Consider the following 72089-nt stretch of genomic DNA (forward strand, 5'->3'; position numbering starts at 1 on the left):
CTGAAGTGATGATGAAGCTAACATCAGCAGACCCTCTTTTATCCTCTATTTTACTCCATTAGGGATCATGATTTACTAAATGGATGTAACGATTATCACATGAGATATGAAAAAGTGATTTAGGCCATAAACTCATTTTTTGTAATGTTTACTGAGTTAGTAAATCAAGTCAAGAGTAGCCTCATTTTCTATTAAGACTTAATACAATCAGGCTTCTTTTTGCAACCAGAGGAGTTGCCACCTATTGGCTGGCAGAGAGAGTGCAGGGTGAAGGCCTCACTGTTAGTCCTCTTGGGTTCAGGCAACAAACCAACTTGATGGGGTTTGGGTTCAACTACACTGAAAAAAGCACTGAAAGAAATGTATCATGTGCATCCAGCATGTACCACCTCTATATTCTGCTCATGTATTGTGTGACTTAATGGGCATCCTAAAACCCATATTTAACAACAGCATCCCGGTCAGTAAAACTCCAGTGTGGGTAAACCTGCCTCTTTGTTCCTCTGTAGTTACAAGGAAATGCCTCCGAAATAAATGCAACTCCCTATTATGCCTACAGTATTTCGACAAACTCGAGGTCCCGACGTTTATTGTAGAGGTTGTATTTGCTGCCTTGCATCCAGCTCAACAACTTGTCTGCTGCCATAGCAACTGCGGAGGAGCACAGAGGAGCGCCGCCTGCCTGTGCCGTGAATGTCACTCGTAGCAACGGCCAATCAGAAGTTCCCATCCTTTTGTGCTAGCAGCGTAAAGATGGAGGGATGGAGTGGGTGGGCTTTAAGCATCATGTATCTGCCTGTAATAGGACGCGCCGCTCGTCAGTCTTCGTCATTCCAGCCTGCGATTGGTCGAGGAGCTTTACTTTCCAATACTATAAACATGTCTGCGGCTTGGCTGGCTTGAACCGAGGCTTTCAAGGGACCATGCAGTTCTTCATCAAACTGTATAAAACTCCCATTATGCATTTGCCTGTGGTGTCGCAAGGCTAAATCTTTATTATTGGTAGAGAATATGCACATAGCTGCACGTGTGCGCGCGAGGAAACGAGGATACCCTGCTGTGGCCGCTGCAAGAAAGAGAGAGGGGATTCTGCCGTGCTTTCATCAATATAATCACCGTCCTAAGTACTAGCTCTTAACATTTTGTTTTTCGGTGTTCAGGCGAGAAGTGACAAGAACATAGACCCCTCCTCTGCAGGGCGGAGCGTGCAATTTCATTTCGTATTTTGTATTTTTTTTTTTTTTAATTTTCTACCCCTGTATCCCTGCCTCGACACGTCTGCACTGAGTGAGTGGCATTGGCACACTGTCAATCGCTCACTACCGCTGCCATCAAACAACATAAAACACACACAGGCAGAAGCTGCAGCTCATAAATTCCAGCAGGGCAAGATATTTTTTTGCGCATCGCCTTTACACAGCGCTGTGTCCTAATTAATTTCTTCTCGTAGTTGCTTTTTTATTATTTAAACCGGCATCTACCAACTTTTTTTTTTTTTTTTACATTTCATATTTTTATAGACACATTTGGACACCTTATGCCGCAGATTGTGTATATTTTTTAACGCCGCCAGTTGTCGCGGGAATCATTTCTGCACATTTATAGTTCGCTACACCTGCAAGATTTTTTTAAAAATTTGTTTACACGTTTCCACGTTGGATATTTTTGTTGCCGCTGCTGCGCTAGGAGGATTTGGACATTTTTTGGAGAAGGAATGCGCCGGGAATCCCACGAAGAGCGCTAATAAATAAGAGATCACCAAGGAGCGTTCCTGTCTACACTACCCGTCAAATCCAAGAGAAAAGACAAATTGGCACGAGGATCCGCGCGGATACGATGGACCGTCAATTTTGACAAAGAAGTGCCAAGAAGAAGAAATACGATTTATGCATTTTTCTACCAACATAGTTACGCGTTTTGGCACTTTGGACCGCGCGTAAAAAAGCGAGAGGACAGCAACTTGAACACATGATTTACGCTTAAACATCACTGCCATAGGCTTTCTTCTTCTTCTTCTTTTTTTTTAAACAAACGCGCGTACCGTGTGTCGCTGAAGAATCACAGCCGTGCACCCTTCTCATCTGCACGTGTTATAACCGATTTCGTATATGAGTTTTTCAATTTGTGTGGCTCAGTGCACAGACTCTTTAGCGGCTACTATGGACGATCAAGCCCGGATCATGCAGTCGATCGGCGGCGTCAGTCTGGCCGGCCACTCGGTACAAGGAGGCATGGCACTGCCGCCTCCACATGGACACGATGGGACAGACGGAGACGGAAGAAAACAAGACATTGGTGACATTCTCCATCAAATAATGACCATAACCGATCAAAGTCTGGACGAGGCGCAAGCAAAGTTGGTTGATTTATATGTTTTATTAACTTCTCCCCCCCCCCACCAACCACCCCTCTAAACAAAAAGCATAAACGCTAAACGCATCGTTATTAGGAGGTGGCCCGCTTAACTTAACTCCCTCATGCATAACGATAGGCTAAATTGGCTTTAATGATAATCATACACTGAGGTGTATTTACAGCCTTGCCAATGGTAAACACTGCAGAAAGTTTTATTCAAAGTGCTCATGTACTAACTGAAGTGAGCTTGTGTTGTTCCAAAAGTTTGTGTGCACAAATGTCCTTTACGTTGATATAACTCGAAACTATAACTTGTGATGGAAAATGGAAAGTCCTGTCAGTGGGCTTATTATATAAATGAGAGGACATTGGATATTACATTTGAGTCCAACCCGATTAACCAATGCTATTATTTCATGTCATTTCTTACTGTATAGTAGCAAATGATTACTTTTAAGATACATTTTGGCTTGGAACATTGAAAGGAATGACATAGTGAAAGCTAAAGTTAAACCTAAAATGTAAATGAATTAGATATTAACATGTGATTCATCAGTGAATTTATTTCAGTATTGTATCTTGTCTTATACTGAAACAGGAAACATGGACTGAACTGTCACAGAATGAAACCAGCACTCTTCAGCGTTCTCTGTGAAATCAAAGAAAAGACAGGTAAGATCTTTGTTAAAATATATATTTAATATTGGAGTCTCAATGCAATAGCTCACATACATTCTCACCTCCCAGTGATCTGATGGCAGCCTGCATCCAGGTTACTGGAGACCTCTGGCCAAATTAATTAATCACTTTTTTTTAACTAAATATGTCATTGTGCCACACAAACACTGCTGTCATAGCAGGTTTTTTTTTTTTTCTTCAATGGTTTCGGCAGGAGCCTCTTTTTCCAGCACTGGTTGCTAGGATTTAAACAGAAAGTAAGCACCAGCTTTCTCCCTCACTGCCCTGGCACCAAGCAGGATGGGGAAGTCCCGCAGCATATGCTCCACATAGCTGAGATCGCAATGAATTCTTGCTTTATAACCTGACACAAGGCAATCAATAATTGTAGGGCAATTGCATGCAGACTCCTGTCCTATGAATGTAATGAATGTAAAGGAAAATAATAGATTCAACTTGTAGAAAATAATTGAAAAAAAAAATTGTTAGTTAGGCATTTGCTTCTAATAAGTCTGTAGATTTTGACCAATGTCGATTACCTTCATTTCATGTGCACACGTCAACACATGTGACTGTATAAATTGTAGCACATTTTCAAAAAATAACTTTTTCCAAAAGCCTAAACCTATTTTAAAAAAAATGTTAATTGTACAGACAGATTTCTGTACATTTTCCCCATAATGTTTATGGAATAATATGATAATTGATATCATAGTGATACAATACTTTTATAGACCATGTATATTATGCCTTTATATTTATGCGGAAACATAGTACTGCTTCAAAAGTTCAAACTACTGTACATCAGTATTTACTCCAAATATATTGTTTGTTCTATTGTCTTATTCAAAAGAAATATGTGAAGAATTCACAGCTATGGTTTTGTGTGTAATTTAGCAAACCTGATTCCTTGTCGTATTTGTGACCTTTGTGCGGTTTATGAGCAAATTGGCTTGGGAGCGATCATAAATGTTTATGAACTTCCCTAACACAGGTGGCGTCCACAGAGTGTCCACAGTCTAGCCGGGGTTGTGTGTGTGTATGTGTGTGCGCGCCTGTTGAGTTTAGATAATGAAAGGGACAGAGCGAGAAAAAACAGACTGCAGATCGCACATCACACAAGACGCCAGCTTTTATTTTTGTATGCGACCACTGATTTGATGTGAAAGTGTTTTCCACTGCAGAATGTAGTCCACTGAGATTTTATTTTTAAACCTTCATCACATTAAAATCCTGTTCCAGTTATTCTGCGAGTTTCTTTAATCATGTGATATAACGGTTTCTTGGTTAAAACTTGCATGAGAGGTCTGATTCAAATGCTTCTGCTGTGAACTAAGCTCTCAAGTTTAAATAAGCCAATAAAAGAAAAGTTGAAATTGCCAAAATTGTTGAAAAAAAAAAAAAAAACATTCAGCTGTAGCTTTTAATGTGCCCGGTAAGGAGTGTTTGTGACCAAGAGATGAGACGGTGTAAGACAGGGAGATCGTGTGTCTGTGTGTGTGTGTGTGTGGTTAACCTGTGGTTTAGAGTCACAGCCTCCCCCTCTCAGCCATTGACAGAGCTCAGCTGGTCTGGTGGCCTCGTTGACCGGCACAGAGTGAGCCTCTCACTGCTCCTGTAGCATCGTTCACAGGGCCTCCTTGGCCCTTTCATGTCTGTTCACATGGCACAGGGGCCGACCGTCTTTTAGCCACGGGGTCCACCGTGGGCTCATCTTGAATTTGAATAGTACATCTGAAAGCGGTCCAAAAGTGTGATTACCGTGCTCACGTATCACGTTATAGAGAGTTATTGTGGTGTGTGTGCAGGTGAACAGTGAGTCCAGGGTTCAGCTTCAAAGCTTCTAGGGTTCAAGTTTAAAGTATTATTCTGTGATCAATGGTGAGAACAATCTTACTCTGGATTTTCTTGTACAGAAAAAGAAAAGATAATTTTCTCAGAATATCAGGAGGTCTTGAAGCCGTTTCCGGGTGTTCAGAAGTTTCTGGCACTCTACTAACTTGCTATTGTAGAGCTACAACATATTTCTGCATTGCTAATGCCCTAGAAGTATTAATTCACTTTGATATGCTAATTAGAGAGCATTATGCAAGAAATGAGATTAAGTGGCAGCATGAAGTCATTTGCCTGTCACTAAATTGAGTGTTTTTAGCAGGAGGGTTTTTTTCACCCAAAATGTTCTTGGTTTTGCATTTAGATAAGCTGAATGTGAGATTCGGTTGGCAAGTAGAGTCCTTTGTCCTCCAGTGTGTGACCATATTTTTCTGAACATATATATGTATAAAGACGGCAATTAAAATGTTTTATTATAATGTTTCCAACTGTTTCAGGACAAAGGATACACTCATGTACTTTTTTTTCCCGCTGTTGGCTGCCTGAGAAGACAATGAATGCATTGAGTGCAAATTGCCTGTGATTCAGATGAGCCTTGCAGTTATTCCTCTGTGCTGGGGTTTGTTTTATCCTGCTGGCTACTCCCTTGTCTTGCTCGCTCTCTCTCTCTCTCTCTCTCTCGTGCTTGGAGGAGAGACTCGCAGCAGCAGCAGTGGGAGCGGCAAGAATAACAAAGGTGAAAGATTACCTCCATATGGTATTTCTGACCAGGAAAAGAGAGGTTCTGTAGCAGGACTCCTTTCTGATGTGAGGTTTAATCAATAGAAAGAGATTACAGAAAACTATTACAGGCTAAATCACGGAGTGCCACAGAGAGGCTTAGCCCTCTCCACAGCTCTCTCAGCTGCACGGCGCTTCTTTTGGCTGCGTATTGACTTGTTGTTTTCCTGACCTTTGACTCGTCAGGTTCAGAAACAGGAGGTCTGGAGAAGTAGGCGAGGGGGGGGGGGGGGGGGGGGATGTGAGAGAGAGAGCAGATTCAGGCTGATAAATGCTCCGATCCAGTGTTTAAAGCAGTGGATTAGGGAGGGACTGCACTCACACTCGCGAGCCAGTGTCGGCGTTTTGTTGCACAGGCTCGATTCGGCTTGTGGAAAAAAAAACGCTCGACATGCCTTCATATATTTACCGTTACCAGTAATAAACCATAGAAAATAGTTTGGACCGAGGCGGTAAGCATTTCCGTAATCTACAGGAAACATTCGTTGCAATGTTGCCTGACAAATTGAACGTGAACTTATTTGTGTTCAATCTGAATTATTAATATACATTTGTATTGTCATTATTATTTTTATAGAATCTGCAAGAAATGTAAAGCAACTCCACTTATAAGCCGGGGAATATTGAACAAAATATTCAGTTTGACTTAATTTTCTACCTTGAGCCTAAAAAGCTCCAGTAAATGCATGACAGAGAATAGAAAGCTATTCAGCAGGAAAGACAATTGACTTTGGCTGCTTTTTGTCTCCGAGAGCCCCAGTGATGCGGCTGAAATGACTAGATAGTGTTGTGCCGAATGGCTCGCACACAGCTGGGTTCCTGACTGGCTCAATGGCAGGGCCACTAGTGCTTCCTCCTCTAAAGCACGAGGGGGACCGGGGAAGATGTGGCTATTATCTAAGTAGCTCCCAAATACCCTCCATTTCCCCATCAGCATAGATGAAAAGAAAAAGTGCCAGACAAAGAGGGAAAAAAAAGGGGGGGGCGAAGAAGTAAATACATCAGTTTCATTTGGAAGCCTAAATGCTTCTGTGCTGAGGAGATAGATGCCTCTGCTCCGGTGCTGCCTGGTGTCTGCACCCACTGCTCCTCAGATCTGTTTTTTTTGTTTTTCTTTTTGTGCAATGATTCAGTGCTGTCCCTCCATCTGCACACACAAGCACCCATCTTGCAGACGTCTCCCCCGTCCTCCTCCCAATCGCTCCGAGCGCTCTCTGCCCGCTCCCGCGCTATCAACAGCTCATAATTGTTTTTTGCACATACGTTATGCAAATGAGTCTTTATGGCAACTGGCACAACAATTAGCATCCTCCAACAATATTTTAGTAGGTTAATTGCGAAATTTCTGAATTGTACATCTGAGTTGTTAATTAGGCATGACAGAGGTGGTGAAATAGTTATCTTCAGGCGGTGGCAGCCAGCAGAGGCTGCTTGGGATGCAAAGAGGAAGGATTGATTGAAATGAGTTTACAGCAGCAGCAGCGCGACTCTTTGCGTGCCCTTTTTTTTGCTTTTTGAGGTGTCTTTAGTCGATAAATGTACAAGTATAAACCTGAAGCAGGCAGGGAGAAGCAGGATCAGACTACGACCCACTGTAGGAATAGATTAAACGTGAACCATACAACTTTTTTCATGTATCACTCGGGTTGCACTCTTGTAAAGACAAAAAACGACCTTCAACCAGCCAGACAAAGATGAAAACAAATGTTTGTTTTTTTCCAGAAGTTCCAATATGGAATTGTACAGTGCTTTAAATAAAGTTAATGCCAACAACAAACACATTTAATATTTCACATTTTTCATTTTATGAAGCAAAATAAAAATAAATCCCAAACCCGTGTAAATAAAACACAAAGATGCAAAAAATAAAATTAACTTTTGATGATTGTGAGTAACAAGATACGAATGCAATTTAATTTCCCATGATAGGGTTATCAGAGGGGTTAAGGTTATTATGTACGTTTAATTATTTACAGCCTACGAAGAAAAGTTTTCAACATGCACTTAGTGATGATGTTCATTCCTGTGTCATCCGATGGCGAGTCCATATAATACCACGCAGCCGCTTGGAGTGAAAGACTGGTGGAAAGCGAGTCCTTTCTCCGTAATGACTCTGCTATTTATAGGTCCCTATTTCATTAGCTCTAGTGTTTCAGGGAAGAGTTTTCCTCACGGGACAGCAGACACCATGATGTTCATTTACTCTGTACACGTTACATGTGGACGTCTAAATAACCAGATCATTCGTGAGCGCAAAATCACTGAAGACAATCCTGCTTTTGTTGCTTTTTTTACCGCTTTTACTCGAGTGACCTCTGCCGTATTCATCTTTTATTTTGACGGATCTATTGTTACTCTCATGTTTTTGTAGGAAGTTAAACGGTTGTATTTTACTGTTTTGTCATGTGTGTGTGGAGCTTTTACTCCTACAGGTGACGGATTACTGTAAATAAGTGATGACCGAAATAGATGCAGAAGGCAGTAAAAGTACACATTTTTAATTTCATTTGTAATAATTTAGACACGGCAGTGCGCTGTTAGCCAGACAAAAACGGAATGAAACGTCCTTGTCTTCTTCCTTTTCCTTATACGAGACCATTTTCCAAAAGCAAAAAAAAGGGAGTCTTTTCCCCATTTGCAAGCTCGAAAATGAAGCCCGTCTTCCCATTGTTCCATATGCCATTGTTCCCCATGTTTCATACATTACAATGATAAATTGAAGGCAGAAATGGGAAAAAGACTGCAATGCAATGAAATTTTAATCAGCATCTTCTGCTGCTTTAATAAAGGAAATAATTCTTATTGGCTGCTGTGTTAAGATTTCTAATATTTAATTCATAACAAACCTTACATTATTCTGCTTTAGCCCTAAGACAAGCTCCACTCTACTGCCTGCCAGAATGCAACTATGGGGAAAATAAAGGGAGCACAGGGATATAAAAAGACCTGCACAGTGAAAAATGTTCTCGTCACATCATTTCATCACAGCCGTTTGTTTAATTAAATGTGTTTAGAATAATCCAAAATACTATTTTTGCTTCACTGTTACTGCTGGTGATCACTGCCTAAAACTTTGTCGGTAAAGTAGGACCATTCATCGACGGCATGTTATTGTCTTAAGTCCTTGAAGTATATTCTTGTGTCTGAAGTAGTGGAAGGATGGCGAGGGGCCAGCAGCTAGGTGCTGGCTCATGTTACAGTGCAAACGGCGGGCCCTGTTTTCATCTCTTCGGTGAAATGGCTTAATTGGTGTCAGAGCCCCAGGGATAAAGGCCTCTTGCTCTGAAACACAGGCACACAGGCCCTGTCTTTCCTCAAACCACAAGGAACGGCCGGCATCTGCTGGTGAATGAGGACTAAGCCGCGGCATAACAATACCAAATGATGTTTGGGATGACAGAAATTAATATGCGCTCGCTCCCAGAAAGCTATGATTAACGAGGGCGTGCAGGGGAATGCTGTCCCTTCTTTTTGCTCCTCTTTGATGGGGATTGAAATGCAAAAAAAAAAAAAAAAAAAAGGTTTCTCGTCTCTTTAGAAAGTGGAGGTCATCCAGAGTACATTACAGCTATTCTTCTCTTGCTCCTTCCTAAAGCAGGAGGCAGGAAAGGACGCAGCGCCTGTAATGACTGATTGGAATGATACACTAACATTGGGAGTCGTTGCGTATTGTCATTGTAAAGACATGTGGCGCCACCAGACGCTACCTGTATACCTGTATGCCGCACTGCTCAACCATAGTAATTAAAAGCTGATAGTTACATATATATTTCACACGCCTCATTTAGAAACCTTTGGAGTGGAATAAAGCAGTTCTAAATTTTAATATTCCAGTTGATACCTGAATACCTTTTTTCGTGTGGAATTTCAAACACACGCGTTGATTTGGAGCCAAAACGTGTGAACAAAATGGTGGTGGGCTGTTGTCTTGATAATGATCTGTATCTCTTGTGTCCTAGGAGGAGACACATGAATATTTAATTGTGTCTGCTAGAGAGATCCCCAGACCCTTCTGCTCATTTCTTACTTTCTCTAATGCGTTTCCAGCCTTGCAGGTACTTCCTGTCTTAGTAATGGAGAATTAAAGCGTGCATTAAAATGATATAAATTGCGACGTGAGGTATTTCAAAGGACATTTGTCTCCCCACAATGCGGTTGAAAATTCAAATGGCAAGTTTTGACAGCGGACGTACTGCTGACATGGCGTATTTGCCTCACTTTGGCTCCTCAAATAAGCATTTTCTCTGTCAGGGTGATTGATATGCATTAAGCATGCACTTTTTTTTACATCTGGAAGATGATGTGGGTGCATGGATATGAGTTTGAAACCGTGAATGAGTTCCCCTCATATTGATCTATTTGTGTTGCCGGAGTGGCAGGTGCTAGACGAAGACTGTGTCAGCTTTGATTGTTTGTGTCAGTGATCCGAGCCGACATTGAGCTCTCTTACTGTTCGTTCACTGCACTTCCTTTTGATGAATGGCAGCACACTTCACAGATCCTCCTCGAAAAAAGAAAGAAAAAAAAAAACTACTCTGTCTCGCCAACCCTGTGAATCAGCATGGTTCTGCAGAGATTATTTATCACTGGTGTGCGCTTGGTTTTCTTCATGCAAACATGTGGGACACACCTGCATTCTTTGCAGGAAATCTCCCGCAGATTGTCTTTTGATGCAATTAAGTAAAAGCTTTCCATGCCAATGTAAACATCAGTTGTTGGGAGACGAGAGTCGTGGTTTTTCTCCTTTTCTAAATATCCAAGTTTGTGTGTGTGTGTGTGTGTGGTGGCAGGCCTGCTAGGTTGCGGCGTGAAGGTGAGGTGCGTGACGCTCGGAGCCTCTGTAAGTATGCAGAGCACGGCATGCGTCTCGCGGGTGCTGAAGGAGAGCATGGAGTGGCAGAGTTAATTTATTTAATGACTGAGCGTCTTATATCTCCCCAGCCCTGATTAGAATCCATGCTTGATGAGGGAAGCGATAGAGGGGTGTGCACTGCCCCGAGGCCCTAGCACGTACATTCATAGTTTTCCTTCTCTAGTGCCTTTCTCTCCCTGCCCCCTTTCCACTGGGTTCTGCAAAAAATAAATAAAAAAGGTAAAAAAAAATGCATCACAGAGCAGGATAATTCCCACTTCTGTCTGTTGCGATATTGTGCAACGACGTGGTGACGATGTGATCATTGTGTCGCACATTGACAGTGGATGCAGCTATGAGGTTGATCAAATGTGTGTGTGTGTGTGTGTGTTTGTGTGTGTGTGTGTGGCGTGCCCCGTGATAAAGACAAAGTGCTGTGGAGCTCTATGAACGTGGGAAAGCCAAACAGAGTGTGTCACTTCTGGCAGCGCGGGCTGTCAGCATTGGGGAGCTGCAGTTGTAAAAACCATGACCTTCCTCTTTGCCAGCATGTCTCCCGCAGAGCCAAAGCGCTGCCCTGTAGTTCTGGGCTGGCCGTGGGAGGGAATGCAAACACAGAGAAAGGACAGACCGTGGAAAAAAAACAAAAAAAAAACGGTAAGAGCCATAATTGTGAAGGGTGGGGCTGAAGTAATGAAATACTTCTTGGAGCTATCATGACTGAGATGGTAAGGGAGGGGAAAGGGAGAGGACAGGCGAAGGGGGGAGAAAATGCTCGGCGGCTTCAAACGTCTCCACGAGCCGTCATCAGTAATGCCGCGGCAGCCTCACAAACCAGAAATGATTTCTTCAGGCGTCGCTGTCAAGTGTTATTCAAATAACACCAGCCTCGCATTTGAATAACAGCCGACATTTTGAATTAATTAATCAGACGAGATAGTCTGGGCCTTTTCTCATTAGTCTACGGGTCAGGCTGTGGAAGATATATGCGCTGGTGATGATATACTTGTCTTTAATAGTGATTTATGGAGATTTTGGATTGTACCCGATTTGTCAAAGGGCCTGGTAGCAGAAAAAAACGGGACGGTGCATATTTCATTACCTAATCTTTGATACGTTCCATGATGCTTAAAGATACAACCCCCCCCACCCCCCCCGTTGTTTAGATGCACAGGAAGCTCTTTTACGTTCACTCTTCTTGAGTGAAGAGCAGCACACACACACACACTTAATCTCCTCTCCTAGACCTCTCCCATTTTACTTTTCCTATGCAATTAAGCGAGGGCTGTAAATTATAACTGTGTCGTACTTTAATTATCATGGTGTAAAAATAGAGTTCCTGTCTTTGAGAGGAATTCATTAACTTACTCAATATTCCATGTCAGCTCAGAGGATCACAAGATTGCAGCGAGCTTTGTGTTTAACATGCTTAGAATCTAGTGTATTATAAAGTAGGTGGAAAGTAGAAAGAAAGGTTTACATATATTTACCTCATTATATAGACTGCTTACTGGATGGTGTGAGATTTTTATTTTGGCTTCCTAGTAGGTTGGGTCACGAAGGTGTAAATGAAAATGTGTATATCTAAAACTGTGCTAACGACGTACTGTCAACAGATATGTTGGGCGTTAAATAGCAATGAATACATTCAGTTTACCAATCTTATTTTTTTTTATATACCCAAGTTCTAATTATCCAGAGTACACATGCAGTGTGCATCTGTGATTTTCCTACTTGTCCAGGTGTGTGTGTGTTTGTGCACAAGTGTCAGGAAGCCACGAGCTGTTGCTATTCCGGGTGAGCAGCCCACACAAAATGCACCAACACCAGTGTGACAAAACATTCAAATAAATTGCTGTCAGCCTGCCGAAACACCAAGTGCAGCGATTTTTATCTGACATGTGGAAGGCCCAGACATGCAGTCCTGACAAGTAACGCCGGAGCACCTGTGAGAGACAGGCGATAAAAATCAGGATATGCCTGATCCTCGGCATAACAATACCTGTGATTACTTGATATTATTACTCTTCTTTAAGAAGGAGCTCAAGCTGGGAAGATAGCATTCACGTGGTCCTTAAGGTCTCGATAATAAATGATCTTAGGCTGATGTTTGCATGGCTACCGCTACAATATACCCTGGTATTGAATTATGCAGTCATGACGTATCAACAACAGAACCGGCTTATATATTCATGTATTGCTTATTACTCAGACTGCCATGTTTTTTTTTCTTTTTCCGCAGGCTCACAAAGTCCAAGGTTAGGACATTTATTTGTTCTGTTCCAGCATCATTGTTCACAGGTGTATTATTAAGAGAACACAATCGAATGAATGTGTACGACATTCATACTTTTCTTGTTTCTTCCCTCTACGTTGTACTGCTAAAGAAAGTGAAACTTGAACAATTCTACTTTGTGGCTCCCTGCAGTATGAACACAATTTAGTCCGAAATTGTTACGACCGATGACTCTGATTGAATTGTTTTAAGCAGCAAAGAGGCACGGACAAATATTAAGGGAGCCAGTGTTCCTTCGTATATTTTCATTGTGTCTACAAAATTGACTCTGTAATTCTTGAATCCAATTGAGGAGCATAAAGATAATGCTTTTCAGAAACACTGAGACAAAGGACTCACTGTGGAATGCGGCATCCATTCTCTACTGTATTGTTATTTTCTCCCTTATAGGTTACTAATGAGGAATCGGCCCTCATTATGATTTTAAGGATGAGAGAGGAAAGCTTTTAATTAATGATATGTAAATGGTTCTGAATTGATTATGTTAGAATATCAAGAGAGATGGGTTGAAGCTGTGGTGTAATATATTTTAATTAAGAATTAATTAAAAATGATGGCAATTTTATAGAGGCTCACAGAAAAGAGAAGAATTTATTCTCTGTCACAAGTAAATCCACCCTTGATTAAATAAACAGACACATGCTGTATTCATTGAAGACTTGTATATTATTTGAAAAAAAAAAAGAAAAGTGGGGCATGTCAGTGGTTGACCACAAGCTGGGCTTTCTGGGGTTAATGTTGATTAATCTCATTCCTAATTCATGAGATCCTCCTGGTCTGTGTTAGGTGGATCAATAAAGCTTTGTTTCCTTTTTGAATTCAGTGTCTACAATTAGATTTGCAACGTAAAACACAATTAGAAGTAAGACATGAATGCCGTTTTTATTACTTGTGGCAAGTGAATGTGCACCCCAAAAGATATCAATCTGTTCATAAGGTAAAAAGATTTGTGTGAAAAAGATGAGTTGAGACTCAACATGTACCCTCGTTAACCTTTTTAATTGCTGTCTGCTTTCTTTCATTCATTCGTCAGGGCAGAGGAAAACAAACGACGTTAGCTGCATTAACCGCGTGCGCCACTATTAAAGGGAAGAAGCTCTTTGTTTGTTCCGCTGCATGCATGCTCTGTGCTAAACTCCGCGATCAATGGCAGAGAGGCTGCTATCACAGTACTCGGTGCAGGCGTAGCTCAGGGGGGAGGGAACGGGGGGTCCCTGGTGGTTCATTTTGATTGGAGCGCAGAGTTTTGTGTTGAAAGGCGAGGGAGAGACAGGCTGTTGGAAGCAAATCCCCCCGGATCAGTTAGAGCTTTGCAACAAAAACACCTTGATATTCCTGGGAACATTTGCTTAGAAAAAAGAGAGAATTTAAATAAACGGGTAACAAGAGAGCAAATGATCTAAAGCATTTCTGAGGGTTTGTAGGTTCAGAGAAAGCTTGTGTATCTCAGGCGGAAAATTTATTTACAATCTACGGCAAATAGGGAATTTTGATGAAACTATATTTTGTCAATGAGTTTTTTTTTTTCTTTCTCAGATATATAGAAATATATGTTAGAGTATGACGGGCAGACAGAGGCAGTGTGTGAGCCTTCATGAGCCAACCAATCTGTTATGGGCGGCAGGGAGGATCTGCTTCTCGAGATGGAGGGAGTGTTGAATGGATTATTAGTGTGAGTCCCCCCCAGGTCGCATGTAAGGGCTTCAAGGCATCATAAACACATGGGCACACAACCATGTTCACATGCACCACGTGCGTTCAGAAAACATAAAGTGACACATGCACGCTCAGATCCATGCATGCATGTAAACAGTGCATGCACAACAATGTCTTCTCTTTGACATCTGCAACTGGTTGCAATACGTCACTTCCTCCATCCATCCGTAATTGTGCGTTGGTTATCTACGGAGGCCTTTGTCACAGAGTTGAGGGACATCAGCTCCCTGGTGGGAGCAGAAAAGGTGGAGTCATTGAACACACAAACTTCTGAATGACCAATCTCTTTTTCTACATTGAGTCACTCAGATGAGTGCCCCATGCAAGCACAGTATTTACAGAACAAAGGCAGACGAATGACACAATACAAACAAACCCAGGTTGAGCGTCGCAGTGAGTGTAGTTTCCCCGTGTAGTTGGCGGTGAGCGGGGGTTTGCGAGGAGGCCCTGCGCCTCACTAGGAAGCCTGCCAGAGGCGCTGCTAGTGGCGAACACCAACAGCTCCGGCCACGACAGAGAGGAGGTGGGGGAGTGGTGTGTGTGTGTGAGGGGGGGGTTGCAGAGGAGGGTCAGCGTCTGAACTGGCTGATGGGAGCCAGAACATGAAACAATGCCGGGGGAACGTCTGGTGGGTTCGCTGCACAGAATTACAAGCGAGGGAGCAGGCCTGCTGAGGCAATTACAGCTTAATGGGGTCATTTGGAAGGCAATTGCCAGGGGTTAATGTAGTATGGAGAGATGAGGTGAGATTGAAGTGAAATTTTTGGCTAGAAAATGTGTTCAAATGAAAAGGGAGCAGGCAGACAAGTTGTGCACTGATGGGGTGGGAGGTTGATTGCGGGGACTGGAATGCGGGCTTTCACCGCCCCACACAGATAGACACCGAGCCTTGGAGCTCACCGGCCGGGAATGCGAGGTACACACAGGTGCTTTCTTCTTCTCAAGCCGAGCCTGCGCTCACTCCTCCGGACTGTCCTCGCCATCCAAAACCGAGAGAACAAGAGCTCCACTGTGTGCTGCTGATCACTGTCTGTTTCACGTGCAATGTCATTTCCTGTATACGGAAGGGCCGATCTGCAGGACAGAAAAGTGAATGCAAAGCTGTTTCTGAATGATGCAGAGAAAGGTGTGTGAAGAGACTACACAAGGCACCTCAGAGAACAAGGATAAAAAGGATCATTATGCGCTGTTACCTTAGCCAGTTCATTACCTTAATTGCCCAACATAATCCAGTGTTGGAAAGATGTGCTGGAGCTTTGGGAAACAGTCTTTGCCAGGACCTGCTGGTCCAGGTCTCATCCCTGATCCCCTGATTTGCAGCAAGAAGGCCGATCGCGCTAAACTTTGATCAAAGCCAGACTTATATAAAGGTCACCCATGTGATATCCCCCGAGAGCCTGTGTTCGCCGAAGCGGACGGCAGTATAGGAAGTAGTACAGCACTCTGCCTTGCTGCTGCTGCTGCCTGTGACCGTGTTGGATCACTGGACAGCAATAGCATTATCATCAGCCCTTTCAAGTCTTTTTTTTATTTTATTTTTACGATTATGCTCAAAACTGGAACTTAACATCATCCATTGGTGGGGATTTCTTGAGAGTTTATTCTCTCACTCTTACCCTCCTCTGTCTATATCTCTCTTCCTTTCTGTCATCTCTGTGAAGTCCCTCTCCCTCCCCCCCCCCCTTCCCCTCTGCAGGGTTTTGGCCAAGAGCCGGCCACTTCACTGAAGCAGATTTTCCCAGGCTCCCCAAAGGCTATTTTACCAAGATTCCCATTAGGTCTTTCCCCATTACCAGTGTTCCAAATCATTCACAGAAGAATCTATTTACTTTATGTGGTAATAGATTCATTTGACATGGCTTGATCTCCAGAAACTCAGCATTTACCATGCACTTTGCCCCAAATCAATCCCTTACTGTATTCGGTACGTTTGGTTTTACTTGTATCTGTTACAGTGGCGATTTTTCTATTACACGCCTTCAAATAGTCCACGCGCTGCACTTTCCATCACAGTGCAATATTGCACAATGTAGAGGTGGCTGAGCATTCTGTCAGTGCTGCAGGAAAAACAAGTATGAGTACTCTGTTGTCATTTAAGAGTGACAAATAGACAGTGGCAGACCGTCAGAACAGGGGGGAGGGGGAGGGGGGTCGGAATGGTGTCGCTGACAAACTGTTACGACCTTTGGGTCCTTTGGCCTCCAGAGTGCACGCCGCGCACAGTGTTTACCTCAGGTCAGCACCAGTGTGAACATGTTGGTCCCCCATGGGAAAAAAAACAAAAAAACAGCCCGCCGATCGCACTCATCACATTTGAATCGGAAAAATCAATGATCAGTCAGATAACCCTTCAGTGGAGTTTGATGAGTGTGTCTGGAGTAACGTACAAAAATGGGATGCAACGTCTGTGTGTCTCATGTACATTTTAAAAAGCTATTAGTCGGCCATGCTAAATCACACTTAATTCACAAACGGTCCATAAAGCAAAGAAAAAGCTAAAGAGATTCATAGCGCCTGAAGCTACTGGGCACTTCCCCTGCCTCCCATTGCATGTCACCGAAGCATCCCATCAAAGCCTGCCTCCTTCCTGTTGTAAGGTAGGAGGAAAAAAAAAAAAATCAATGCCGCAATCTTTTCTTTTTGCCTCCTCCAATCCGTAATTGAAATGGAAAATCAAATGAACGGCAAGCAGATAATTGTTTTATCAATATTCCCTGCCTGCCCTACAAGGGTCAGTGCAGAATGATCATGAGTCGGGGATATGACGAGGACAAAATGTGAAATTGAACAGCTAGGAGGCAATAAATCAGCCCTGACAACTAAGAGTGACCAGCATGTTGCTGCAGCAGGCAGCTCTCCCTTCAGAATATGTCCTAAAGCTGTCTACACTAAATGGGGAATATTCATCTCATGATTGTTGCATTTAATATTGCTATCAAATATTATTCCAGGAGTCCAGACGGGAAGTCAAGGTCACTGGTGCTATTATTGTTGTCATTGTTTGATATTGAGAGAATAATAGAGGGTAACGCCATGTGGTCTGCAAGTCCTATGAAGACGCAAGACTACATTTAGTAGAGTTGAGGAAAGAAGTGGTTGCTGTTTGGTTTCCGTTTGACTTTAGTATTACTGCTTGTAAATTTGTATATCATGTGGAAATCCACCAAGACAGATAATCTGCCCACTATTTATGATGGCTAGTAAATGCAATTATCCAGTTTTACTGTTGATTTGTGTATGAACTCGAAAAAATAATGAGCAATGGAAAAATTCAGATATAATAAAATAAGTGATATTAAAACTCAATGATCAGCAAATTTTCCTCTGGGTTTTCGTTGGGTGCAGAGATAATTATGCAGCGATACGGTGAAACATTTTTTTTATCCATACATTTAGAAAATTCAGTTTACCAATGTGCAACTAAGTGATATGATGTTTGGCAATACCCCTAAATGATGAGTTGGCTCATAGAAAATTAATCAAGGCCAATACTCTATCGATTAACGACTATACCTGTTTCAGCTCGTCCTATATGTCTTTAAATCAACCCATCGTGGCAGCTTTTTAAGTTTTGTCAACACTGCGGATGAAACCGTTGCCAACGACATCCTAAATCATGTGACGTCCCTTCCCATCTGGCTCATCCAGTTGCAAGGCATTGACAAAAATATGAAATTGATTTAGTTGAAGGGTGTTAAAGAGCCGACAGGAGAATGTCACAAACAATGAATGGTCACAGCTTGGAGGAAAATCAATGACAGAGGTTGAAGCCAGTCTGGAGTGCTGCTTGGCAGCGTTGCACTCTAGCTGGAAAAGAGCTGTCTTCTGGCCCTGGTTGTCTGATCAAAAGGAAGACTTGATAGGTGTAATGAAGGGGCATAGAAGTGACATTGTAGCAAAGATTGTTTGACTTCAATCTAGGTGGCGGCTATATGCACTGTTTGAAATTCATTATCGCTTGCTTCTATTGGGTGACTTTCTACAGCCATACTTAAGGCATATATGCACAATTGTAATGCAGAGTAGAGCAATGTGTATAAGTCTATATGTACTATAATGTGTACATATCATCATTGTGTTTGCTGTAGAATGTTACATTTCTGAGATCCATAAAGCGGATTTGCTTAGAGTCAAAGGATGAGAAAAATGTCTTTGTTTTACACAAGTTATGTTAATTTTAAGATGCGTATTATGATCCATGCGAGGAGGAAAAAGAATGAATTGGCAGAGTGTCTTTCAAGTGGACAAAGTGATGAAAATCCCCCCCACTTTGTTGGGATTGCAGTTGTAAGCTTTGCACCATATGCTACTTTCCTCTTTAGCTGGGATTATGCCATCATTATTGCTGATAAAAGCTGTTTACTGCCTTGGCTCCAAATCGATGCTCGGGGCGCTCTGAAACTGGCATTCCCTCTCCAGAAGAGTTCATTCCATGCCAGCTGCTCAGGATTCAACCCCCTTTGTTTAAAGATTTCACAGTTTTTCTAATGTTTATTTTCTATTTAGTTTCTACCCCCCTCTCACACATGAGGTCTGTCCCGCATTAGCATACATACGTTTGCAACCATTTTGACGTTTACGTTTGATTGGCTTACACCAGACCGAAGGTGCATGAGACACTCTCGGAGCTACAGTGCTATTTAACACAGCAGCCAAAGACTGTAGAATACAAATAATAAGGACGAGTTGCTTTCTGTACCCGAGAGCAATCATGGCATTGAAAAGGCTCTAAATTCAGAGCAGTATCCTAAAGGCTTCCGTCTCAGTGTTACCAATCAATGGCATAATCAGTCAATGCAGATTCAGCCTGACAGCTGTGTTAAGATAACAACTGGTTCTCATGACTATAGCGGCCCCGGTGACCTTGTGTGCCTCAAATTAATAATGTAAAATCAACACGAGACAACCAGCCCCCTGGTTCCCATGCAGACAATGATGAACTACCTTCGCCTCACCATCAAAGGCCACTCAGACTAAGTCATGTTTCAAGGCATAGACCATAATGTCACGTTTTCTTTTTTTTTTCCTCAACTTGGGCTCTGTGTCCCTTAAATAATGTCTCTCACTCTTCCTCCACAGCTCCCTAGTACCCAGGGAAATCACACTGATCAATATTTCCCATTTGAGAAGAACTGCAGAAAACATTCACGCAGGATTTACTGTAGCTCTGTGTAAGACTTTAATCAAGCTCTACTTTAGATCACACAAACAAAAGGTTTGGTTGAAAACAAATGGCGAATCCATTTGTAATTGTACAGATTTAGTCCTTTTTGTAAGTTTTAATTTCCAACTATCCAGCTTTTCCTCATTCCTCATTTTTTAGCAAATGTGTTCATGCGTGTGCTTGCATGTATTCGTAATGTCTTCACAGGGCATAAATCAGAACATGCTATCACACTACTTCTTTATATTGGTCAAGGGCCATTGAGCAAAACAGCTTAATGCCCCCTTAACTATTCCAGTCGTGGCAGGATGTGCAAAGACTGCTGAAGGGCTGACACTGGGACCGACACCCTCCGCGGTCTGTTTATTGTTTAATAAGGTGTTATGGACTTCTCAAAAATGCTCCAGATAAACAGTAATGTTTAAAATAGAGGATGGATTTTAGTCTCTTTTTAGTAACTAAGCGGTTGTGTGAGCAAGCTGGTGTATAACCAACCATCCCTCATAGCAAGATGTTTGCTAACAGCGTTTCACAACAATACAAAACTGGACCTGTGGTCTTTCAACCAACGGCAACGGCCATCAGATCACTGGGAAATGTTGCAAAAAAAAAATGAAACGACCCTAAATGTAAGGAATAACGCGGTGATACGTGAAGTGTTTATCTGGTCTTCTAATGGCAAGGTTTTGGCAGTTGATACTCCATTCATACCCCTCGGGTATCGCGTAGCAGCTCCTCGTTCATGCATGACTGTCGGCGCACAAACTCAAGCTCAACCCTGTGGAGCGAGCCCTCCCAGAGCTCCCAGCGCTTTTGGCCAGCTCAAACGCGGAGGACTGTGTGGTGAAATATGTGTTGAACTTTTACAAGCCCAATTACACGGGACATATACAGTAGCTTACACATCACCTCTACAACCCAACCAGTGAGCAGTGAGCATACCGTATCACTGGGACAAAGTAACGTGACCCACCTGTGATATCTGCTTAGTGTTTGTCAGTTTTCTGCATGATGAGAAATGCAGTTTACTCTCCTCCGTGGCACGTGGTGACAGAGCGGGATTGCTCCCCATCACAGGTGTGTGTGTGTGTGTGTGCAATTAGCCTGACGGCTAGTTCTGGTTTTTGCCCTTTTGAAATAAGACCCTCAACCGCGTGTGTGAGAGGTCTGCCTTTATGTCCACGAGTCACCAGCAAATATAAACTGCTGTACTTCCCCGAGAACGTTGAACAGAGCACTGTGGGGCAGCGGCGTTGTGCGTTTGTTGCGCGGCGCGCGGTGGTGCGGATCCGCGGCGCCTGGCTCTTGTCGGGAGGAAGGAGAATCCGTGTGTCGTTTACTCAGCCTGCCGTAATGGGGAATGGACTTGGAAGAGAAGAGAGGGTAATGTATTGGAAAATATTCCTTTCAGCACCTCGGCAGTACTTGTCATAGGTCAGGCTTAAAACGTAGCTTGATACAGCTATTAACTCTAATCCGGGCATAAACACACCAATCCTCAAGCACCAGCCCAATTAATAATTTGCATAATTAACATGCATTTTAATAGAGGCTGGTCTTGTCGTCGTTGCCAAAGCAGGGATGGGGGTAATTAGGGCTAACGGAGCAGTGCCTAGGGCCCTTACCCAACGACGTGCTGCAGTCATTTCCAGCAAAGGGGATTGACAACAGCAAGACACGCTCTCTCGGCTTAGAGCAAAACCCCCTTTGACAGAATTAATAGTTGACAAACTGCTCCTAAAGCCCTGGCATTGTTTCTGTCAGTTGTTTGGTTTGATGTCACTGTTAGACATTATAAATCAATAGTGTCAGAATTTAGTAATGTTTATCGCCATCCATGGTTTATTATTTCATGTGACTGTCATGGACAAATAGCATTTATCATAGCCGTCCATAAATGACTGCAGACAGTGTTAGTTTACTCCGAAACCCATTCTGCTCTTACAGGGCCCATTCCAACGTCTACTTACATATTTAGAGCAATTTATTTTCTCAGCCGTAGGCCCACATTTGATCCTCTGCTTTCTCACACTCCTGAGACTTTTTGTGATTGCTGCGTCACCGGTGACAGGTTAACTCATCAAAAAAAAGCTGGATGAAAACTGCATGTTGCATCTATTTCACGCCTGTACATATTTTATCTGTGAATGTGTTTTCAGAAGATCTGATAAACAGAACTGACACTGGGCTCTTTTCATGTTTTCACAGAACACGCTATGATTGGCTCCTCTTGTCTAGACAGAAAATGGCCATTACACAGCAATTCATAAATAAGTCATTCTTAAGTGAGAGAGTCCAGTCCTGCTTCATCAGTGTCATACATTTATGTGATAAATCTGTAACGCATTCATTCAACGGGCAGGCTTTCAAAATGGTCCTAACCTTTGCATCGGTGCCACACTCATCAAAAACAATTAGAATCATCTGTTTATTGAGATGATTGATTAGTCAGCTCTCGCGAACACTTTGTCATCACAGAGCAAGAACACAATAACCGCACTCGGTGATGGATGCTATCAGGTAGCATTACTTACACTAGCGCACAGGCTCGCCTTGTTTACATTCTCCATCACAATGAATACGTAACAATGAGATGATATTGAGCGATATTCATTGTGTGCAAAAGTCAACGTCCAGGTGTATTGATGAGGTTTTAAATTGTTATTTTTTACAAGAATGAAACCATGCGCCTCCTGAAATAATAATAACTAAATACTCATTTCATTTTGAATTTCTTAAAAATGTATTTCCATGAAGACGGAAAAAGGGGAAAGAGAGGGTGTGCTGAGCTGAAGCAGTGGTATTGATCAGCTGTGCCGTGGACTATAAGGTCCACTTGCAGCAGAGGGGTCATTAGCTACTCCTGTGTGCTAATTCATCCCCGGGTTGAAGCTTATCCGTTAGAATGCTAATTCGCTACTATGATCTGACAGCTGGGCTAAAGAACGGGGCAAACGGGGGGGGCTGCACAGGGCCGCGTGGTCTCATGTTTTGGCGAAAGAGGAGGTCTTCGGGCACATGGGATGTGGGAGATTGTGCACCAGAAAGAGGGGTACAGAATTGACCCCCGCCCCCAGCAGTGATGATGTAAAAGAAAGATGACATTTGGTGTCCACATTTAACTTGCATTTGCAGTCCACTTGAGGGGTCCAGTATGCGTGACCTACCTTGATTAAGCCCGGGGCTTCCTAGGACTGTACCCTTTAGACTGAAACAAAAAGCCGAGGCTCACAGGAGAAAGCTGAGCCTGTATAATTGGGCCAAGTAGAGCTGCGGGAGGCAGCCAGTCTCCGCTTTGCCTTTTGTATATTCATGACCCCCTTGACTTGATTGATGGAAGGATAGCATTTGGTGACACTGTCATTTGCAAGTTGAAAAGGTAGCGCAGTGGCTGTAGCCACGCTGTGGCTGTGCCTTTAGAAGCGGCGTCGTAAGGAGGCTCATTTCTATGCTGATGATATCCAGCCCCCTCTCATTTTCTTTGTCTCCGTCGGAAGGACATCTGCTGACAACACGGAGTTTAAAAAGAGCCGAGCTGAAATGAAACGGGAGAGAAAGAAACATACATCTGCGTGTTGCATGTGAAAAGCACATGGTTTGGCCGTGATTTTAATCCACGCAAAAGTTTGCTGTTTGACATCTGCATAATTGTCTTATATTTCAGTGAAATGGAGAGTTTTGCAGCAGAAGGCCTAAGAAATATTATACAGTAATGTTTTTTTTTTAATATTTTGAGTTAGAATGAGTCTCAGAATACAATCACTACACAAAATGTCAGTATTGTCATTTCTAAGCAGCTTCTTTTTTCATTTCTAACGTCCCTATAAAGTTGTTTGAAAAGTTTATAGGAACCATGCTGTGCTGAGAACCAGTGGATGCAGGGTAATTACCCATTGTCTATTTTCTAGTTAAACTATTTTGGCTGCATTTCTATGCTATAATACCAAATTAATTTAAATTCTTATTAGCATCACCCAATAATGTTTTTATTTTCAGGTTTTCCCTTCCCCTCATTTACATGGCAGTGCGATCCAAATGGGAGTTTCGGAGACCAACGTTTGTTGGAAAAAACATTTTCCAGCTATGTGCAATTTGCCCTTTTTTTTGCCTGTGATTGCATTGATCCATGTGGCAAAGTATAAATGATTCCTTTGTGCCGAGAACACAGCAGGCAAAACAATGGCAGAGAGAAATGAAATGAAGGGTTGTGACCAACGATGTGCAGTTGCATTCTTTAGGCAAAGAATTTAAACAGGACAGAGAGAACGTGTATCTGAGACTGAGACCCTTTTGGCTTGGCGGCAAATTCGAAGAGCTTCTTTTTGTCTTATTTTCACAGATTTCAATCCTTTTTGTAAATTTGCCCCTTGGTGTCTGTTGATAATTTGGTTTTGAAATAGCCTAACCATGACGTTTGACATTTAGAATAAAATGAGACTTTGAAAGCCATACGATGCAGATACCTTAAGCTGTCCAAGTTTTTTCTTCCTCAACCTGCGCTCTGAATGTGTAAAGTACGACAGTGGCTGGTGACAGAAATATCACTTTCCCAGAGACACTTCTATCCCCTCAGCACTGCAACCCACACTTATCAGAGCCACAATTTATAGCTGCGGTGTGAAGTGTTCGCCTGCAACTCCCATCTTTGTATTTACACCAATTAGCACATAAACTCTAATTACCGAGATCAAGGCAGCCGGGAGTCCATAAATGCGAAGCGACGCGGAGAAACCAAGTCAGCTGACAGAGCGGCGAGGTGACGATAAATAGGGAAGTATCAATTAGGCATCAGTGACGTGATGGTGCGTATGCGCACTGGGAGGTGTCACACAGAGGGACACGGCAGTGTGAAATGTGTGGGGGCAGCGGGCTCCACACAAAGTTGCGCAGGCCGTGGGGGTCTTGCAGCTCACACGGGGCGTTGACACGTCAACTGTACAACACGTTTCCACATTAACACCACAATCAGGCACTTCTCCTGTGCCTTGGTTGAAGTGTAGTATTTATCGCAGCACCGCGCTGCTTTTAAGGTAACAATTACCACGCACTGATTTAATGGGGCCTGTTGCAAAGTCCAAAAAGGTACAAGTGGGTTCAAAACGAATGGGTGTGTTGCAGCACAACGTCGTAATTGAAAGGCAAAGTATGCATGATGTGGACGAGGACTTAATCACAGGTGGAGAAAATACAGGCTTCGTCTTATGACTTGGAACGGATCCTAAACCTCAGGTTAATCCAAACAAATTGAACTAAAAAAAGTGAGGCTCTGCACATTCGTCTCACAAACGCATAAAACAGGACTCGCTCAGCTCTATAAATTGAACTCCGGCTGCAATAATGCTGATCAGAGAATTTCTGCCAACACTCAAGTCGCCCCCTCTATGTCTGAAGTCTTGTTATCCCGTCGTCTGGTGTTATCTGTTCCCCTCTCCTTCTGCAGCTTGGATGCTTTCTTTTTTTTTGAAGAGGAAGAACAAGAATGGTCCACTGATGGATTTGCAAGGAGGCTGTTTACAAGAGGGTGTAGAACATTAAAGAGCTGCCAGAAGGGCCATTAACATAAATGTTTAAATCAGACAAAGTTATGCACCCAAAATTAAGATGTTTCCTCCATTGATGTGCTTCATCTGCCTTTTGGTCCGACAGTTTGTCCCCCTCTACGTCTCACTCATTGACCAGTGTTCATGGAAACAAGACGTGGGGGGGAAGCTGATACGTGGGGCGCTAAGTCAGCAGCTTCCATAGACCCCACCAGGATGCAGAAAATAATTGTCAGTCTTGTATATTATGATGGGGTCCGTGGCGATACAGTGAGGTCTTGCAGACCTGGGGTGAAGCACCAGACAGTTTACTTCTTCTTTTTCCCTCTTCTATCTACACATGGCTCCACTGCTGATTTAATGGCTTGTAAAAATGTCTAATTTTTAAATACTGTTTGCACGCGGGCCCCTGGAAGAGATTTTATACTCAGCAGATTTACATTATGGTCATTATTATGATTTTATGGCTCTGAAGCCTTAAACTATTCCCCTAAAAATGCTTGGGAATCGTCATAACGTTTGCACATGTAAATATTTGCCTACGCTATGTCTGTTTTTCGTCCAACAAAAGCTCAAAGTTCCCAGACTCAGACAGCACGGCCACTTTTTCCAAAGAGATAAAAGCTTCTCCCAGTTGGGGTTAATGACTTGTTTGTCCTTGACCCAAAATCAATCTTGCCAAGCTTAAGTGAACTTCCCTGAATTTGTGAAAACGATGCAAAATGAAGTGTGACGTGAACAGGGAACAACCTTAGTCCTGAGAAAAAAGAGTTCCATGTTTCTTACCTCTTTGCTGTGATAGCAAATCAAATGGATTCCTGTGTTGACTGCATGGGTAAAATGTCCAGGGGTGAATTAAAGCCAAACTACCCTTTTACGTATCGTCGCTCCATTAACATTTCCCCAATCTGCTTCATCTCTTGGCCATCTCAGAAGCACTACTGGAAGCAACCAAATGTCATTGAGACGAATAAAGCATGTGAATTGATTACTCCATCACCTGGATAGGCTGTTGATTTTGGGGGAGACTTATTGCTGTTTTTCCAAGTGTGACGTGGAGATTTGCTGCGGGGCTGAGTGATCGATTCGGCATCCTGCAGCATCCTAGTGTGTTTATACATGGCTTGTATGGCAGCTTTCATAAGACATTTACCCCATGATTTGCGATGAGCTTATGTGTGAATAATTAATGGCAATTAATCCTTAATTACAGTAATTAGGCAAGTCACAGGAAATTAGGCTGCAGCTGGAGAAGCCCGTGCCGAGGAAAGGGAGGACTGGGGCTGAGGGAACGTGCCATTTAGCGACAGTGGAGCCGTGTTGATTGTGCACCGGTGTGCTGGCTTGCCAGCAGAGATGAGAGCTAAAGGAAGCCACAGATGCTGCCGGCCAGTGGACCTTTCAGTGCTGAGCGAGGCCTTGAAAGCAATCACAGGCACGGAGCACCAACACACCCAATAAAACCCAACTATAAATTCCCCAGCAAGGTGACCCATGGCCTGAACGCTGTTTAAATTTCCCAGTTTGCTTTAAAATTACATGCTAAGAGGTAGAGGGGGAAAAACGCAGTGTGACTGATGAGCTAACAGTAACTGGTTAATGCTACACATCAAGCCCCCCCCCCCCCCCCCACACTTTTATAAAACTAGATTTACCACTTATTGGGGCCCCCGAGGCTGCAGACTTTAGCACCCAATATGTTGTTAACACCAAGTTTATGAATCTGCCGTGGCTGGAAGGAGAGATACTCCAAGAAATATCTATTTGTACCTCCAATAAAACAATTAGCCCGCTTTAGAATTATTAGAGGAAACTACAGCCGGCAGAGTTGTTTGGGCTCTGATTTCATTGTTTGGTAATGGTGGTAGGGATTAGGTGCATATTTTCTGGCCAGAGATGTAGCAGAAGAAAAAGGGGGACGAGGCTCCCCCGCATCTCGCTCGGAACTCATTTGTGCTTTTCCATGCTTGCCTTGATGAATTTCCGCTTCTTTCTGCTCCTGTTGCTTTCAATTACACTCTTATTCACAATCCTAATTGATATGCCAGTCTCAGTAGATGAACCATGGACTTTTTACAGTCCATTTTTCTATTCTTAGACTAACGTTTCGCCATGACGAAATGGGACTATTGATATCACAGATGGGAATTTTGTAGACTTTTGTTTCTTCCGGCTTCATTTTACAATGTATTACTTCATTCAAAAAATGTGAAATTGGTATCATTTTAATCCAGCATTCCTATTAACTCAGATTTTACTTTGGGATTAATTCACGTAGACATTATAAAGGTCTTTTGCTATTATGGACTCCCAGGATTGTCCCCTCCTTTCATGCATTGCATACTTTTTTCTTTCCTTTTTTTTACGGAAGGACTTCTAAGCTAACAGGGAATGTAAGTGAGTTGAGGAGGCATCCAACTGTGATATTACATTAACCCATAGTGCTTGGCCATGTCTGTCAGGGACTGCAGAATAAAGAGAACATGCTCAGCTTTACTCTTTAGCCTTCTGAAGTGCTATTAGAAATAATGAGGATTTATAGTAAGATAAAAAAGAGGCTCTCCTTGCTCCTGAATTCTGAATAGCTAGTCATATTCTAACACCAAAAGCTAAATGAGGCTCATTGGACGCATACATAACCGTACCAATATGATTAGTGTTATTATATTATGCATTGCATTGCCTCTCGGTCCGCTTGTATTCATGTACAACCAGATATTGCTTTTTGCTAGGAAAGGCACTCGTACTGTATATGTAATTCAATCTTTTAATCAGCGCTCAATAGGTTACGTCCCTCAGCCATTCAATAAGCAACTGCTTTGCAGTCACACTCAGAGGCCCGTGGCCTCTCCTCTATGTACAACATGAGCAGGAAGCCACTGAGTGGTTGAGTAACTGTACCTGAGCAGCAGCAAGGCTCCTCACTATAGCAGGGGGAGGAGAGGAGGGAAGGGGGGGGGGGGGGGGTTCCTGCTAACGGTGACAAGGTCAGCATGTTCTACAGGCCCCGCACATACATTCCTCCGCCATAAGTAATATAAATGAGGTTGTGTTAGCCATAAACTCACAGCATGTTGCCTGGAAGCTAAAGGGTAACCGTGCTACAGCAACGCCTCAAAACCTCGTCCTGAGCAGGTCCGACTACACGGGAGTCTGCAGAATGGAAGAGCCGCCTGCTTCAATGTCTCGCATGAAGGTTTTTACAGATTTCGGCAATGTAATTTCAATTACATTCTTTGTTTTAGTCAATTTAATTTAAAATCTATGGAAATAAGCTGCTAGATGGTTTTATTTTGCTCCATGATAAATGTGGTTTATTTGCAACACACCAGCATCCGGAGACTCATCCAAATGTGTTGAGCGCACAGCTTTAAGTTGGAGGGTTTGTGTTGTTAGGGGCATTCTTGTATCTACAGTGGTGTTTACTCACATTGGCAATTAAATATTAATGCGCAAGTACTGAGAGGTTACAGTGATATGGCGCTCAGGCTTTCCAAGCACTGTCTGTATGTGAACAGTCAACATAGTGAGAGCTTCAAAGGAGCCCTCTGAAATGTTTCAGACTCTCATGGAGAAAGCTTATTACAGTTGAAATGTTTTTCTAGGAGCCCCAGATATTCTTTGTGAATGCTGGAAAATATGGTCTTTTTTTTTTTTTTTGTCTATAGCAAGAGACATGTGAACAAAGAGACAGTCAGCATTTGCAGCTTCACTTGGCGTGAGTATCCCAGTTCACAAGCGGGAACTTGTTTTTGTGAAGAAAAAAAAAAAACTGTGAAGATTCAACTTGGAGAAAAGATGCAGGATTGCACTTATCAGTTCAAGAATATATATCACATTTATTTTTCAATACACGTGTCCTGTGCGCGATGCACGGCCAATCAATTTTTTCATTATCGGAGATGTGATGTCCAAGTAGACCCAGGCTGCGAGTGCTTTCAAAATGAGCCCCGAGATAAACATCAATTGGCAATCTGCCCTTTTGGAGGCTTCTTTGTTGCCTGCAGAGCCTTCCCGATGACACCTCTGTGGATCCGCTAATGGAGGAGGACCTGTAAGGCTATCCCCTGGCCTTTGTCTGACCCCTTTGTGCAGCTGAATTCTTCAGATGTTTGCAGGATCAAGTCACTTAATCTGTAGCACAGACAGGAAAAACGAGGACAGGGAGCGCATGGAAGAGGAGGAGAAGGGGGGAGGTAGCAGACAAGCGCCTCACTCTGTCTGAGGGCAGAGCATTCAGCGCTCGGGGTAAAGAACTGCAAATGTCTGCCTGTTCTGTTTATGCACCATTGTTTCACACAGAGCTCAAAATAGGCGAGAACGGTGTAGCAGGCGAGCTCTGGCAGGCGGTGCGTTTTATTACTGCGAGACCGTAGACTTAGACATTAGTGAATATGGCTCATTAAATGGCATGGCATGTTACCATTCTGCATAATTCCTCCTGTACCGTTGTTGTAAATGAAATCCTGTTTCTGTCTCTCACTGCACTCCAGTCACTCTACAGCCATTACAGCTTCCCCATCAGACCCTGGCACTTCTTGAAAGCAGCTATCTATAATTTCAGGTCTGTGTCACACACAAAAAGCGTGCTCCACAAGCCTAATGGGACGACGTGGTTGATGTGGAAAGGATGCGGCGCAAGTAGGAGGAAATCCGAAAGGAAATGTTTGGGAATTAGGCAATGATGTATTCAGATGGCTGGAGAGAGCAGGGTGGGCAACAAATATAAATAATGTATGTGCGCAAGGCCTCCTGAACACAAGCTGGAATTTGCGGCGGCACTTTTTGTTCTCAATCACCTTGATGAAACCATTCGGAAGCAGCGGCTGTGTGTATGAGACCACTGACAAGCTGATTTTCCACCCCTGGCACGAGGCTGCTTTCTCCACTTAATGTTCTCCGATAAAGTGTAGCACAGAAGTAAACTAGAAGAGCCTCCACGCCTGACACATGTGACAGTATTTGCATCAATTATGCAGTCTACAGCTGCGGCAGGAGGGAGCGGGGGGGGGGGGGGGGGGAGAGAGGGGAGGAGATGGGAGAGAAAAGGGTTTGTGACAAGATGCAGAGGCAGAAAATGTGAATTTTCTCTTTAAATGCATTCTTTAGAAAACAACATTCAAGATCATTTACATGAAAGCGGCTGCAGCGGCGAACTCGACAAAGCAGCAACAAAGTGTGGAGCGTTTTTACACTAAACTAAAGACTTTGCCAAACGGAGTACAATATAATGGAGAGTTCTTTGTCTCCTCTGAATCCACCCTGAAGAGGAGTGGAGGAGGCAGTGAAATGAGGAGAGAGACTGTGATAGAACTAAGGAGGAGGCTTGAGTCCCATATCGCCAAAATCAACCAAATGAGTTGGGTGAGCAAGGCCAAATGCTGGACTGACACTCCCTCTAATGAGCTGCTCTAGACTACAAATCCAAACATAAGGTTTTTTTTTTTTTTGTTTAATTAGGACAGAATCCAATATTTTCTATCAAATGAATGTGCTACGTTTAAAGATTTTATTTCGGGGGTGGCTAACGACAACATTTTAGGAAATGCCAGTGAAACAACACTGGCAAATCCACGAGGTTGCGATTCCCTTAAACCCACACAGGCAGAGGGAGATGCCTGCTTATTGGCAGAAAGGAATACCTTTTTAAAACATTGTCCCAGGTTCCAGCACACATTTCATTTCACTGTGTCCAACCCTATTTCACATCCTAGTTGAGCACACTTACAAATCTGCTGTGCCATGGTTTCTAACCTCTCATGTGAATCCACACACACACACACAGAGACACATCACCAGACCTGTCACTGCCTTTTATCCGTCGTCAACCTTCAGCTGTATGGTTTATCCGTAGTGACACTATAGCAAAGTGCTTGACTGCTTTTTGCCAACAGACTGCAACACTTTAACTGTACTTAGTCATGCATCATTATGGCAGACTCAAAGCGGTGTGTCTGGGAACGCCTGCAGATGGTGGAGGCTGAACCATTTGGAAAGGAAGCCTCTGTGACAATGATGCTTATTGCATGAGTAAGTGTGTATGGACACAGGGGTGTATCTGCTGAATAGAAGAATGGGGGGGGGGGAAGGGTCACCGCTGCTAATTCAACGGGCTCGTGTAAACATTCTCAGTGCAGTGTGTGTTTGGTAGATATGAAATCAACACGTGAGTCTTTGTTGGAAGGATCCTTTTATGTGCGTATTGATCAGTCATTGTTTACTCCAATCGATGCCGACTTTGTGAAATGCACCTTCCTCTCTGTTCTCCGAAGAGATTTAACCCTCGCCACTTTGCGTTTCACCACTTTGTTCTGCTCTTCAAACCTTCCTTCAGCTGAAAATATGATAGCATTACTGTCACTTGTCACTTTCTCTTTATTTCAGCAGATGACAAAGCTTTTATTCAGTATTCTGCACTTCACACGGGTATTTCCGAAAAGATCTCTTCTGCTATTGAAAGATAAACGTTAACTTCATTCAATGGAAATATCATTCAAGGTTCATTCAAATCCTGACTTCTTTATTCTTTAAGGAAATGAAGAAACCATTAACGAAATATTCACTCACGGAGAAAGAGAATCTTATCTTTATTCTGCATGACCGTGCAGAGCCGTATTCCTTTTGACATCATTATGTTAAACCAATTTCTCTTTCATATCATTTCCGCCGTGCTGCATTACCACATCTATACACTTGCTATTCTTTAATACAAAGTAGGTGGCCTAGAGGAAAATACATGCATTCGTTCCCCATGACATAAAATATGCGTATAGGTGCCTCATTTCATCTCCAATGTGTGTAATTCCTTTTTTTTTAATTCCCCATTGCCTAAAGTCACTCTTTAATATTTAATTGAATAACTTTTGAATCTGTTTTTATGCAATGATGAAGTAATAGTCAGCTGTCAGAAAAATGATTGAATTATGCAATGGCATTGAAGTGAGTCATAGGTTGTTGGCTTCATTATTTGTTTTGCTTGAGCTATAACACGAGCCTGAGGGAAAGAATATCCTTTCACACTCAAATTTGTCGTCCATCTTTGTTCCCGCGTCCCCCCCGTGTGTGGGGGACATGAGGCAAAGCTATGCACAACATTCATCATTCATACATTGTTTACTACTTCTTTTTTTTTTTTTAAATACCACAGCCAGTTGGTGGTATTTAAAAGACAGCGTATCCATACCACCTGCTGCTTTTCCAGAGCCCTTAACTTATTAGAGGGAAGCACGGAGCAATGATGATTACACCCAGTCTTTTATTAGCTCCTGTGATCTCTAATGATCCGAGGATATCCATCAAGCAAGCTAAAAAAATCAGCATGAACGTCTCGTGAAAAAAGCCGCCCGACAGATGGTCGCAGCGCACTCAAGGTCGAACGCCGGCGACCTTTTGCCCCGGCGCCAGGTCACCGCAACAGAATCGGTGCGGAGAGCAAAAACAAATAGACAACGGAGCAACTTAAATAAATGTCGCAGCAGATGAGTGATCGGCTCTTTCTGCTAACTCTGTAGCACCACCTCTGGCGGCTTCTCGGGCAATCTGGCCATGTTGGGCCCCCCACTGTGGAACTGCACGCCACCGGGAGTTCTGGTAGCCGGTTCCCCCCCCTCCCTCCCCCCCATAGCCCCCGGCTGCCTCTACCTTTGGTGTGCTACTCAAGGTTAAAGGCATCCCAGTTGGCCGTTGTGTTGTGCTCGGGATCGGATGACTTTTTTTTAATTTTATTTTTTGACACTATCTGCACTGAAGAGAACTGTGAGCCACTTTTGAGCGTTACAATGTAGATCCTAGTTCACTATTCCACAGCGGACCTTTTAAACCCTCACGCTGCTGTAATACCGCGAGCAGAGTAGCAGGGGTAAGTGATTTGAACCGTTTTACTGTGAGGATCTTCCGTTTGCCATACACCTGCAGCTTTTTGCTGACATTTATTTTGAAATCACTCTGAGCACACAATGCTGGGGGGGGGGGGGCGGGGGGAGTGCCTGCTGAGCTCTACAGAGAATATACCTCTGACCCACACCGACGAACGGGAGATTTATAAAATCCACATGTTTAATACATTTCATTTTGTCCGAGGGATTTGTATTGCTTACCGCAGTATTTTAGGGTTGAAACACTCTGTGTAGTCACAGCTTGTAATGTCTGAGGAGAATAAACCCCGTCTGCTTCTGGCTGCTGAAGATTTGTTTTGTGGAACCTCCTTTTGCCTTTTGCAACACATCGGCCACGGGCTTTCTGAGATACCGCATTTTATTGTGCTGAGGTGTTAGGCGTACACACCCTTAATCTTTAATGCATAATCCCTCGAAAATCCGCAACATAAATGAAAAAGATAACCCTCATATCAGCGTGGTGACGGACAAAAAGATAGATAGCTAGGTAATTTAATAAAGGATTGACGCCTGCTCTGGTGTGACCTCTGTGTAGTCATTGCCATCCCTGGGAGTGTAACGACAGAATGTACCACGTGGATTAAAGCGCCGGCGAGGTTCGTCTCTGAAATATTTGCCTTTTGGAAAGTGTTGACACAGTATGGGAAGAAAGAAGCAGAACCACAGGTGCACTTTCCCTGCTGTAATCAGGTAGCAGTGATCCCGGCAACGTGTTTGCTTACGTAATGGCGAGTCATTGGCTTCCCATTTGGAGCGCTCTCACGCAGCAGGATCAGTGTTCCTTTTCTGTCGGGACAGACACGACAAGAAAGACAAAAAAGGTGCCCGATGTGGTCACTCGCTGCCGCGGGAAGCGGCGACGTTTTTTTTTTTTTTTTCGCGGCTGACCACAACCGGTCGTAAATACTCCTCCCCAGAGAAGGCTTGTTTTACATCAAAAGTGCACGTGAGCGTAATGTTGACAGATATAGCTCGTGACGAGTGATAGTCAGAATGTATGAGCGCCCATTATGCTGCTGTCAACCTCTGGTGCCAGGCTGAAAATAAGCAGTTCACCTCTGCTTTCATTCAGGAGAGTGCGGCAGACAGCAGCGGGCTTCACCGCTGTATTTATTGACTTGTTTTACTAGCCTGAAACAGGGTGATTTTATACAGGCCTGCTCAGTCTTAAGACTCTCCAGACATTTACATTATTCCTGACTGAGTTACACACACGGATAAAGAAGCACGTCCACAGGCCTGGTTAGATAAATGCTCCCTTTCCACCTCCCTTTCTCTCCGGCATTCATACACACTAATGCACCATTTTATTACCCCACCATTTTAGATATTGTTACACAGTACTTTTCTTCCATTAGTGCTCTATATTCCCAACATTGAATCATCTCTGGTAGTGCAAGTGTTTGCATTCTCTCTATATTTTCAGAGTGTATAAAAAGCTAGCATGTACATTTCAATACTGCTTAAAATATATATATGTTTATGCAGAAGATGATCCAGTTGTGGAAAAGCATAGATTTCAGGAGGCTCTAAAAATCCTCTTTCGCTGACTAATCTTCACGACTGCAGAGGAAGATAATGAATGCCAGCACCAGAGTCGCAGCCAACACCATGATCCCCCCACCCAGCCTAAACCTCCAGCAGCATTTAGATGATATTTCATTTTAGAATAAACCTCTTTTCTATCCCACTGTGAAGATATTGAACTCTTTCACACAGATGTCATCTTAACCAAAGCTTATTAAAAAGATGGACATCAAAGTTGTTGGTGCCCATTTATCTTATAGCACTCTAATTGGCCACCACAGGCAAGAGCACAACTAACTCCAAAATAGGAGGCGGCGAGTGGTTGGACTGAAGAAGAGGATGTGCAAAGATCCACTGCCAATAAATCCTCTAGAATGAAAGCAGGGCTTTTCTGGGGGGGGGGGGGGGCATGGAATTTTACAAATACATCACGAAATGTGATACGCTGAATTAACACTTAAGACCACCGAGTTCGCTCTCTCTGTTCCGGGGAGTTTTTGTGACCAATGTGTGCATGACATGAGGCAATACACTCTGAAAAGGTCACACAGAGCCAAAGCCATGACTAAAATAACATTTCATTTCGCCCACTTCACATCGTGCACGCCGTTGTCTCAACTAAACAATGGAGTTGATTTCTTTCACTGACACTCCATCAAATTCCACACAAACCGGCCTGAGGTGAATAATGTATTATGTTTTCCACTCAAGTGGGCAATAAATACACAAACAAAGTCATTAATTGCCCACATACAGTAACCAAATGCCATCAAGAGCCCGTGCTCTCATTAACCTGGCACCTAATTATGTGCCTCCAGTCTGAGGCCTGACAAGCCCCACCGTCTGAACCCTCAGCTCGGCTGCGTTGCGTCGTGTCAGCGCTCGCCAGCCGCAGCCGAGGCACCATTAGGAACCCGAGAAGACAAAAGCTCCTTGCAGCAGAGGTTCCCTCTGCACGCGCCGCCGCAATGTTCCTCCTGTTAATGCCTTCCCTTCCAATTAAATCTGCAACTGTTAATTATTGTAATTATGAGAGTGAGTTCCCCCTCCCCCCCTTTACTTCCCTCTCCTCCCCTGCCGGTGTGCAGAGACGCTACGGGAGCTGTTTTGTTGCTTCAGCGGCGCCTCGTCTCTGCTCCAGTGAAGCCCTAGCAGGGAATTGGATGCGGAGGGGGACTTGGTACACATGACAGGGGTGACGTGAGGGAGATTGCACGGTTCATCTTGGATAACTGGGTGAGCTAGTCACAGCTTATAGCCCCGCCTCCAGTCTAACTCATTAAATGGTGTGTAAAGTACATGCTGGGAATAATTAGCACCAAATAACCTTCTTTTTGCTACGTTGTTCGCGGGGTATTGCACCTAACAACAACCACAAGAAAAAAAAGTTCTACAGCAAGGAAACTGGGGGAAATTACTTTCTTTCAGCAATCATTCATTTGCTTCGAAACCTCCCAGTTATTTCTCTCCTTTCTTATGGTAATAAGAGACTCTAGTTGTTTTGTTTTGTTTAGATACACTTGCGATGGATCCGAAGTGATGTGTTGAGTATAAGGGGAGCTGAAAAAGAGTGGATGGCGGGCCGGCTGCCTGCTAAGTCTCTGCGTGTCTCAACATCCTCTTTGGCCTGCTTCTGTCACAAGCTGTTGTTTGGCCCGGACCTGATCTGCACAGCCATTCCTTGCACTGCGCTCTGCAGACGTAGCAGTAACCTGCAACATCAGGCCGGGGATGCTTGCGGAATCAGCTCGAAGACACTGGAGGTGGATGTGTTTTCGTGAGCTTCAGCGAGAGACGCTCCGAGAATCTGCACGTCAAAGCTCAGCCTCGTTCAAGCGTAACCTCGGTTCGCCTCGTAGCGGAATTCCTTACACGCTAGCAGTGCTAGCAAAGAATCCCGGCTTTACAATTTGGAGCTGGATTCTCGTCTATAAAAGACACTGAAGTAAAGAGCAGCTCCTTCCGCTTCAGGCAGTGCAGCCTTTTTGTGGATACACTGCGAAATCTAAATGATGGACTGTCAACTCTCTTGAAGAAATGCCACTGCAAAGAATAATCTCTCTGGCAGTAGATCATGGTTGGCTGTATGCTACCAATGCCTTTTCTTTGTTTATGTGAGTATGAAGCCTTCACACGCACACAAAATGCTTCGAGCCTAATCCTTTCTTTGGGAGCATACAGTGAAATATATGGAATTAATAACGTGAAAAGGGATTTTTTTTTTCTTTTTTACCTCCTAGCCTTTAAAAATAATGCATGCTGGCCTTGGTGTCTGGGTGAAGTTGTGCCTGGTTATCGGTGTGTACAAGACCTGCTGTGTGACCTGGTTTCATGCAATCTCCATCTTCTAATTAGGAGGCTGCAGAAAGGCTGGAACGAGAGGAGGAGTGATTAGTTGCCTTTGGGTATTTCATAAGTGGCTTTCAGTGCCACATTTGCATTATTTGCTTGGGGTCTGAATAACAAATCAGCCTACCTTTGCAGCAAATTGAGGCTAGCAGCTAAATATAAAATTAAACTGAAGAAAAAGAAATAAGCACAACACGTTATCACAATAGGGGATAAAATGACAAATTGAAACACAATAACTGTCTGAGACGGTGAAAGTTGGACAGAGCTCAGATATTAAATATATTAAAACTCTCCTAGTGAGCATTTTTTTCCCTCCATGTTCATCGGAGACGTCCGGCTCAATAGCGCGCGGGTGTCTCGGTGATTGCGGCTCATTCTGTGACTAACAGGCCATGCGAACCATGCGGGCCCTATGTTGGTGCCCCATGCCGTATGTGTCCTATAGGGTCAGTCAGCGTGCTGATCTGTAGCGGAGGTCCCGTCCACTCACTTGGCCGGGCCTCCCCTACCGCTGCGTGCGTGCCGCCACCGCCAGGCCTGGTCAGCCATCACTGCACCACTTGGCCGTTTGCCCACATCGAGTCGTGGAGGGCGGGAAACAAAGCACGTCCACGTATGAAACACACACACACACACACACATACATGTGCGCGCAGCGAGTGACAGTCGCTCTAGTTTACCCAGCGTGCCCTCCCTCACTCCTTACACCCCCCCCCCCCCCCCCCCCCCTCTATTCTGTCATGTTGTGTGTCGCTTCCCACAAATGTCAGTGCCACCGTGGGACAGTGATTAATTTTGGTCTGCTTGGCAAAATGTCTTCAAGATGTTTGTTTTTAGGGATGTCTTTTTTTTTTTCCCCAACCCCCGTCCCTGCGTGTCTTTTAGTCGCGGGTGGCAAACCCCCCCCCCGCCCTCCCCACCCCCTACTGTGACAGCCTCCTCTCGTGGAGGCGGAGTTGGTGAAGGTGGTGGGTGGGCTCACCATTATCGACGAGGGACAACAGGCTACCTCAACCTGAAAGAGATCTTCTTCTTTTTCCGACCAAAGACACCTTGCAGCGTTGTCCGCTCAGTGCGCGTGCCGCTGGGGTCCGGATTGGGCGAAGTCTTGACCCAGCACCAGGGGGGGGGGGGCCTCAAACGCTTCCCTGTCAGCGCGGCTGATTAGCTTATCACTCACCACGCAGGGAGGAAATGCATCATCATTCCAGACAGGGGTTTCCCCAGTTCAGGGCCTCGTTCCCTGCCTCCTTTTTCACTCTGGGCTTAATCACCAGACGCTCTGTGTTTCCGGGCCTCGCGTCTGCGGCCGATGCTTATGTGGAAGCCGGATGAGCCGTCCTCTCGGACAATTCTTTTCAAGCCACTCGACAAAGAAAGTGAAACCCAGAGTGGCAAATGCGCTTTGGCTTCCCCCCACAGTGCGGCATCAGGTATGCTAATTACTCTGCCGTTAACATTGGGAATAGTTAATGTGTATTAATGTGTTAATGGCATGTTAATTACTGTACATGCTAGTGAGAGCCCTCAGGCATTCTCTCAGATTCTTTGTGCCATGTGGATGTAGGCCAAGCGACTAAAAAAAAAAAGACTCTTAAGAACATCAATGAAAGAGGATCCTTATGTTTCATTTGTCAGAACAAAAGATTTTCAATGGTAATTTGACCGAGCGCCCCCCCGCTTCTGGAGCTGAAAGTCACTGATCCAGGCGCCACGACAAAAGGAGATGATATGAAGTCAAGGGAGATGTGCAGCGCGGCTGTAGTGACACTGGCCTCTCTGTGAAATGGATACTGTGAGCCCTGTGTAGTCTCCAGTGTGTTGCTCTGGCAGCGGGGTTTTAATAACACGCTGGATTAAAAGCCTTGGGTCCACAGTTGAACCTCACCTTGGCCGGGCCTCGGTAACCGGGTAGATGCCGCGGCCCCCTCCTCCGGACCCACCTCTCTGCTCGCAGCGCCTACTCTGCCACTTTAAGGGAGATGACCTTTGCAAATATTGACATAAAATAAATTCTGTTTCGATTAGTTAGCTTTGGGAGACATTTGCGGATCAATGCAATTAGATGAGCGGGGTGTTGATACGGGGCCGCAGCCGTTCACTGGAGGCACCGGGTGGGAGAGGGGCTGCACCGGGTCAGGGTTACATGTAATGAACAGGACGACATTTTTGCGTCTCAAAAACAAACAAATCTTTATCTGCAAGAAGCGCTGCTCTTGCAGCGTACGGTCTGGCATCTGAGTGCATTGCATGAGGTGGAGGAGCCCAGAGCCAGAGCCCCTCTCTCTTCAGCAGGCCACATTAACCCAGCAGGGCTCTGCCTTTATGGCTCTCCCGCTCACACTTCAGTGATGAGAGTAAACAAGCAGCGGGCCAAAGGTCAGCTAAGCTCACAGAATAAAAGAGGGCACAGGGGGGGGAAAGAGGTGGGAGGAAAGGAGAGCGCCCCGAGGCAGTGCTCAGATCACTGTCAGGGCTTCAAGCAGGGAATGATGTACGAGACAACAGCCCAGAACCGGAAATGATTATAAACCGAGAACAGGGGAGAGTGTATGAGAGAAAGGAGCTGCATTGTCTTTATCTGTCAAATTTGTTACTTCCTCGTATCCGATACGGAGGGTGAAATCTGTAAGAAATGAAAAGAAGAACCACCCTTGACTGATAGGGATGGATTAATCACAGTGCCGCCTTTTGTCTCAGCCACAGAGGAGAAATGAGGAACAATCATATAGGCAAGTGCTTATTCCCCAGCTACTCCACCTGTATTGTTGAATGACAAATGAGGCAGATTAAGGACATGTTGCATTATTACAACCATTTCCATTTATTTTTTTTCCTCCTCCTTTCTTTTACATCATTAGATCCGTTCTGGTAATTAAGTGAGCCGGCATCATGAGAGTTGTGCGAAATAACCAGACCACATATAGATTTTTCATTCTTAAGTTCCAATTGCTCGCAGGCTTTACCAAGGTGACACGACTCCCGCGCTTTCTCTCTGCACTTGCACGAGATTAATCCCACTTTGACTGTGGAGGTGGATTAGAGCTAAAACTCTGGTGCCCAAACTTGTTTTAATACCCATATCATCAGACAAAAACAGGATAAAGATTTGAGAAGGCAAGCTGCATTGCAGTGCTAGAATGTGACTGTGGCTTTGCGAGTTACAGTACAGATTTGTCAACCACACAGCAAATTAAAGATACTATCTCGCTTGAGACTGTTTTGTGGATGTCGCGTGACGGTGCCAAGCTTAGACATTAAATCCACAATCTTCAACCCATTAAACTAGGGTGCACAGTGCGATACATTGCACCTGTTTTTTAAATGATCTTTTTTCTTCTGTAGGCTATGTTTGCTTAAGACACATCATCCCTCCCAACATGGGAGTTAGGAATGGTCAGCTGGAGCTGCTCTGGCTCAAATACACCCAAGTGGACTCCTGCTGCTCAGGGCAGCACAGTAATCATTTTTATCCCGCTGATTTCCCAAATAGAAATGGACATGTATGATAAAAATGTCACGGCCACTCGGCATGTCAGTGGACCAACAGGATTACGTGTCACTTTCTTAGGTCTCGCTCTGTTTTCCTCTCCCGTGAATGGCCGCATTATTGCACACGGGAACTTTGAGGTAATATATGGTAAGAGACTAGTAGCTCTTTATGGCCCGTGATTATTTAGAATGAAACCGGTGATTTATGCCCATCTTGCTGAAAAGCCCTGTAAATTCCCTCAGCTGCATTTCCCCTGGATATGGAGTGACTGGAGTGAAAGTGACACCTGGGTTTGGTGTGGAAATGTACGCCGTGTCCCAGAGTTATATTTAATATACCTGACACGAAAAACATGCCTACCTACTTACCAGCACGCGCAGCACAAAAGGAGAGTGCAGCCTGCTGAGCTTCCTCTGAATCAGAGAGTGGGAGGAAATACTGAATTAGGAAAATATTAGTACTCTGGTGGAGTCAGAGGAACCACCAGCTATTAGAGCACGTTGAGAGATGCAACTCGCCACCTGGTCAGTCAACATTCAAATCATGTGTCATTTTGTTTTCATGCTGCACAAACTGGAATGGAAACAGTCGAGCCTGTCCAGAATGAGAGCTTTGGCTGGAGTTGCGCAGATGCACTGTGATGCGGATGAGGGTTAGTGGACCAGCGGCATATTGTCCACATGGATGGCTTGGCTCTGCAAGCCTGATGGAGCCTCGTCCAGCATCTCAATGTCTCCAACACAAATGGCCACATTCATCCACTCCTCTCACACCATTAGACCGAAAAGACTTTAAAGCCAGCCGATCCATAAATAGAGGCAAATTAGTTTTTTTTGTTTTTTTTTTGTTTTGTTTGATTTTTCGGTGGCACCGCAGTCGAACCAAACACCAGCCGAGGCGAAAACACTGTGAGGGGGGTTGCTAAAATATGATTAGTTTTCTTATTTGTTTTTATTGAAGAAGGTGTTTTAGAAGGAAGGATTTTTCTTTCCGGCGTGTTCTCCTGTGGCTGGCGTGCAGGGTCAGTCGGTCAGCGCGTGTGGAGAGGTTTTTCCTCTGATTGCACGCCTACTGGCTGACACAAAAGAGCCACTAATCTCCTTATTTAGAATCCACTGGCCAGCCATATCTTAATGAAGCCGTAATGAGCTGTTAAAAATCCTTGAATTGCAGGAGGGATTATTGAATTGAAACAACTCTGGTAATCATAACTATCGAGTAGCCACTCAGTATTTACTGCCCATTGAGCCACATTTGTATCCACTTATTAGAGTGGATTGCTTCAGCTTGTTTTTGTTGTAATTCCGACCCGCGGTGCCTTTTTTTGGGTTTTGTTTGTTCTCTGTGAAGCCTGGCATTGTGGGTACATTGCCAATGCATCAAGGTGAGCATGTACGCTATCTGCTGGGTGATTACAACTTGCTGACAGACCGGCGAGACAGAAAAAACGGAGGAAATAAGCAGCGAGGTCTGAGAGCGAAAACAGAATTCATGAATGAGCACTTTACATAAAATTGGCTCCAGCGCTCATTTTGCCGTATGTAGATTTCTACATCACCAGCACATTTTTATTACTTCTACCGAATATTGCAAAATCAGGAGGTTAAATCATACATGATTCAAACCGTATGAGCAAATCGAAATAAGGTTTGCTTTTTTTTTTTTGAGTTCCCTGTGTTCAGTGTGCCAAAGACGGAGCCACTCACCGGAGGTATAGTTTTCTGTTTAGCAGCCTTCCGCAGCGTAGAAGTGCCACTTCGCCATTGAGCATTTGTCAGTTTATGGATGTCGCTGTCATGTCAGCCTCCCCGTACACAGTGTGCAGCGCAGTGTGTAAATAAAAGAGAACAGGCGAAGACATGGGCGACAGGAACGCAGCGCACACATAACAGGCACCCAGTTCATACCTGCAGGGAGAGCATCACACTCCACACCGCACCCGATGCCGACTGTGCACGCCGAATGCTTCAATATCGCTCTCAACCGCCTCTGTTTGGGTCGGTTTCACCAGTAGTAATTCCCACGCTTCCCTGATTGTGTGTCGCCGCAGGTCTCAGCATCCGTGGTGCCCAGGAGGAGGACCCCCCGGACCCACAGCTCATGCGGTTGGACAACATGCTGCTGGCGGAGGGCGTGGCGGGGCCGGAGAAAGGCGGCGGGTCTGCCGCCGCCGCAGCCGCGGCCGCGGCCTCCGGAGGGGCGGCCGACAACTCCATTGAACATTCCGACTACAGAGCCAAACTCACCCAGATCAGACAGATCTACCACACGGAGCTGGAGAAATACGAACAGGTGGGGAGACGTTCGCTTAGAGCCTCCCAAATGTACCACCTCCAAGAAAATGAGACCAACATCAACGTTGTTCTTGTCTTTTTTTTTACCATTTGAAGGGTTTGAATAACTACGTGACTCCCCGCAGCTATTCAACATTTCGGGTTGGCATTCAAATAGACCCATTGAGTTCAGCTCATTCCCTGCATTGCCAAGGAGAATGCATGAAATGTGCTTGGCTTGTAGCGTTTCATTCACTGTGTTGTAGCGGATTATAGAGATCCTTCGTCATCTGTGTTAAATGAAAGTATGATCAGCTCCTTGACCGCGCACTTTGAGCCTGCCATTAAACACAGGCATTACGGGCCAAAATAGAAGGTGTAAAAGTGATGGCTCAGCAAGCCAGTAAGGTAAATTAGACTAATTTACTCCGTGCTCTCGGAGAGAGGAGGTGGGTACGCGGGGGCACACAACACTTCGCCTGGAGTAAATGCATCTTTCTTAAGGGTGTTTCCAGGTTTTAATTATCTAAATGTAAATACTTAACGAATTTTGCTGAGAGTAATGAGCTAAAGTGTGCACTACGTAAATGAGTTATTCTAATTAATCATGTATGAACTACTGGTTTAACGAAAAGCTGTTTGAATTCGTTCTCCATTAGGGCCGAGCCAAATGGCAAATATGCATTTATATTCAAAGACTGCCTCACCCATTATGTCATCGAAGTAATATACCAACAACCGCACTCTGTTGAGGCTTTTTGACACAAAGAGCTTTTATTAAAAAAAAACAACAACAACACGACAAATGTACACAACTTTAGAATATCCATCAAAGAGCTTTTGATAGTTCACCGCTGTGACTTGGGACACTTACAGAGCTCTCTGCTGCACTTTGTGTGTCTCTCTGTCACTCTGCAGGCATGCAACGAATTCACTACCCATGTGATGAACCTGCTGAGGGAACAGTCTCGCACGCGGCCCATCTCTCCCAAAGAGATCGAGCGCATGGTGGGAATCATCCACCGTAAATTCAGCTCCATCCAGATGCAGCTGAAACAGAGCACCTGTGAGGCTGTCATGATCCTGCGCTCCAGATTCCTTGATGCCAGGTCAGTGGATTGTGTGGCGTTGTTGTGTGATATATAATGGGATTGTTTTGGACTGGGTGCAGAAGCTTGTTTTTCCCTTTACTTATTCTAGTGATAATCACTAGAATATGATTTTAATCATGGCCACGTTCCATGCATTATCCATTTCCACAAAAATAATGGCCCCAAACACGTTTAACAGTTGGATCTAAATTAAAAGAGGGCAGAGTCATGTGTAATGAATGGGGTGGTCATCGGCAGGTGTTGTGGATTCACTCTAATCACTCACAGTGCGGTGCGGTGTGGGCGCTGTGCAGAGAGCGGCACAAGTTGGGGCCAAACAAGCCAAGTGGAAGCACATCGGCTTGCCCACCGCCTTGGTGGAGCACAGTAAACAAGGCAAAATGAGCAAATGCTCAACAACATGATAAGTAGTGCCCTTGGGAGGGAAAGGGGACCCAGATCTAGTTAGTTTGCCTGTTTCTACTGGAGATCCCCGGGGCTATGGCACTTCAGGAACAATGCTCAACTGTGCATGCCATGATTTCTATAATGTACCGAGATGCACTCCGACTGGGCTTTGCGCTCCATCACAGAGCCCACCCATCCGCTGCACTAAACTCTACACATTACACGCTTGGACTGGGGATTGGAGACCAACAGACCAAATTAAACATTGTGCGTGTGTTGTGACTGTGCGCGTGTGTGTGTGTGTGTGTTTGGAATGTCGGGCTTATTGGGTCCGAGTCTGTACTTCTGTGTGCTGACGAGACTCTTAGAGCCGGACGCGACGGTCTGCTCCTGAGGGGCCCTCGGTGACCGTCCCTCATTATTTTCACCGTTTATGTGTGTGAGATTGATTGCTCAACTCGTGCAATGCAAACGGATGGGTTAATGCCGGTCCTGCTAATGGGCGCGCTCGGCCTTTCTCTTTGCTCTGCTCCCCACACTCAGGCGGAAAAGGAGAAACTTCAGCAAGCAGGCGACGGAAATCTTGAACGAATACTTCTACTCGCACCTCAGCAACCCGTATCCGAGTGAGGAGGCCAAAGAGGAGCTGGCGAAGAAGTGCAGCATCACAGTTTCCCAGGTGGGTAGTGCTCATCTGACAGTAGCTGGTTGGTAATCAGGGGGGGCGGCGGGTGGCTACAGCCTAGAGGGGATAGTTACCGTGGGTCACACCACCAAGACACAGTGTCCTTGGCTAACCTTGACATTGTGGCTGCCTAATGATGCTTCAGTCAAGGCCGGTCCCAGTCAGTCAGAGCAGGGCCACTGGGAGGCGAGGCCTATATCATCTTGGCCTCAATCAAAGCACTATGCTGTTCTTCCCAACGCGGGGTCCCCTGCCATTTGCCTTGCCCCCCCCCCCCCCCTCTCATTCCCATCCAGCGCGTGTGCTCTCTCTGTTGCCTGGTCAGTTGCTCAGGTCGTAAGCCGGGAAGAAAAATGACATTTTCCATTACGTTAAGAAAATGGTGTTTCAAAACACTAGATGATACCGGCTATTTATTTGTAGATTTGCTGTTCAAGGGACCTTGCAGAATTCAGTTATATTTAAGACGTTATATCTAGTAGAGGCTCCTTGTTGGGTAAACCTGAAGGCAATATCTCTCACACCTAACCCCCACATCCAAAGTGTTATTATCCTGTGCTCCCGTTTTTCTGCTATGATTGTGACTACTATCTAGATCTTTTGATGCTCTGTTGTTCTATGGTTGTCCTCATGAGACACTATATCACAGAAACATGAATCTATACAATAATCAGTGTTTTTTTCTGTGTGGGGAGGGTGTGTTGAGGGGTATATTGGGTATAGTCATGAAGAGTCAGATACTGTAAAAGCCCATTCTTTTTTGCCTTCAGGGGGTGGGAAGCACCATCACAGTATCACAGGTATGTCATAACTTCTCCTGATCCACTGTTTTCATTTTTTGTAACTCTTTCGTTTATGTATGTAATAGCATAGTTTTCACTGCACAGAACCTCCCTCCTACCACTGCTGGATCAATGCTAATGTTATCACGATTAACAGTGTTACAAGACTGAATTTACGTCTTTCTTTTTTTTTAAAGAGTAGATAAGCAGCATATACATCCTACTTTCAAGTCACACAAGAACACAGCATTTTTGATTGATTTATATTTTTTTTCAAGCTACACCCATGTTCTCACCATATTATGTGTGTACAACTGTGTCACATAAAACGTTCCTTTTTGGCTATTGTTTACCACCGTATTTATTTTTGTCGACTAATTGTGTGGTCCTTTTAGATCTTTTTCAAATTTCTGGGTGAGATTATTTGCCCCCCCCGTGATCGCTGTGTGTGCTTTTTAGCGGTTAAAGAAATGGCCACCGACCCTCACAGATGGAGCTCCACTCTGTTTTTTTCTTTTTTTTTGAGTGCCTCACAAAACAGAAAAAAAAACAGGCCACCGTTCCCATGAGAACAAATCAGTGTATGCAGAAATTAGAGGGCTTTTAAAAATTCACTTGAACTCATCTCAGGCCCCATTAGCGGCGTACTCCTCGGCCGGCAGAGGCCACGGCAGACATTCTTATTGACTCATTCTTAGTGCTTTGGCTCATTTTAAGTGAGTGACTAAGTCGGCGGCTCGACGTGAAGCCGAGTGCGCCGTAAGTGCGTTATCCCTCACGTTGCCCTGGCCTTTCACAGCCGCGAACCACTTGGCGAGGGGGGCTCGGATGAGTCATTTTCTAAACACCCACGAAATCCTTTTTTTCCCCACAGGCTTTGTTGATTGCGCGAGCAGTTCATTGCGCGAGCAGTTCATTAAGTAAAAAACCATCCGTCGTGAATGGTATGCCAATATCAGTCCACAGGTTTGCGCCATGCATCATCGCTGACGAAAACACCCCGGCATCGTTTCAGCAGGGATCATTTAAATTGCAAGTGATGCACAGACGCCTTTCCTTGAGAGACAGGCCTCTTTATCTCAGGAGGTCCCTGCAGCTCACATCCAGTGTTGTAGTTATCTCTAAATGCTGCAATGATTACCTTGAACAAAAAAAAAGAAAAAGAAAAGAAATCCCATTGTGTCTGATTTGTTTAATATTGAGGCCTGAAAGTAAGAGCAGTGCTCAAATTAACCAAGTGGCTCCGTAATCACACGGTGCCGTCTTATTCCCTCTGTCACTCGGCGTGAGGCCATGGGATTGGATACCTGTGGTTTGGGTCCGGGTTTCACTGAGGTCATACATGAGATAATGTGTGCGAAATGGTTTCAACAGTTAAGGCCGATTGCCGTGAAGAGACTCCTTTTACATTGCTTACGTTCTCTCCTGACTGATGCTTTTCAATATTTCAGATCATAGTGAATTTAGAAAAGCTAAGACTTGAGCTCTTATTCATTATTAATGCGTCTTGTATAATTGATGGTATCACAGCTAGCTGAGACCACCTTTTGTATTTAAAGCTTCAGGCATTGTCATCTCAGATATATTGAGATCACAGACAGATTTTGCATTACATCGACTTGCGAGGAGCATTGACCTGAAATAGGCTGAAATAGTTTGAATTCTCCACCACGGCCTCTCTGGTGGGCAGCGCTGAGGGCGGCGCTATCGTGTTCTTGCGGGGAGCCTGCGTGGTGATTATACAATCGCTGCCTTTGAGGTTGCTGATGTCAGGTAATTCAATCTCACAACCTGGCTCTCACCACACACAGGAGTCAATTGAATGCATGGCCTGCCACAAGATAAAAGGGAATTAGTTCTGTAGATTGGGTTGTGCTGCACACCTTAGAGTTTGTTCAATATTTAGCTGAACCCCAGAACCGCTGAAGCCAGAGTTCAGTGGGCAGGAATGAAAATGTGCTGGAGCTCAGAACGGTGCTTTGACGTTTTGAAGTCTCAGGCCTGTAAGACCAGTCACAGCACACTTCATACTGAAGGAGTAAAGATACATACAGAAGTTTATTTTTCAACTGTACATAACTTGTGTAATTAGCTAATTTTATTAAAAAACTGTAGTATTTGGGGAATAAAGTAAACTAGTGTCTACTACTACTACTACTGTCAACTTTCAGACCAAATGGTACAAATAGGGTTTCATGTAAAAACATCTGACTTTTTAATATAAGCAGTTATGTTTAATACACTGTTTGCATGAACATGTTGTTAAATTAAACAGACGGATGAGCTTTAGAAAACAGTTTTTTACAATTTCGAGGTGTTTGTAGGCACTTTGTGAGCTGTCTAAAGGAGCAAGAATATTGCATTGTCTTTGGCTCTACAATCCACTATAAGCAGGTTAAGTAAAAAGGATGATGGCCAGGGCTTTCATTGCTTCCAATTAAACCTTGCTTGTTAGTTTAACCTCTAGGTAAACCCATCAAACAATTGATGTCAAAGAAACCCTGCCAACATTGGGCCTCGCCTCAATGGTCATTAATTTTAATTGCCTAGATATTAAAGATTTAGAGCACAGAGACGTGCAGGAAAGAAATGATCTGATGTCCTGCAAATCCAGTCAGTTTTTACACCACAGCATTGACGGGCTGCTGGGGATATTAAAATGTAAGCACACGGGTGAAAATTAAATAAAGCGTCATTAGGGGCAGCTGCTCTTTGGCTGGTCCAGCCTTGGGCTGCAAGGCCTGAAAGGGGCGCAGCAGCCCAGCGACAAGACACTTTAATTTATAGAACCATTAAAAACAAGCATCGTGTCATTATAATTCCACTATTATTGCGGAGCCAGCACTCACACGTACGGTTCACCCCTCAGACAACTTTTCAGCATCTAAGTGATTCAACAAAAGCAGCATTTGCAACAGTTCTCAATCTGAATACACCAACTTTCAGACATTCATTAGCTATGGATACTTCATTGCAGTTATATTTCACTGTGGTAAAAGTTTTTTTTTTTCTTCTTTAACACATGAATTAACACTGATTGACCTGATAGCATGTGTTTACTGCTTCACATGTCTGCAGGTGTTCACCCTCCTAAGTCTTGTTTTTGCTAATTACAAACAGAAGTTACCACCAGGATCACTGACCATGCATGTGCACACACACACACACACGTTTCTTTGCTGTTATAAGGTTGGTCATTAAAAAAACCTAAATGAAAGCACTCACGTACACCCAGACAGTTGTTATTAAAAAGCAGATTGTTCATTAGATTATGAAGTGGTACGTATGCTGTAATCCTAATTGTAGTAAAATATTTAACAGAGAAATACACATTTAACTTTATCGGTTAGTATGAAATTTGACGTGCTTCACTGTGTTACTTTGCCCTGTGATATTGAACCAGTTAAATTCACTAATTGTTATTGTATTTGCATAAGGTGTCAATCACCTAGATTCACTGATCTGGAACTATTCAGTATTATTTATTTTATGTAGAAATGGATTTTTATCATCTCATCACTTATATGAGAAACATAGGCTGCCATTTATATAAATATGTATATGATACATTTACTTTGGTGTCTGTGCAATGGGAGCCCCTTGTGTTTAAGCTTTGTCAGGAGACAGAACTGAGAGCATGTCATGCTCCCATCCATGAGAAGACACAAGTGGCTCCTGATTATAGCTTAATTAGCTTGTGTACCCGGTGGACATTACTGCAGGGGCTGGGAATTGGGTACTTGATGGACCCAAACGTGACATCTTGAAACAATCACACTGCTCAGTGCACGGTGTCGTGGCTGCTTGACGTCTGACTCCTCTGCTCCTGCTCTTTCTGCTCTACCACGCAGGTATCCAACTGGTTTGGCAACAAAAGGATCCGGTACAAGAAAAATATCGGCAAGTTTCAGGAAGAAGCCAACCTGTATGCCGCCAAGACTGCTGTAAATGCAGCGCACGCTGCAGCCGCTGCAGTGCAGAACAGCCAGGCCAACTCCCCTACCACACCTAACTCTGGTAGGCACTCCTCCATATGGAACAAGAAAACAAAACAACAAAAAAAAGATCTGCCCTCAGCCCGTAACCTGCTGCCTACCTGCCTCACTCTCTCCGTGCTCAATTCACACTGGCAAGAGTGACAGGCTCTGCTCCCAGCTCGGGGATCACAGTGTCTCCTGTCTATAAGACAGTTGATGCCAAGCAAACTCATGCATAAAGAGAGCGTTCCTGACTTGTGAACCGAGAACACATGTATTTTTGGCAAAATGAAAAAAAAAGAAAGGAATTCAGAAGGATTCCAGTGGGATTTGTTTTCCCTTGACTCTCTGTCAACTTCCTGTCATTTGTAATGTACGTAGTGGTGATTGTTTTTGTGCTAAATAAACATAAACACTATTGCTGGGAGCATTTTACCCTACAGTTATAATATTATATGCAGTTAATATTGGACAAGTCATTAGAAAAGAGGAAGCCTAAAAGGCGGGCGTGTTTAGTCCAGTTTAATGAGTCATGTGATGCTGAGTTTGGGCTTGGTTGACCTGCGTCGGCGTTTTGGTAAGCTTACGAAGTGGTCCCTTTTTCTTGCACCCAGGATTCCAGATGAAAGATGAAGAGTTTCAGCTGGATTCTGCAGAGAGCAAAAACACTCTTTTAACCAACATGTTTACTGGTACTGGTCTTTTCATAAGCTTCTTATTGTCCTTGTCATTTACCATGTGATACCTCCCTGCCAGCGTTAGATTGGAAGTAGGTGATGTGGAACAATTGGGAGCTTAAGCAACCAACCACATATAGAACTGCCCCCCCCCCCCTCCCCTCACCCCTTTCCCTTGTGGTGTGATTTTCATTTCATTTGTGTCACCTGCTAATGTGTGTAAAAAAAAAAAAGATCCTCTTCAGTCCTTCTGCATATCGTCCTCTTCTGTTTGTTTCTTTGCTCCCCTTCCTTTTCCTCACCCCCCCCTCGTAGTTGCCTGCTTTACGGGAGTCTTTCCTCCGTGTATTTGTCTGCCTGAGTCGGGTCTGCGTGTTGCAGACACGAGCGTGTTGTGTGCGTGCGTGTGTGTGCTTTCCCCTCTATAGCCTTCTCATGTATTCAGCTACTTACATCCTCCCTTTCCAGGTTCCTCAGGTTCTTTTAACCTCCCAAACTCTGGGGACATGTTCTTGAGCATGCAGAGTCTGAATGGGGATTCTTACCAAGGGGCACAAGTCGGAGCCAATGTACAGTCACAGGTAGGATCAACGATGGGGGACGCTCCCTGACTACCAGTGCAGAGAGCTGTCCTTGTCTTGCCTGTAGACTGAGCTCCCCCCCCCCCCCCCCCAGGGCAGTGTGTAGCACATTAAAGAAGAAACACGCTGCTCATACGAGGGGCTGTTCAAATTACCACAGCGAGGTCTTGTATAGCCTCAAAGTGTTTGACTTTTTCCCTTTGGATTGAATATTTTGGTGGCCAAAATATAAGCCCCACCCCACCCCTCCCTCCCCATTGCTATAATGCTGTATAAGCAATTTCCTGGTCTCTATTCAAAACACCTTAGGTGAAGCATTTTGTGAACGCATTCGGCTTTGACTTGGACTCTTGGGTATGTTTTGGGGTTTTCGGTGCTGTGTTTTCCCCCTTTTCCCTGTATTTCCTGTATTGCTATCTTCCTGTCTCGTCCTGTTATTGTTTGTTTGTGGATGTCGTCCATTTTGTGAGTTGAACGCAGCCGCACAGCTGACACATTAAAGAGAGAACGCAAATAGGAATAAATAGTCATGCTTAAAGTAAAGGCGTAAATGACAACCTATTTGTAAGCTTTTGTTTATTATTGCATAGACTAATGTCAGTATGCGTTTGTTGTTGTTTCATTAGAAAATCTATCACCTGCGTTACAAATGTGCCGTCTCAGGCTTCCCTCTTGTGGTTTCACACTAGTCCGTATCTGTTGCTTCACTGAGCATGTTTACAGTTAGTGCTGACCGGCTGCGAGACACCGAGTTGACCAGCTTGTCCCCCCCACCCTCCCCCTTGTCTGTCCCCCTCAGGTGGATACCCTGCGCCATGTTATCAGTCAGACGGCAGGATACAATGATCCTCTCGGGCGGAACACGATGTACAGTCCACATGGGTTACCTGTAAGTGAAGCTTTCAGCGGCTACACGTCGATGTGGAATGAATTCACGGTGCATGATATTGAAGTCTACACAAGGCGGCTCTGCAGGACATAGCCTGGCATGTGATTTCCCAAAAGCAGACGTTGCATCTTATCACTCTGATGTGAATGAAAGATGCTTTTAATAAAACACATTACAGAGGAATCAAAAGCTTTACTAATAAACGCCTTTTAATACTTTGTCTGACTCGATCTAACGGGGGGATAAACAAAAAAAGGGGCCCCCCCCCCCTCTCCCACTTTGAATTATTTCAAAACAGCCAAATGCAACAGAGTATTTTCCATCTTGATGATTAAAATATGAACATGTGATCCCCGTAGCCTTTTCCAAAACATGAATTCCAGCTCCCTTGAAGAGGTTTAGCATGGCTCCTTTCGGTAGAGCAGCTCACAATCTGAGGCCATCGGGGTAACGATTAATGGCGTTGATGAGGGAGGATTAAGAAAAAGGAGAAGAGAGAGACAGCTCTCTCCCTCCCTCACTCACTCTTCGTCTCTCTCTCTCTCTCACCATAACAGAACCTCCGTATTTGCTTTACAGTGTCCTACTCATTGGGTAAAAGGCACGCATATTTACATTCTAATGTCATTTAAAAACAAGACGCCAGACAGTCCTACCTAAAATAAAAAATAATGTAATGTAAGTAAAATATTTATTTTAAAAAAGAATTAACACATTTTATGTAAACAAAGAGCGACGTCTGTTGCCAACATCAGTGCTTTTTGGTGTCATGTTGGCTTTGCTGAAGCCTCACTGCTGTAAGCTCTTCAGACATGTCAGCTCCTACCAGGATCAAGCCTTTTTCACTTTCTCACAAGGTTTCTCACTTGCATGCGGCGTGGAGCCGTGTGCCCACTGGCTCCCCAGAGCTCGACGCGATCCCGGCTAAAAAAGCAACTGGCGGTGCTGAGCAACCCTGACAAGAGAACAAAATATAGCGATGAATAAAATATTTTGAATAAGTCGCGTTGTGGCCAGGTTCCTATAAATCTTGTAGTAAACAAACCTTTTTTGAATGTTCCACAGAGATATTTTAGCATAGCCTAACCTTTAGCTCTGTTGGTGGTGACGTAGAAGCATCCAGTAAAGGCTAGGTCATGCCTGGAGCAAGGCAAAGTCAGCCTGGCGAAGACTGGCGCTCTCTCTCTCTCTCTCTCTCTCTCTCTCTCGGAGAGGCCCTGCCCTGTCACTTTTACTCAGCTCCCCCCTCCTCCCACCCACCCCCACCCCGCCACGGCCCGAGCCCTCCCTCTTCTTGACTGACAGGAGAATATGTAGCGACAAGCTGTCTGCCGCTGCCCGAAATCTGCTTAGACACCGATTTCCCGGGGACGGCTCCCATTGGTCGGGACACGGGACGGATTTTTGTTTTTCCCAAGACGCTGATGCCACCGTCACGTGGCACCGTTACGTGTAAAACGTGTTGATATGAGCTGACTCAGCAGTCTAGTTAGCGTTGTGTTACATACAGGCTCATATTGCAGAGAATGTGATTGTAATCTCAGCCCATTTTGTTTTGTTTTTTTGTCCCAGGCTAACGGGGGATGGCAACATGCAACCACTCCGTCTTCTGTAATATCTCCGACGGAAGGACCCGGAAGTGTGCACTCCGATACCTCGAATTGATCCGCTACTAATTGCATCGTTGCCTCAAAAAACTGGGGATGGACTCTTTTCACGGACTGCAGAGGACACACAAGAACTTTTCACAACGGATCGGTTTTGTCCTGTACAGTAAAAAAATATGCCACACACACACACACACACAAACGACGTCCTCCATCGTTAACATCAAGTGTTTCCCGATCGTTCGGCGTTTCCTTTTTTTTTTTTTTTGTCAACATGAGTCCGATGTAATCACCATTTGTTTGTCGTAGGGGTAAGCACACACGGGTACAAACACAACACACTCTTAAACTTTCAGGACAATTAGCTCGTCTGAATGGCACGTTTAATTTGACATTTTAAATGCCGCCATTTTTTTTAATTTTTTTTGGATTCCCGCTTTAATTATTACTCTCATTTTGATAATTGGGTTCTTTTTCAGTTCGTACAATACATATTAAAGCAGCTGTTTCTTTGACTGTAATGCGCTCGCAATCTCGTCCGGCGACTCGACAAAGCTGCCTTTGACAGCTCAATGGCAGCTTTGTGGTTCACTTTCAAGATTTATTTTTGCCTTACAGCCGTGTACATTAGTAGAAGGAAAATGGTTATTCAAAATCCGGAACATAAAGAAGTGTAATTGATTGCTTGACTATAACATGACACCATTCCATATTTTATCATTTGATGTTTAGTATGTACATATGTAAACATTTTCTTTGTACTGCTTATCAACAAATCCCCCGCGGTATATCATTGCTTCATGGCACACGCGAGCAGGGCCCGTTACACAGGAAAAGTTGTACATAATAGAGCTCAAGAGTAATTATACATCCCACAAATCAAAAACGCAGCTTTATTACCTCTTTCAAATTCACAAACAAAAAAAACAATACATTTTTGTAGCTTGGAGTGCTCACTTACTACCTCTAAACAATATCACAACTACATTGTTACTTTTGCCCTTTATTTAATGTTTTTATAGTTATTTTGATTACATCCTGTAACACTGTAAACTCTACATCCTCTATGTAATCTAATGTATATTTTAATCTTTTAATAAAATGCTGTTGCTGTACTGCAACTTAAAATGACAAAAATAAAAAAATGAAAATGATAACAATATTAATACCATGAAAATGAAACTGGGAGGGTGGGGTAGGGGTGGGGGGGGGTTGAGGCCGAGTTGTTGTGGCTTTTACGAAGTGGTGCGATGAATATTGTTGATAAATTAACACCAAACAGTAAAACTGTTGTAAATATTGAAGAGGAAAAAAAAAACATTTTGAATGTTGCTCATCTTGTTACTAAATCATGCGCAAAAAAGAGGAAAAAAAATCACTATAAAAATTGTAATGCATAAAGGTTTCAGTATTCAGAACTGTACATTTCCAGCTCTGTTCAACAAGGTTCAAAACTTGTTTTCTCTCTTTTCTATTGTATGTGATTCTGAAACGGAAAAAGTCATGACAACTGATTTGTGGCAGTGATTCTAATGTATTAAAGATGTTTAGTGTTTCTTTCTAACCAGACTACACCCTGGACTGAAAAGTCTTCCTTGTGGTAGTTGTGTGATTTCAAACATGAATAAACCCTTTGCTTTCATGACAGCAAGTTGTGCGATCTTTTGTTGAGTCAGTGGAAGAGGCTCGACACTTTTTTTTTCCTTCACCGCCTGCCAATTCATCTAAACCTGTTCATCTGCTGTCTACTATCTGTGGCTGTCACCTTTTTTTCATGTCAAATCTTCATGTATCTTCATGTTTCATTTTATTGGGCTAATTTATACATCTAATTATTCATCAATTAGAAATTGACTCCCAATATTGTGCAGTAATTTAGGCATCATTTGCACACAGCGATCCCAGCATTTAGAAGCCCTGCACAAGGCCGGTGCTCTTGCTTCATATGGTGAATAGAAGGTTAAGGCTTAACCTGGTTCGCAGTTACCGTGGAGATGACATGTTAGCGCAATTAACTGAAATGTCAGGCACTTCTAATTCCGACTTTTCGGTGTGTGTTGTGGAAAGGCTGCCTTAATGGATCATTGCCTACTAATTCTACACGGAGATTGACAACCATTTATTCTCATTTTCTCAGGAGAGTTCTTCACGTCTTCCTCGTCGGACTCCTGTGTCCTGTGTTTGTGTGTTTCAGCGAGGGTGTTTGAGTTCAGATACCACACGGTGTTTTTACACTACAACCGGAGAATACCACAACTCACAGTGTGCAGCTAATTTAAAACGTCTCGATGTGTGTGTGTGTGTGTGTGTGTAAATGTGTTCTATTTGTTTTGATTCCAACATCAGTGTAGATAGACAGGAAAGAGAAAAAAGAGATGTAACCGCGTACCATGAGTTTAATTCAAGCGCAAAGCACAGGCGGGTTCCCGGGGGAGCATATTTGTCCACTCAACCAGTGCAGAACCTCATCGAACACCTTTCTCTGGAAATCAAGTCTTTATCCTGATACACACCCCAGTGCCACACATGTTCAAATCATATGAGTGTGATTTTTCTTTTTAGCAATTCAAATTAAAAGTCTAGTCTAGTCATTTGATCATAAAAGAAACTTTGGATAGCATTATTTTTGTTCTGGTAAAGAATAACTATTGAATTCTGCTTGGCAGCATTTCACTCTTGACTAATTTAACATTTAGTGCATCTTCCCAAACTAGTTTGCTCAATTTTAGGGCGGTTTTAAGGCTGTTGTCTTCTAATATAATGAAGTGTGCACATGCATGCATATTACCTCTCACAGGGATCATGAAGCCATTTGATGTTTGAAGTCCAGTGCTGCCATTTTACAATTACAATCTATTTGCTCATTCTTCCATTACAAATAGATACATTGGGTTCCCCGAGACTCCAGCTATTGGATTTTAAGTACTGCACTCAGCAAAATTGGCCCCAGAACCTTTTAAATAAAGAAGTTCCATTTTCTAAGATTATGCCTATTAGAGGTTTTTTCTGAGGTTCATTAAAGACGACATTTTCTCAGTAAAATTCACCATAAAAAGCATGCATCATTAAATATGGAAATCCAGAATGATATTACCAATAAGCACAGAGCTATTGCCAATTAAATTAGAGAAAATATCTCTATTGTATTATTAAGGTAGAGTTCATATTAAATTAAATAGAAAATGTAATTCATTCACGGTTTGATTTATAGCTTATAGTCCATTGTTCTCATATTGTTGAACAATGCAACAACATGTGAGCTATAAATTGTTATACTGTATTTCAATAGAAAGATTGTTTATGTCCAAATGTAGAACTGTAATTAAATCACACCATTGCTAACTCAAATTGGTAGGGATTTATCAAGCTGGTACAGTATATTTTTCATTTTTAATTGTGTCTATGTACACACAAAGCCCTTAAAACATCATTACTGTCCACAGCTACTTTGTTTTTGACTTACTTAATAATTACTACTTAGTTGTGGTGATATATTTTACTCATTATTCAGCTGGATCAAAGATATTTACAGTATGATTTAAAAAAAAAGTAAAAGGCAATTATGGATATCAGTCAATTTACAGCTGATGTATTTGTCGCACTTTATTAAACCAAACGCCATGATCGGGCTAATTCAATCATCTAAATACTTTATGCACCTGATTTCAAAACACATCTGATTTGCCAAGCATGAATCCCAATGATTTCCAATTAAAAAGATTTTAAGAGGCAGACATGGATTAAGAGACACACGAACAGTTTGATAACCCAAAAGCCTTGTAATAAATATGACTATTTGGGGTTCATTTAATTGTATATTCTGGTTTTCAACTAAATGCAGCAGTGATCTTAGCCTCTCAAAAATATTGGTAACAATTGACTTTAATTCCCCCAATGTATACTATTTAAACGTGCAATAAGTGTGTCACACTGTAGTGAACATGTATGCTGATAAGACCATTGTTAGGAGTTTATGGACAATTATACCTTCTCCTGAGACATATTGCACATCCTCATGTTTTATTTTATTATCCTCCACTTCTACATGGATGCCCATAGGAGGAGGATTTATGCCTTTGACCATTGTGTTAACTGATATCTGCTTACAACTACAGTGAGGAAAAGAGGAATAAACTATTTATTAAATGTACCCCATTTAGGATTTATGCTCACTCCCAGTGAACTCTGTCAATTCTCATGCCCTTTTAATTAAACAATATACTGTATTCTAAAAGAATCTGTATCCTGACTTTAGCATTACAAGAGCCTTCTTCATGAGGCGATCATGATGCCATGAGCATGCGAGAGGAGTACAGTAGTTTGATTTACTCAGCAGGAGTGTAATGGCCCACTGACCGCCTGCACAGATCTCTTCAGCAGGACTGGCTCCTATTACAAGATGAGTCCTGAGTGGCCTTTGAGCTTAAAACAGTGGAGTTAATTAACATTTGATCCTTCCTCTCCTTACATCTTTAGAAGTTCATTTGCAATCTCATTTCAGCCCATTCGTCCATTTCTTGTGCTCGAAAATTGCTCTGCGATCCCACAAAGCATCATCTCTGAACTGATGGTGGCTTATCAGAGCTTGTTGGGCAAAAGCAAGCGTGTGAAAGCTTGTGACAGGAGACAGATGTTTGCCTTACCTCTTAGCAGACGCGTGTCAGCGAGGAAGGGCCGCTTTTGTGCTGCTCAAATAAACTGACACCAAGTCACAAAAAATAGAAAACTGCAACAAAAAGAAAAACAGGACCGTACCTGTCTTCCTCTTTGTCTGTCTCGTACACACGTACACACATTGCACAAATTCAATATACACAACAAGTAACTTTATCAAATCAATGGCTTCATCTATTTGACATTTGGACCTTTCTCATGTGGTTTCATAAAGACTTCTTTACTGAGCGGAATGTATCATCATTTGATGAACTGCACAACTTACAAAGCAGGTGCAAATCACCGAAGCAGATCATAGAGATGAAACCTATCGAGCAGCATTTAATATAAAGCTAATAAAGACTTAAGTAACATAATAGAAAAAAAAACGGATGGTGATGAAAGCTCTTAAATTAATTTGATCAATAGGGGTACAGCGTCAGCCTTTTAATGAAAATTGGTCCTTCACGTCCACTTTACCCATACTATGTTAAAAAGTGCACTTTATATAAATGGTCAAATGCCGTCTTTTATCGGCAGGGAAGTAGACATATTGCAAACGTGGCACATGCCGGTTACACTCATTCATACTAATATTTCCATCGTGCTGTAACTTGCACAAGTGGCAAAGTTTCCTAAGTGGTACTCGATCAAAGCTGAATGCAATGCATTGTTTTCAGTGCCTAAGAACAATATAGAAATATTTTAGATGAAAATGTACCGCATTATTTACAATCATTTTCAAATTTATGTGCACAATGCAGTCAAAATGATATTGCAACTTTTAATGAACATATGGCATGCAAGCAAACACTTTCCATTTCTATGTCCATTATTCAATTACTGGGATTGGGATCATTTCATATAAATTACTACTACCGAGGAACAACATTTCTGCAAATCCGTGGTTATTAACTGTGATTTTTGGTATTGGCTCATGGTGTGTCACGAGTTGGCAGGGCATGCCCATGGACAACAGCGTGACCGTTGAAGCTGATGGAAAGTCTGATTAGGTTGGCGGGGCATGCAAAACGGGTGCTGAGTCAAGGGTACACCCTAAACCTGTGATTGGGCTGCAGTTGTGCCATGAGAAATGACCCTGTTGCTCCAAGAATGATCCGGGGACGGAGTAAGAAGAGGAAAAAAAATCCGTGGGTTCAAGGTGCTGAGCCTGGATTTTACTTTCATAACTTATTTAAATATTTAAATCAGTTCAATGAATTACTTGATTTAAATGTTGGACACTATTGCCATGACGTGATAAAAGGCCTATTGTCTGAAAGGCTTAAAGATCAAAGTATTACATGAGCATGCACTGTCCCGTGTCACCATCCAGGCTTCTGTTTCATGTTTACTACCTTCTTCTCCCACTGTCTCTTTGTCTCCCCTTCTCAGCTTGGATATGCGTCCTGACATGCAAGAGAAACAATCCTGTTGTCAACTTCTGGAGAAAAAGATAAAGGGGCTGAACCAATTTGTTATCCAAGATTTGGCAAGTGGGTCATTGAATAGGTGTATCAGACGACCGACAAAATTCATGTCCAAGCTTTAAATGAAGGTATAAAGTGACAGGTCTGCCTTCAGTGACAGCATGTTTGTGACTACAGGCCTATGATGTGTTTGTCTCCTTTTCTTTCAAAAACATACAAGGGATTGTTAAATATCCTTTGCTACATGTTTTTCGCTGGAGGTGGGATTGATTCAAAGTAGGATGGCGACATGCTGAGAAGGATTATCAAAAGCTTCTGTAAGCAGTCAGAGCGGTTTTGAGTCGCTAAAGGAACGGTACACTCGAGTTAGATTTGAGGTTCGTGACTTGGATGAACTTTATTATTGACCCATATCATCGTTTGCTGCTGCAACACAGACGTTGTTTCAGCAATAGGTTTACAACCAAGAGTCTGCAGAGAGCGTCATTAGTTCTTGGTGCAACTACATCCAGAAATGTGAACAATACGAAGTTGTACGGCACTGTTTTAGTGCTTCTTTCCTAAGATTTTGAAATGCACTATGAAACTTTAAAAGACAATGATTTTCACAGACCGAAAAAACGCGATGAAGGAGGAACAGAAACAAGGCCGCCCAAACATTGGTGCATCTTTTGTTGTGGAGGTGACAGCTGCTGGAAGTTTGGGGCGGACATGAAGGGGCTGCACAACACCCAGTGGTCAAATTTACATGAATAACGGACAGCGCAATATTAGTCACACTTTGTGTTGGACCATAATTTTAAAGGTTTTGTTGAACATAGTGGAAAATACCCAATATTGTCAGTTTTTGCAATTGCTCAATGTGCTAAATATGGGGCTAAAACCAGCAGCTAGTTAGCTCAGACTTTAAACGAGGAGAAGCAGCTCTGCTGTCTCCAAATGAGTTGTGGTGTTATGGTGCATTATGTCCTCAACTATTTTTCAGTGTAATCAAACTAACTTAATGAAACTACAAAGTGTCAATATGTGAGCCTCAGAGGGACCCGTACGGGGATTCTGTTTCCACTGTTCACGTTGAGCTAAGCTAACCTGCTGCTAGCTCGAGTTTCATTTTTTGAAGACAAAACTTTGGGTGGTTTCAACATCCTCATTCCTCTTACAGCGAGACAACAAAGTAAAAATGTTAATTTAGCTATACAATATCGAAACAGCAAATCTATTCTATCTAATCTAATCTACTATTCTGCTTTGATTTTGGTGATAACTTGAAACGACAACAGATTTAGCCTCCTCCATGCACTTGTTCAGTGTGGCTATGGGCTACATTGTGTAATGGGAAGTCATTAGCTTTTGGTCTGATGCAGTTTGTTTTCAGTCCCTTGCTGCTACATTTATATTTTATATATTTTGTTTCACACTGTATTAACAGCTGTGGCTTGTTTCTGCCATCTGCAGACAATTACTTTAGTTTACTTGGCTTTGTAATAATAACATGTTTTCTTCTTGCAACTCTCTCAATACACAACATACTGCAAATTCTTGACAGGTGCTCAGGCATTTGCTCGGGAGACATGGTGAGGAGGATTATTACTGCATTATTTAGATCCCCTACAATAAACAAACACATTCCCTACCCAGCATCATGTGCGACTACCAAGTCAGCATTGGGTTTTTCATCGCTCCAATTATGATTTACGTCAACCACCAAGAACCTCGGTGCCCCTTTTCGCTCCCAACAAGACCCACTTAGTGTCGAATATTTCTCCCTCCATACCCTCTCATTTGCTCAGCATCTCCTCCTTTTATGACCTTTTTACATTCACCTTGCCTTGTTTCACCTTCTTGCTATCACCAGAGTGGCTCAGGTTCCGCTCCACAGTCTAGTTTCAGTATAATAACTTGACACTTCACATTGCATTAGTCTTAGTCCCGACAACAAGGTTATGTGACCTATAGTGTCAGAGAGCATACACCATACTTGCCTGGAGTGGCTATTTATCAAGACAGCTTTGGGCCACCTATGATTCACAGCAGAACAAATACAGATGTGAGACGGTTTTACTGAGGACATATTTGTTCAGCAACCAGAGTTTTGGCAAGATAACCCCATCCCACAGTTGCCTCTCACACACCTCGAATGGACATTTAATACTATACAAATTTCAGGGATGTACAGTAAATTGTTGCATAGATACAATTCCTTTTGTAATGCAATGTTGAATATGGAAAATGCTATATTGTATTCCTTAACATATATGTATACCTTACTTTTTCTTATTTTGTACAATCAATGGGTTGAAGTGTGGAGGGCAATGCACTGGGTGGACACTGTAAGGAGAGAAGGAAGCTGGCTCTGAATCCCGAGGAAGTCATTAGGAGACTAGTGACCTCACTGGTGCAGTGAAGCTGCCACGGGCATGATGTCATATTTGACATGCCATCAGACATTCTACCACCCTTTGTGATTGAATCTGAGGAGAATATAGATATTGACCATTTGAGATGATGAAGAGAAATGTATTTAATGGACCTGACCATTTATGTGGATGTTTTGTGTTTATTAAAACAGGCACCAACCATGTTGCTTTATTCTCTCAATGTGGTTGCAGAAGATTTAGGATGAACACATTAGGGTAAGAATATATATTTTGTGTGGTAAATACCAGGGTTATTCATGATTGAATTACCTTATGGGTAATATTTTGGTTTAAAGTAACACAAAAAAGGAGAAACTAAATTCTATTCAACCATCTAGAGCTGAACCACTGATCCTGATGCTGTTACACACAACCTCCTGCTTTTCAGAGCAATTCTTCTTGGATATTACAAGACACTATACGTTCAGATTAAAAACATCTTTTCTCAGCTACCGTGGAGTCGTAAACACACTCTGTATATACAATTTTATTTTTTACCAATTGTATTTTATCGGTTGCTTTCTTTTCAGTCTGCATTCCGTGGTGCATTATCTCCTAAAGTACGTCATCAGACAAGGGTCATCAAGCAAGCGCAGATTGAATATATATTATTAGCCGCAGACTGTACAGCACAACACACAGCAGCAGCCCTTTGAATAACTGACATTATCGTGATGATTAAAGCAGAGAAGAAATAACTGCAAGCTTACTGCTAAGCCAGGTAGAGGCATTCGAACAACACTCGGTACATTTGCATTCATCAAAAACCCCCCTTGAGACTTTTCACAAGTCTCTGCATTAAGCTTCGATGTGCTTCAAGAATCACCTCAGAAAGCAATGAAACCAGTGTGGCTACTTTGTTGATACAATCTGCACCCCGTGCTGCATAATTTATTTTATTGCACAAGAAGTAAACCTCTATCACTCTTCCACACAAACGCAGCCTTAGTAAATGTGTTTATCTTGTTTATTTCCCCCTCTCTCTCTCTCTGGGTCTCTGGGGTCCGAGCCGCCCCTGTCTGCTTCCTGGTGGTGTCTGGGAACCCGGGTCTACGAGGCTCCAGGATCATTTTCCCTCTGTGGCTGTTGTCACGAGCGTGGACCCAACTAATTCATCTTGCTAATGGCAGGTGAGTCAGTTGAGCGCTATAATTGTGATTTCTGTTTTCGCTTTCACTCTTTTTTTTTTTTTTTGTGGCTGTAGTTCCTTGATCTAATAAATATAGCGGAGCCTGCTTTACAGGAAGAGCTCTATCTGCTGTCTACTTGTTCTACCACATCATTAGGAAGATATGCAAATTCACTTGTGTTAATGTTTAAGTAAATAAATTGTAAATATTCAGAGTTTAGTGTTTTTCAAATAGTATAGTGTCATACTGGTTCTGTGATTAAAGACTAAAGCACTTCTTTTAAAGTAAATTAAGAAAATAGTACAAGGTTTTAGGGAAGTTAAGTCCTTTGATTGGATCTGTGTTGCACGGAACAAACTCCTGGTCATGAGGTGAATAATAAAAGATCTTTGATCCCAGAATGGTCTGGATATAATGAACTCTACACTTTAAAGAGTGAACAGATTTCTTTTTTTTCTTTTTTTTTTACCAGAATGAAGTCAGCAGCCAGTTGGAGTCGCTGGTGCATGAATCTCCAGAGAATAGTGGACATGGAATGAGCCCGGGCTGATTTCAGTCAGGAGGAAGGTCGTCACCACACAAATGAAAAACATGAGAAGTGGTTGAAGGTCTAATCAAGTCCTCAGACTGCACTCACTGGGAGCAATTAAGTTCCTCCCTCTCCCTCAGCATAGGTAACCAGATCCTTCTATTGACATTCTCAATAAAAGGTAATTTACTGTATGGATAAAATGATCAGCCTCTATAAGCCCGAAGAACCTTATAGAATACAATTAACTTAAAAATTGTGGTCGGAGCTATGACCTACGATTGCACGATGTTTACAAAATTGACAAGGACATAAAATCGAAAAAATGATCCACATAAAAGAACGAGAGGAATACATTTAATACAATAAATGCTTGCACTGTGTGTTTGGAATCTACATGTTTCTTCACTGTATACATTTCAAGATCTTGGCACCAAGTCCAACCCAACCGCAGGAATTTATTACCATCATTGCTAGCTAGCATGACACAAATTAAGTCCTGGTACTTTCTGTCTTGCCTCTCAGACCACAATACTTCACCATAAGTCATCCCTAATTTGTAAGGTTGTCGCAGGCACTTGTTGTCAAGTCTGTTAGTTTGCGGCTCCCTTTGTCAAAGCATGCCAGGACTGTGCAGACTTGCAGGGAGGGAGGCTAAGATTTCACACTGATTCCAAGGGACTGCTCAAAAAAATTCTTTTTTCCTCTACGTGATACCATTATAGCGGAATTGTATACTGTCCAGAGTGTAAAATGATGCCATTTTGGCTTTAAAACAGAAATGTATTGATTGCGAGAACAGTTTCCTGTTCTCCCCACGAGGAACAAATCTGTCTCTGTATCTTCAGTGAGCATCTGGCTGTTCAAACACAAATTAAAATTAGATTCAACTTGATTGTTACCAAGAAAAATTCAAATGGGGTTTAAGATTAGAAATGATACTATAGGGTGATTTGCAAAGATTTAGACGCAAAAAATATGCAGATGTAAGAGTCACTCGTCAGTCAGACTGACTTTTCATTTGCCGGGAGTGTTGAGATCATCCTTACCTTTAACACAACGAAACACAAATGAGTAATGCATGTTGTGGCCTTTCTTGTGGGCAGCTCTTGAAAGTTAATAGCCATATGTCCCCAGATGGTAGGTAAAATCCCAGCCTCTGCATTCTGACCAAAGAAACTAAGGGTCTTTAACACGGAGTTAAATGGCATGCCATGTATGTACAGGTAGCAAATTCTCCCCAGTGCCGGACAGTTTTAAGAGCTCTCTCTCTTTCTCTCTCTCTCTCTCTATATATATATATAATATAATTCTCCTTTTTCTTATGTTATCTTTAATCTTCTCATTCTAATATGGGCATGAAAACTGCTTTATGAGGTATACAGCAGCGGCAGTTTGTTAATTATGTTGTGTAACTGCAGTGTAACTTTGATAAAAACAGTATAGTTAACAGAAAAGTGTATGACTGAGAGCTATTCTGTTGCCTATTAAAAAATGTTTTTCCCCCTTCCAGCAATATGTATTGGCAATCTGTACCTAAATTATTATGCCAGTAACCTAATCTTAACCCTGTAGGGGACAATTAATAAGTATCATGAGTTTCCTCAAACTCTAGTTTTAGATATTAACTATCCTCCAGATTTAGGGAATTTAATACAGAGGCAATTGAAAAAACATGAGATTAGTTTTTACAAAGCAAAACACATTTTGGCAATAAGACTTGTAACGTTACATTTATTAAATTTTGGTAAAAAAATGGTTTCTAAAGCAATAAAAAAACATGTTTCCATGTATCTGCCTTCATTTCTTTAATTATTGTTTAACTTAATTTGGAAAAAGTTAATAATTTAAAAATATTTACAATAAATTCAACAGTTTGGTCTTGATTTGACTTTATTTTGCCAACAAGATTCAGCAAAGAGCGGTCGCGAGAAATGTAAGCAAAACAACAGGAAAAGGGCATCTTGTCTCAGCTCCTATATTAGCATGAATATCTATCTGTCTTCAGGATGAATGCACTTTAATTTAGGGCCAGGCAGTCTGAATGAACGCATTTGTGGGTGTTGTTGCCTACATCTTGGGAGGCTCGCCCAACCCTGCCACGCCAAGAAAGGAATATAGTTTGATAGACTTATGTCGAGTTTGTCGTCCATGGCTAGGTTAATTGAGAAAGGTTCATTTTTGCTCCTGGATGCTAGGTATTTAGCCTGCTAAAGTTGTTTATTTCAAGTTAAGAGTGAAAGAGTCAACCTAATGTACTTACAGGTACTATGATTCAAATTGGAGCTTTCAAGATGATGCCACACAGAACAATAACGCATCAGTTACCTGTTAAATTTGAATCTGCAGCACAGGGGCGTCATTAGGCCTATTCTGAAGAATCGCCGCAAATCATTTGGCATTATTGGCTTTAAAATGAAAAACATATATGTATATAATGTCATTCAATTAAACTATTTAGTATATATTTCATGTTTTTTAACTATAAACAATTTAGAACTCTTAACATGCTATTTATGTGTGCGTTCTGGTGTCTTCTCCTCCTTCAAATTAAAATCCAATAGCCTATCGTCATCACCCGGCACTAGGACCGCGGGGGCGCTGCTGCGCTGGCTTTCTCACTCCGCCAAGTAACGTCTCTCGTCGTCTCCGACCACCAGGAAGAATAACGTCAGCTAACAAGGAGTTTAGCTCAAAGTAAATGATGCACGAACTCTAACTGAAAAGTACAGCTAGATACGGAGATGTGTTTATGTGTAAGTGGTTAACGATTGTTTCCTGCATACATCGAGGTTTACTTGAGGCAAATGAAAGGGAATATTGTAGTGGGCTATGTTAAACCTAAGCTAGCTAGCTAATGACGCCAGCCTTTTTAACGTTAGTTAAAAACGGTCTCTAGAGAGAGTTTGTGAACGAGCAAATTTTAAATACAAAAAATAACTATCGACATTTGTCTATTCTTTGTATTGATATCTCTCTTTGGTGTTTCAAAGCCATAATAGAATTCCCTCTATATTGTTGTTGTTTAATTAGCTAACGTTAATGCTAGTGAAAACATCATAGTGTCCCTCATGATGCTATTGTACTGCTAATACATCCCATTCATTGACCAGACGGATGTAAGAAGATTCTTTAAGAGAGTCAGATGAGAGAGAGGGAGAAGCAGGGCAGAAGAAGCCGATTGAGGTCAGTGGTCTACGGGTCTAGATGAAAACACATGTTTTTATTTCCTCTACAGTGGTGGAAACGTTAGGCATTTGTTGTCAGGCCTAGCCTACTCCAAGGATGGTCTAAACTAGACAGTATGTAGTATACACGTATAGCATTATAAATCTTGAATAGATTTGCTTCTCTAACACTAGTCTTCATGTTCCTGCCTATCTGCCATTAGGCGTGTGATGCAACTATCTTTGCCATGGCAGGTGAATATCTGGGGACCAACGGAAGCACAGTGTCCCATGTGAAGCTTGGAGCCGCACTTCTCGAGTAAGCTTTTTTTCATTGTTATCTATCACTATGAAAACACAACCAGCAGCGCAGTAGGCAGTGTTGGGTTGCAGAGAATATGGTTTACTTTGGGTCTGTTAGTGAATTTGGGCCAACTTCAACATGCAACACGCCATGGTCTGGCTCTGCCTTCTGTGGTAGCAGTGTAACAAAGAACCAAATGCCAAGTTGTCTGTTTACTAGATAGCGCTCTTTAGTTCCTCACATTCCAGTCATTGCAGTTTAATGGTCATTTAAATGCATTACGATTGTGTCTGTGTGCGCGTGTGTGTAGAGGTTGGGGGGGGGGCTGATGAAAGCACGTCCTAATAGAGTCCTAAGGGCCACAATTGTTTTTAAAATACTGTATTAGTGATAGCAATACAACAGTTTGGGTTAAGATAAAAAAATGTATGTTCTTTTCTCCACAAGCAACAACTTTCCCAAGTAAACTGACTGTATTGATATTGTCTGTGGTATTCTGTAGAGGAAATAATGCAAGAAACAAGAGACACTATTACTAACACAATCATGTTTGGGACTTTCAGCCATGAATCATGTGGTGACGGGTGGTTTTTATCTGAAAACAGGACAGGGACTGAAGGGTTATCAACAGTTTCAGACATCCACTGATTCCTGTTGAAGTCAGATACCTTTATAAAGACGTAAAAACAAGAACAACAACTAGCAAGAAATGTTGGCAAAATCGTCATAATTCTTTAAGGAGTAGTGCATTTAAAGTAATTACCGAGGTTCCCCACAAAACAAGCCAGGCTGCGCAGCTTTTAAAAAATATATTTTTATTGGCCATGTCAACTAGTTTGTTCTGAATGGCTTCAATACAAAAAGCACATTTCAGCAAGAGGTGTCAGAGCCATACATTTTGTAATGTAGTCATTGTGCTCACTTGCAAAGTGCCAGTCTTATTCACATCTGAGTGGGCATATGCCACACAAAGGGCACCTCACACAGAATGGATTGTAGTCATTGTGTAAAAGTAAAGCCGGTGCACTGATGCATTGACATGACATCACAGCAAACCTCAACATCAACACATAGCTGGCTATCTTTGGAAAGTGATGATGATCTTGGCTGCGCTTCTCATCAACAGTGAGAAAGATTGCAATGTACAGCTGTCTGCGCGTCACATCCATTTGACATGTTGACACAGTGGGTCCTTAAAAGTGCATGAGTCAGGAACTAGAAACTAATAGCGCAATGTCTAACTTCAGAAGATTAGCCAAGCAACAACATAAGCTGTGGCTGCTCTGGTGTTTAGACGCCGTTTTTGAAAAATGTGTGTGGCACTCGTACGTGAGGAGAGGAAAAATGAATGCGACGGAAAAGGCTCTGCAGGAGTGGAAAATAAGTGAAATGTAAGTCATAGGTAGCAATATTTTGATAAAGTAATCATGCTTCAGGAGCAAAGCTCTGACTCCGATATCAGCCTTTGGTGATTCCACGAAGCTCCACTGAACATGGCAGCTTCAGATTTACAAATTGAAAATCATTAATAATTCTAACCAGGATGTGATAAATCTAGAATCACTCCCGATGAACCTGGACACACTTCCATAAATCAAAAAGATTACTTGGAAATTTTTTAAAATCTGATGTCAAAGTGTCAGGCTTACTAATGGTTTTTGTAGATCCCTTGCCGTGATATATCATTAATCCAAGATACATTTGAAGTGTGTCACCGGGGCAATATGTGATCCCTCTAATATTAGGAATATGCTGGTCTGTGTCAATACAGGAGATAGGAAAGATAAAAGCGGGAGGGGGTGCTGGAGAGAAAGTTGCCAATGAATATTTTTTTTCCCTCAAATCCCTGTAGCACACCATGAACTGAAAATCCACACGAGTGGGAATGTAACAACAGTTCTTCTGGTGGCGGTGCATCTCGAGGAAGGTGATAATGATGAGGATCATCCATTGCAGTCAAAGCAGAAAACCTACTGTAGAAATGACAAAGCACACTTGTGCTTTAATTTAGCTCCGTGTTTGCCTCTTGAATCCTGAGAATATATCCACACGGTAAACTCTGTATTCTCAAAATCCACATCACTGCCGAAACACCTTCTTTATTCTGAGAGCTGCGGTGCGGAGACTTAGGAGTGCTATTGTGATGAAGGAGGTATTGACCGTGATGGTGAACAGGGCACCTCTGTAATCTAAATGTCATTCACAGAAAAGCATCTTGCACACAGCCAATGGCTTTCATCCGAATGCGCCTCCAAAAGATTCAATTACTTTTTCTCTCCTTCCATTCCTTTCACCCTCTGATCTCCACCCTCCTTTTCCATGCACTAGTTGCTTATCTGCCGTGATTATAGTCATTATGAAGCAGCCGTGTCTGTAGTGAGATTTCATCAGGAGCAGGCATGCTCAGCCAGCTGCCTCTGCAACAAGGTCCTGTTTAGTAAAAGAGCTGCACAAAGAAGATGAAATACTGGATATTTAGACCACACTTAGCAGAGATTTTGAGCGCACCGCTAATAAGGATTTTTACTGTGCAACATATTCCGTAAACATCATTCCCATTTAGCGCGGAGCGGCTCGGTGTATAAAAGTCTGTAAAGGTTATGCACTGTAACGCACGGCCCAGACTGCATTTCACCAGTCTGCTGAGGCGAGGGGAGAAGTGTGGCAGCCCGAGGACAGGGGGCTGTATCAGACAACACATCTGCTCTTTTCATGTTCAAAATCTTTCTCGCACGTCTCCGTCTAGGTTTCAGCGGAGGGGGGTGGAGTTTAAGCGCAATGGAACAAAACTCATTTTTTGACAATGACATCAAAGGAGATGGCTGCTTTTGTGTTTGAAGTGGAGCATGTTTGAAGTGTTCTGAAGACAGTAGAGTGGTAGGGCAAGTTCATTGTTGCTCTGCTCTGGAGATGATTATCAGCTGCTATCGGTGTGAATCTCTGAAGCAACTGTCAGCGTGACACGTGAATAATGATGATCTCCCTTTTTCACGTGCCGACGCCGAACCCACTCTGACACCTAAATGCCTACAGTACTACCACAGCTCAGACATTGCTTCCTCCGTTCTGTCTTTGGCTGAAGTTTTAAAAAAAATGGTTTGAGGTTATGGAAATGATGAAAACTATTTAAACATTGTATTCCTCTCTTTGTTGATTAGTCAAAGGAATGGCCGATAGATAATTGGTTTCAGGACACACAGAAAATCACTATGTACTGGTCACAGATACATTATATTTTTTATCAAGTAAAATTTGATAAATAAATGCTATACAATATTTAGGAAATGTTTATTTGAATCTTATTGATACTAAATAGCATTCCAAAGAGTATTTCTTTAATTATAATTTTTCATTAAAAAATGTTATTATTAACGAAAAATGGATAGTTGTGGATGAACATTCTCCACGTTAAACATACTTGGTTGCTACCAATTTAAAATGATGATTCTTCTCAGGACATGCCATTTTTCCTCTGTGATGAGGGTGCGAGTCAGAGAGCAATGGCTGACCCTGCCCTTAAATATAAACCAGTCTTTAATATTAGCTACCATCATATAACTGTGTTCCCTTAATGGTTACATTAGCCTAGTAAAATAGACAAGTTAACAGTCTTCCCAATACGCATAGTGGGCTGTAGATTTAGTTGGGCCTCTAAAATCCTCCTCTGCTAACTATTATTGTACATGGGTTGGCAGTGTATAGTCCAGCCTGTAAAATCTTTCAGGAAGGGTCATTAAGGATATTTCATTATCTCCATATTGCCAAGGTCAGGTTGTCCATATATCCACTTTACGGCTGCTAGGGGAATATGCTGCGACTGTAGTATAATAGACCAGAAAATGTCCACACTAGGAATGATGGGAAATCAATATTGGGCCCAGCTCATCAATACAAACCCCATTTTCACAAGCAGGAAGAAGGAACATGGGAAGAAAACATTGAGGAAAATAGATTGAATCACAGCGACAAAATAAAATAAAACAATGTTTTATTGTTAATAAAATGTTTGTTTTTTGGTTTACAATTTGCTGGGAGACTCGTCACAGAAGAGGTTTAAACTGGTTTGGCTTGATTTTGTTTTAATCTGCCAGCAGTGGATCAGGCAGTCCATAAATGTCCCAGCACAGTCGTGTAACCACGTTAAAGCAGAAAGAAACATGGGTCGCGACAATGATTTGCTCCATTTGTTACAGCGGTGGCAGGGGCCTCAATCTGCCTTTGGTTTGTTAGAAGAATGTTGATGCCTCCGGTTCATTGCAGGGTAATGGCGATAAGAAAAGTAGGATGCCTACAAACAAAGAAAAGCTCATTCCAATTACGAGAGGTTACAGTATGCCGCCCAAACTATTCAAGTATCACTAAAGCAATGACACTCGTACTCAGATGTTCTTCTCATTCTGTGTTAATCAATCAAAGTCGCAGCATAAAACATACGCTATGCACTTCTCAGGTGCAAGGTGTAACTATTCTAATTTGTAGAATAAACATAGCCGAGCATGTTGTGGTCCAACAAGGATTTCAAAATGTTCTATGGTGGAGAATTGAGAAAACAGCCTGTGGTTGTTTAACCAGCCAGTGGTAGCCTTGGGCGTTGTTTGTTTATGCAGCACAGCTTCCAACAAATGAATATAACTCTGGCAAACTGATGTTGGGAAAAAAATACGCAATACCTAAATACTCCTAGTTCTTAGTTCTCCTTCAGAATAGTGTAGATCTTTATTTTTGCATTGGATTATTGTATGGCACAAACACTGACTCACTACAGTCACTGTCTTTGTGTGAACATCACACATTGTCTGCTGCATGCTAATGGCTTATTGACCATGTATGGTGTAATGAGACCGTGGGTGCAGGGGCAGTCATGATATACGAGGGCGAAAATTGGCCTCTGCTGCACTGATGACCTAATTTCAATATTCAGGGACTTGGGGATGGAAATGACACTTTTCAAATGTAAGTGCTTTGCATTAGCCCCTGGCTTACTGTACCTCTGCCTAGTCCCAGTCCA

General features: G+C 42.9%; 1 protein-coding gene across 9 annotated transcripts; it reads left to right on the forward strand.

The window, feature by feature from the left end:
- The first annotated feature begins 892 nt into the window (after positions 1 to 892).
- Positions 893 to 55098, forward strand: pbx3b (pre-B-cell leukemia homeobox 3b). Of its 9 annotated transcripts, none has more exons than XM_062562429.1 (11): positions 893 to 2356; positions 2948 to 3027; positions 42532 to 42773; positions 43673 to 43863; positions 44797 to 44932; positions 45709 to 45738; positions 49572 to 49737; positions 50312 to 50389; positions 50843 to 50955; positions 51755 to 51844; positions 53417 to 55098. In XM_062562429.1, exons 1-11 carry the CDS (start codon positions 2109 to 2111, stop codon positions 53507 to 53509), a joined length of 1467 nt encoding a protein of 488 aa, XP_062418413.1. In that variant the 5' UTR covers positions 893 to 2108; the 3' UTR covers positions 53510 to 55098. The 9 variants fall into 9 exon arrangements, with proteins under 9 accessions (XP_062418413.1, XP_062418414.1, XP_037338439.2 ...); XM_062562430.1 differs by having other exon boundaries at positions 2954 to 3027; XM_037482542.2 differs by lacking the exon at positions 50843 to 50955.
- The last annotated feature ends 16991 nt before the right edge of the window (positions 55099 to 72089 follow it).

The sequence above is a fragment of the Pungitius pungitius genome, chromosome 5 (genome assembly GCF_949316345.1).
Source record: "Pungitius pungitius chromosome 5, fPunPun2.1, whole genome shotgun sequence".
Lineage (NCBI taxonomy): Eukaryota > Metazoa > Chordata > Actinopteri > Perciformes > Gasterosteidae > Pungitius > Pungitius pungitius.

Excerpts from the sequence above, each read along its gene's own strand:
- pbx3b (XM_062562429.1), top strand. The coding sequence starts at position 2,109 with ATGAGTTTTTCAATTTGTGTGGCTCAGTGCACAGACTCTTTAGCGGCT. Across the intron at positions 3,028-42,531 it reads TGAAATCAAAGAAAAGACAG|GTCTCAGCATCCGTGGTGCC; the intron begins GTAAGATCTTTG and ends GTGTCGCCGCAG. Across the intron at positions 42,774-43,672 it reads AGCTGGAGAAATACGAACAG|GCATGCAACGAATTCACTAC; the intron begins GTGGGGAGACGT and ends GTCACTCTGCAG.